The sequence below is a fragment of the Bos grunniens genome, chromosome 5 (genome assembly GCF_055505025.1).
Source record: "Bos grunniens cultivar Pamir isolate PY7600 chromosome 5, Bosgru_T2T1.0, whole genome shotgun sequence".
NCBI lineage: Eukaryota > Metazoa > Chordata > Mammalia > Artiodactyla > Bovidae > Bos > Bos grunniens.
The window spans coordinates 120,636,021-120,705,949 of NC_141169.1; the positions used below are offsets into that span (position 1 = coordinate 120,636,021).

A 69,929-nucleotide genomic window follows, 5' to 3' on the forward strand; every position below is an offset into this window, starting at 1 on the left:
CGGAAGTGAGGAAGCAGATGGCATTAGTAAGGAGCTGTGATGAAGTGCTGACGGCGGACCTGGGGCCGTGTCGGGGAGGGGCAGCGCCTGGCGGCCCAGTGTAATATATCATAATTCACACAGTTTGGGGAGAATTACCATATTTTTCAAATGCCTTCAAACTTATTTTCCTTCCACGGTCCCTAAGTTTCTCCAGCCCCATTGCTGATTAGTTCCAGCTAAATCTGCCTTTTCTCATCGAAAGAAAAGATCATGCATTTTATTTTCAATTAAGTTGCAGGAATCCATCAGGAGTAATCCAGCCAAACCTCATCATTCACAATCCAATTTCTCAAACTGCCAGGAGCCGGGAGGGGTGAGGCAGGGTGAGCCTGGGGGTCACCTTAGGGGGGGCGCGTCCACCCCCCAGTCTGGGTCGGGGCTGCAGCATGCCCCGAAGAGTGGGTGGCAGGGCCTCCATCGCCAACTGTGCCCAGAGCCCCTCAGGGCACCCATGGACCTCACTGGCAGAACTCGGGCCCTGGCCGCCCACTGGGAGGGCGGCTCCCGGACCCCGGGGAGCTGCTGGCAGGGGTCTGGACCCCCACCCCGGCCCCCCGGCAAGACTGGAAGCAAAGTGGCCCCGAGGCTTCCCATCCCACGTCCCAGGGGCGACCGGTGGGGCCTGTGGGTGGGCTGTCTCCCCGCGTGGTCTGTCCTCCTGTCTCTCTGGCCGTGACCTCGCCTGCGTCCCAGGTCCCCTCCGACCGGGCACCTGTGCTTCTCAAGGCCAAAGAAGCCTTGTGGCCCTCCGAGGCCCCCGTGTCCACAGACTGCACTATCCTGGGTGGGACTAGACGGTGGGCCTGAGAACAGGCGGCCCCGCCCCGGCCCCGCCCCGGCCTCACCCCGTACCGGCCCCGCCCCGGCCACGCCCATGCCCCCGCCCCGGCCCCGCCCCTGTCGGACCCGCCTCCTCGGCGGCTCCACCGCCCCCCTGCATCGAGGCGACCTCGCCAGGGTCCCAGGGGCCCCCGGCTCCCTTCCAACCCCCTCGGCCACCCCACCCCCCCCCCAGAAGCTTCTCCACTTGGTGTCCAGGACGCCTCCCTCCCTGGACCCTCCTTTCGCCCCTCCCCCTCGAGACCACTCTGCTCTGAACACACCCACTCTCTGGGGACCCTCCCTCTTTCTGAAGAATTCCTGCCCCGCCTTCTCCAGCCCCCAGGGCTCCCCGGGACCCCCAGCTCAGGGGTCAGCAGGCGTCCCGCGGTTCCCCGCCCGCAGGTCCCACCATCAGCACAGCTGTCGCTGACCTGCAGATCCGCCTGCGCACGCGGCCCCTCCGCCACCTCCCCGCAGGCGAGCCGCCCCGCGCGGCCCCAGGCCCTGCACTCAGAGCCGCAGCCTCAAGGGCCCCCGTAGCTCGGATGGCGTCACCCACCGGGCGACCCGCAGGCCTTGGAGCACACCCCCCAGCGTCTCCTCCTCCTCATTTGCCCTGGCCTCGTGGCCCCTGCCCGGGTGCCGGGTCTCTGCCCTTGCCTTGCCCTCCACCCAGGACCCGCCAGGTAACAATAAGCAGAGCGCAAAGGCCCCGGCTCAGAAAGAACTGGGAGCTGAGACGCCCGCCCCTCCTGACACCACGCGCTTCTGTGCCATGTCCTCAGAGCCCCTCTGCCCGGAAGCCCCCATGGGCGCGACTCCGTCCACAGCCTCAGACCTGCCTCCTCTACAGCTCAGTCCAGCCACGTCACGGCCTCCACTTCACCCTTCAACGTGCACAACTGTCCGGCTAGCGTGGTGGTACCCCTAGCTAGCTAACCTGGTACCCTTGTCCAGGTGGCGGTCTTACGCCCCTCCCCAGGCCTCTCAGGGGCGCCTCCATCCCAACACCCCGTGCCCCCTCCCTTGAACTGATGCCTTCCTGCCGTGCACCCAGGAGAACCCCAGCCTGGGCAAAGCTGTGAGACGCCTCCTCCAGGCAGCCTGCCCGGCATACCTGTGACTCCACACTGTCGTTTTGGGCGCTGCCCAGCTCCTGCCTGGGAGGGGGCACCAGGCCCTCACCCATCTCTTGTTCTGACACAGAATCCGGCACACAGTAGTTTCCAGAAAACAGCTGTGGACCCAAGTAGATACATGCACAAAGGTGGGGGAGAACAGATGGGCTAGAGGAAGGAGGCTCAGTAACCAGGGGGCTCGAGGAAGACCCAGAGGAGGAGGCTGAAGGGAGAAGGGAGGCCAAGGAGGCCGGGCTGGGGGGCACTGCCCAAGGAGGGCCCTGCCAGGCTTGCAGCCCAGGAGACAAAGGCCTGGGGTCTGGAAAGCAGTGCAGGGGGCTGGCAGGGGTGAATGGGGAGCTGGTGCGTGCCCAGCAGGGCTGCCCCAGACCCAGATGTGCCGTGAGGGCTGTCTCTGTGCAGAGGACACAGAAGGCCTGGGTCTGGTGGCAGTACTGGGGGAGCCACGGTGGGGCCCCAGCACCCCCAAACCAGAGGCATCTCCCTCCCAGGAGGCCATCAGCTCCCCAGGGCCCCCCTCAGCAGCAGTGGCCGTGGAGTCCGGTCATCGTCCCCTGTGGACCGAGCCTCCTGCCCCTGCTGGCTGGGTGCTCACAGAGGCATGAGGAGTCCGGTGGGGAGGACTTGCTCGGGGGCCACCGTGCATGGGTCAGGGGCATGTGGGGCTCCCAGGCTGGGGTGGGCAGCTGAGTGCGGGGAGTCAAGTTCCCGGGTCCACACCAGCCCCCAGCCCTGAGCTGAGCACCTCTGGGCTCCGGATTGCTTAATATTCACAGAGGCCACGATCCACTGGGTGCGCCAGCAAAGTCGCAGCATCTGCTACGTATGAATTAAAACAAATCTGCCGTCTCTCTGAGGACATGCAGCCGTCACAGGCGCGGCCGGCGCATGCGCGAGACACACATGATTTATGTGCAGAAAGCACAGAATCACCAGCACAGCCAGGGAGCCGCTGCTGCGGGGGCCACGGGCCAGGCTGCCCCCCACCTGTAGCCCCCACCCCAGGACCACCAGCTTCACCCCCGGCAGAGCAGAGCAGGATCGGCCTGTCCTCAGACCTTGGTGGTCACCCACTGAGGCCCACCCCCACCGGGACAGGTCACGGAAGCCAGGCTCACAGAGGACACGGAGGGGCAGAGGGAAGAGGAACGGAGGGCGCCACTTTCCAACTCAGTTCAACTCAGTTCAGTCTCTCAGCCATGTCCAACTCTCTGCGATCCCAGGGGCTGCAGCACGCCAGGCCCCCCTGTCCATCGCCAACTCCCGGAGCTTACTCAAACCCATGTTCATTTAGTCGGTGATGCCATCCAACCATCTCATCCTCTGTCATCCCCTTCTCCTCCCACCCTCAATCTTTCCCAGCATCAGGGTCTTTTCAAATGAGTCAGCTCTTCGCATCAGGTGGCCAAAGTATTGGAGTTTCAGCTTCAACATCAGTCCTTCCAATGAATATTCAGGACTGATTTCCTTTAGGATGGACTGGTTGGATCTCCTTGCAGTCCAAGGGACTCTCAAGAGTCTTCTCCAACACCACAGTTCAGAAGCATCAATTCTTCGGCGCTCAGCTTTCTTTATAGTCCAACCTTCACATCCATACCTGACTACTGCAAAAACCATAGATTTGACTAGGCGGACCTTTGTTGGCAGAGTAATGTCTCTGCTTCTTAATATGCTGTCTAGGTTGGTCATAGCTTTCCTTCCAAGGAGGAAGAGTCTTTTCATTTCATGGCTTCAATCACCATCTGCAGTGATTTTGGAGCCCCCCAAAATAAAGTATCTCACTGTTTCCACTGTTTCCCCATCTATTTGCCATGAAGTGATGGAACAACATGCCATGATCTTAGTTTTCTGAATGTTGAGTTTTAAGCCAATTTTTCACTCTCCTCTTTCACTTTCATCAAGAGGCTCTTTAGTTCCTCTTCACTTTCTGCCATAAGGGTGGTGTCATCTGCATATCTGAGGTTATTGCTATTTCTCCCGGCAATCTTGATTCCAGTTTGTGCTTCTTCCAGCCCAGCGTTTCTCATGATGTACTCTGCATAGAAGTTAAATAAGCAGGGGGACAGTATACAGCCTTGACATACTCCTTTTCCTATTTGGAACCAGTCTGTTGTTCCATGTGCAGTTCTAACTGTTGCTTCCTGACCTGCATACGCGTTTCTCATGAGGCAGATCAGGTGGTCTGGGATTCCCACCTCCTGAAGAATTTCCCACTGATTGTTGTGATCCACACAAGGTTTTGACATAGTCGATAAAGCAGAGATAGACGTTTTTTAACTCTCTTGCTTTTCGATGATCCAGCAGATGTCAATTTGATCTCTGGTTCCTCTGCCTTTTCTAAAAGCAGCTTGATCCTGGCTTGGAGAATTTTGAGCATTACTCTACTAGCGTGTGAGATGAGTGCAATTGTGTGGTAGTTTGAGCATTGTTTGGCATTGCCTTTCTTTGGGATTAGAACAAAAACTGACCTTTTCCAGTCCTGTGGCCATTGCTGAGTTTTCCAAATTTGCTGGCATATTGAGTGCAGCACTTTCGCAGCATCATCTTTTAGGATTTGAAAGAGCTCAACTGGAATTCCATCACCTCCACTAGCTTTGTTTGTAGTGATGCTTCCTAAAGCCCCCTTGACTTCACATTCCAGGATGTCTGGCTCTAGGTGAGTGATCACACCATCGTGATAATCTGGGTCGTGAAGATCTTTTTTGTATAGTTCTTCTCTGTATTCCTGCCACCTCTTCTTAATATCTTCTGCTGGCTCCATGGCACTGGAGCGGCCATGAAGAGATACCCCACATCCAAGGTAAGAGAAACCCAAGTAAGATGGTAGGCGCTGAGAAAGGGCATCAGAGGGCAGACATACTGAAACCACAATCACAGACAACTAACCAATCTAATCACATGGACCACAGCCTTGTCTAACTCAATGAAACTAAGCCATGCCATGTAGGGCCACCCAAGACGGGCGGGTCATGGTGAAGAGGTCTGACAGAATGCGGTCCACTGGAGAAGGGAATGGCGAACCACTTCAGTATTCTTGCCTTGAGAGCCCCATGAACAGTATGAAAAGGCAAAAAGATAGGACACTGAAAGATGAACTCCCTGGGTCAGTAGGTGCCCAATATGCTACCGGAGATCAGTGGAGAAATAATTCCAGAAAGAATGAAGGGATGGAGCCAAAGCAAAAACAACACCCAACGTGGATGTAACTGGTGATAGAAGCAAGGCCCGATGCTGTAAAGAGCAAAATTGCATAGGAACCTGGAATGTCAGGTCCATGAATCAAGGCAAATTGGAAGTGGTCAAACAGGAGATGGCAAGAGTGAACATCGACATTCTAGGAATCAGCAAACTGAAATGGACTGGAATGGGTGAATTTAACTCAGATGACCATTCTATCTACTACTGCGGGCAGGAATCCCTTAGAAGAAATGGAGTAGCCCTCATAGTCAACAAAAGAGTTCGAAATGCAGTACTTGGATGCAATCTCAAAAAGGACAGAATGATCTCTGTTCGTTTCCAAGGCAAACCATTCAATATCACAGTAATCCAAGTCTATGCCCCAACCAGTAATGCTGAAGAAGCTGAAGTTGAATGGTTCTATGAAGACCTACAAGACCTTTTAGAACTAACACCCAAAAAAGATGTCCTTTTCATTATAGGGGACTGGAATGCAAAAGTAGGAAGTCAAGAAACACCTGGGGTAACAGGCAAATTTGGCCTTGGAATACGGAATGAAGCAGGGCAAAGACTAATAGAGTTTTGCCAAGAGAACGCACTGGTCATAGCAAACACACTCTTCCAACACAAGAGAAGACTCTACACATGGACATCACCAGATGGTCAACACCGAAATCAGACTGATTATATTCTTTGCAGCCAAAGATGGAGAAGCTCTATACAGTCAGCAAAACCAGACCGGGAGTGGACTATGGCTAAGGTCATGAACTCCTTATTGCCAAATTCAGACTGAAATTGAAGAAAGTAGGAAAAGCACTAGACCATTCACATATAACCTAACCTAAATCAAATCCCTTATGACTATACAGTGGAAGTGAGAAATAGATTTAAGGGCCTAGATCTGATAGACAGAGTGCCTGATGAACTATGGAATGAGGTTCGTGACATTGTACAGGAGACAGGGATCAAGACCATCCCCATGGAAAAGAAATGCAAAAAAGCAAAATGGCTGTCTGAGTAGGCCTTACAGAGAGCTTTGAAAAGAAGAGAAGCGAAAAGCAAAGGAGAAAAGGAAAGATATAAGCATCTGAATGCAGAGTTCCAAAGAATAGCAAGGAGAGATAGGAAAGCCTTCCTCAGTGATCAGTGCACAGAAATAGAGGAAAACAAGAGAATGGGAAAGACTAGAGATCTCCTCAAGAAAACTAGAGATACCAAGGGAACACTTTCCAACTATGGCTGTTTTATCTGACTCAGTGGACATGAGTTTGAATAAACTCCAGGAGTTGGTGAAGGACAGGGAGGCCTGGTGGGCTGCAGTCCATGGGGTCGCAAAGAGTCGGACAGACTGAGCTGAACTGGTTAATAACAGCAGGAGGGCCTGGGGCTACTGCCCACCCCCTACCCCGACCCAGCCCAGGTCCAATGCACAGGGCCGCCCACCAACCCGGACACGACCACGGCCCTCAGACCTCTCTGTACCTCTAACCTGGGGCCCTCCTCTGGTAGGGCAGGTGGAGGGAGGCGTGAGGGCCTGGAGGGTCTAGGCTCCAGGGTGGGAGTTAGTACTACAAGAGACGCTTTTCATTTGCAACAGAAGAAGCACGTTAATGAGATAAGGCAACAGAACGCCATCAGACGGATTTCCCAAGGAGTCTCTGCCCTCCGTGGTGTCTCCCCAAATCTGCAACAAAGAGCCCAGGCCCCCCACTCCCAGCCACCTTGACAAATCACCCCCTTGTGTCTCGGTGAGCCCGACGGAGTCTTGGAGCACTGATGAATTTTTAATTTTCAATATCTTTGTGTATATTGCTTTTTAAGACCAAATAAAATAAGTCCTCCAGGACAGGTAAGCATTTATTTTTAAACACAAGTATCATGTGTCAAGTGGGGTGATAACCATGGGACTGGGAGTGGAAGCTGCGGGAGGGGCGCTCTGTGACAATCTAAAGGGTTGGACGTGGGGTGGGGAGGTTCGGGAGGGAGGGGACGTGTGTTCCTGTCGCTCATTCACGTCATTTATGGCAGAAGCCAACGCAACAGTGACATGAGGTATTTTAAAGTGAGAGTCTGGGTTACAAACAGCGGGGCCCCCAGCGGGGAGGAAGCACACAAGCCCCGAGGAGCCCCCCAGCCAGCCAGTGTCCCCCGACCCGAGGCCAGTTCCCGCAGCCCCGGCTGCCTGGCCGTGGAGCAGAGACCTTTTACATGGGAACCAGGAGCAGCTGGACACCGGTTGGTCCTTGTCGGACCCCAGACTGGACCCCCGCCCACCCGGCCTCACCTGGAGGGAGCCCCTGGGCTGCCTGGCTCCGGGCCTGCTCCGGGGATCGGGGATCGGGTCTCTGCATGTAGTCCCCGCAGATGCAAGCGGGCACCCCCTCTGACCCAGCAGGGCACACAGTGTCCACCCTCCCCCATCAGGGGGCGAGGCCATGAGGACCCCCGGGCACTGTGTCTCTGACGGGCACCCCCGCTCCCTGCCTGTGGACGTCAAGGGCGCTGCCAACCGTGGCTCTTCCCAGATTCTGCCGCCTGGGAGAGCGCTTCTCGCGGTGGACACAGCTCATGGCTCGTCACTCAGGCAGCGTCGGGGCCAGAAGGGCTCCGGCCGGATGACCAGCGTGGGGCCCGACCGGCTCGGCGTGGCGTCCTCCAGCCGCCAGGGGCGCTCGTCCCGCGCCCCGTCTTGCTTCTCTGCCCTCCCGAAGGTTTAAAATGGCCTTTATGGCGCCTCTGTAATTTGCGTTTCTATTACTATGCGTGAAATTCAGCATTTTTTTCAACATGTGTAGAGCCAATTGTACTTACCTTTCTGTGAAACGAGTCCACTGTTTGCCCGTTTTTTTCTGTCCTATTGGTGAACTATCGGGCTTCCCAAATGGCACTTGTAAAGAATCTGCCTGCAATGCAGGAGGAGAATACAGGAAACTCAGGTTCGATTCCTGGGTTGGGAAGATCCCCTGGAGGAGGAAATGTCAACCCATTCCAGTATTCTTGCCTGGAGAATCCCATGGACAGCGGAGCCTGGTGGGCTACAGTTGATGGGGTCTCAAAGAATCAGACAGGACTGAAGTGACTTGCCACAAACACACATCACATAAAGTCTTCAGGATTCATGGTATTGACGAAAAATTAATCAGTCAAGCCACATAAGAAATGGAACATTTCATTTGAGCCAAATTTGAGGGTTATAACCCGGGAAGGACGTGTCGGTAAGCTCCGAAAACTGTCCTGCCCGTTACACGTCGAGGCACAGTGAGACAAGGCTTTTGAGACCTTATACCTCAACCTTGAGGGTTGGACATCAAATGACGTAATTGACAGTTTACATAACCCAGATGTAAGTGTCATCATGGCCCCTCAGGAGATTAAGAAGGAATTTATCTCTAAGGAGTTGTCTTGCTGACACTGGGAGAGTATTGGTTTTCATGGCTGAGCAGGTATTTCTGCCAATGGGGAAAGCGTGGTTGCTGCATATTGCAGATGCCCCACGCACAGGCACAGCAGGGGACGAGTGGGCCAAAGGGTGGAGAACGCTTTTGTACAAACTTCTGTCTTGCCATAAAATAGGAGTTGCATTTCACAAAAGGCAAACTCTGTGCTTGCACCAGAGACCCAGGCTCCATCAGTCTTGTGGTTCTGCCACTCTCCACAGGACCCAGAATGGCTGCTCTGGCGCCAACCACCCCATCCACATTCCAGCCAGCAAGAGGAAACTCCTCCCACCTGGAGGACACTTCCTGGCAGTGGTGCTCCCAGTTACTTAGCATCTATCTGGTCCCCAGGCCTCACCGAGCTGCAAAGGAGCCTGGAGGTGTGGCCTTTATTTCAAGAGGCTTCATTACAACACACAAGCAGAACGCGGTGGGGGAGGCCAGCTGATATCTCAGCAGCAGGCACTATAGCAGAGGCCACTCCCCACCCCACAGAACTCGGTTCTGGAAGCCTGGGGCTCAAGGATGAAGCTAGGGGCCTCAACTGCCCATGGATGGTGTTCCCTGGGGGGGTCCCAGGAGGGGCTGGGGTCTGAGTGAGGGTGGCAAGACCTGACCCCACAAGTTCTCGGGGTGAGGGGGGTGTGAACAGTCTCCCCAGCCTGGAGTCAGCCCCTGGTTTGTGGGGAAGGATTTGGGGGACCGCTGATCCCTCCTCCCCCATGAAGCCAGATGTACCTGGTCCAGGAGTGGGGAGTCCCCATACCCACAGAGCAGGCCTGGAGGGGGGCCAGGAAGACACATCTGGGACGGAGGGCCCCACAGAGGGCATGCAGGGAGACGCAAGGATCCCTGCCCTGCTCAGGGCCGCCCACAGGACTAGGGTAGCCGCACCACTGGGGGGCCCTGTGTGAGGGGACAGGTCGGGAGCCCCAGCCCCATTAACAAGCACTGTCTACACTGCCTTCAACACAGAATGCCCCAGGACAGGCTGGGAGCTGGACACCAGGGCCACACTCGGCGGGGGCACAGGCTCCTCTGCCTGGACCAGGAGACCTGTGTCCAGTCTCTGCCCCTGTGGCCTCAAGTCAGTAGGGCCAGGGCCCTGAGCAGAGAGCACACAGGGCTGGCTGCAGAAGCTGAGAGACCAGCCCGAGGGCCCCCAGCCATCTGTGCAGACCCTCACACACAGAAACTGCCCCCTGCCCACTGGTCCCCCAGGACCCATCCTCTCCCCACACAGCCCCTGGGAAAACCTACTCCCCTCCACCAGCCCCGACACTGCCCACCCAAGGCCTTGTCTCCACCAGGCCCAGGACACCTCCGCATGACCCAGGGCCAAGAGACCCCAAACACAGGTGCCCGTACTTTAAACCACCCTGCGAGGGACAGAATTCAGACTATCAACGAGATGCTACACCCTGGCCAGAGACCGAAGCGCAGGAGGACCCAGGGAGCAGTGCGCCCAGGCTGGCCAACACCCCCAGCGGGCACACACCACCCCACACCCACTCCAAGCTCTCAGCAGCCCGCTCTGTACTCCTGTCTGAAACAGAGATGGGGAAGACAGATGAGCTGGAAGCAAGAGTGGGACAGGCTGGAGTCGGGCCCCAGGAGACTGGACTTTGGACAAATCTTTCTCTCAACCGTGAAACATCTGCATCCTGGAGCCCCAGGGCCCTTGGGGCATGACCCAAGCTAAGGACACAAGGTGCCCTCGGCCCAGGCAGGGGTCCGCCAGCAGCCCCACCCACCACGCCCCTGCCCAGGGTCGGGGGCCAGGCCGTCAGCCCTGGGCCGAGGGAGCTTCCGAGATGGGGGCTCCCTGGGGCTGCCTCCATTAGAGGAGCCGCTGCCACGCTGGGCGCGCCCAGTGGAACCTCACAGCAGAGCAAGCAGCGGCAATGCCAACGTCCGTGCCTACACCACAGAACCTGGGCAGACTGGCAGGCTGCACTCGGGCAGGGCCAAGCGGGCGGCCCTGAGAGGCGGGGCAGCCCCAGAGCGGAGGTGCAGGAGCCCCCACCCCACCACGAGCACAGCCCTGGGCAGGAGGGCTCTGTCCCTCTCGTCCCCCCGGACCACGGCCAAGGCCGCACCACGGCAAGGCAGCCCCAGGAGGCCGTCCACGGGGACCCGGGATGCCGGCAGAGAGAAGGCGGCCGTCAGACACGGGACAGAGCTATCCAAGGAAGATGTTTATTTTCAAGTTTCTATGGAAATGTTACAAACAATGGAAACTGAAAAGAAAAAAACATTTAAAGTTTCAAGCTACCATTTTAAAATAAAAATATGATTAGGTGAAATAATAAATAACGACACCCCAGAACACGAGAGATGAAGGCGGGGCACGAGCCAGGGGCAGGCGCAGGCCGGGGTGCCCTCCCCAGCCCGGCCGCCGGCCGCTCGGCGTGCTAGGGAGGCAGGAATGAAAGGGCCACACCGTCCAAATCTTGACTTTATTTTTTTTATATAAAAAATGCAATTTTGGAAACCCACCCTACCTTTTCCCCTAACATAATGCTTTTACCTCTTAAAAATAAAAATAAAGTACTAATTCTATATACATCACATGTACCATACAAAAATGTATCCAAAGTTTCTATTGCTACCAAAGTGTTCTAAATTAAAACGAGTTACAGAAAGCCCCTCATTGTAAACAAAAGATTACAAGTTACAAAATCAAAGCACACACAGCCAGAGTCATTTATACAACAACCAACATCCTGCTCCCAAAGCAAGTTGAATTTTTATGTGCCTGTATAAAAATGCATATCAATATACTTCTGCAAATTTATTTTTCATTATAAAGCAAATGAATACACTTTCTACAATAAATAACCCGCTGGGAGGCACACCGTGGGAGGCTGGCAGGCGGGCAAGGCTGCAGGGGAGGCCCAGGAGGCCCGCCCCGGCCCTCACGGAGGCGGCGGAGTGTTTTTGGTGATTTGCGAGTGATGCACGCGGCATAAATTTATTCTCCACCTCTTTCCACAAAGTACCATTCAAAATAATGTCATTTTCTTTCTTAAAATACACATTTGTCATTGTAAATGTACATCCCGTCTATTAAATAGTGGTACTCTGTGTAAAGAGTATGATTTACAAAATTATTAAACATTCAAAAGTCTTTTAAAAAAAAAGAGAGAGAGAGAGCGCTACAGATGGAAGAAATGGCGCCAGCAGCATCCGGCCGGTGCCCTGTGAGGGGCACGGAGCGGCGCCCGGGACGCGCCCACGCCGTCACGGCGCCAGATGGGGATGGGTCCTAGAAAACCAGGAAAGAAAACCTCCCCCTCCCTGGGAGAAAGAACTCAACTATACCTAAAACTCAGAATAAGTTAAGTGGTGAACAATGTACAGCATGTACAGCTCTGCACACTGGGCGGCCGCCCCTCAGTCTATGTCGCTGAGGTCGCTGGCCGGCTCCCCGTGCACGCGGCTCAGGTGGCTCATGGCGCGGTCGAAGGCGACCCTCACGGCCTTACGGATGCTCGAGTTCCTGCCCTCCATCATCTTCAGCTTGTCTATCGTCTCGTCGATGCCCAGAGGGACCATCTTGGACTTCGGAAGCCACTGCCTTTGAGGAAGAAAACAGAATGTGAGGCCCGAGCGCACCGCCTGCCCATGGCGACCCCGCACACGCCCGGCCTCCACACCCCAGGCAGCGCCTCGGAACCCCAGAGCGCGGGCCCTGCGGGCACTCCCACCGCCCCCGCCTGACCTCCAGGCACACCGCTCCCCAGCCGGCGGAGGGCAGGGCTGCCCAGTGGAACTCAGCAGGGCGGCCGGCTGGGGGAGGCAGGGTCAGCAAGACGCCCCCCACTGACCTGGGGCACCGCAGGCCCCGCACAGGGTGGTCGGCCTCACACGGGCCTCGGGGCGGGGGCTGCAGAGGAGAAGGCCGTGCAGCCACGGCAGGAGCAGCCCTTGCAGAGACAGGGCTCCGGGAGCCTGAGTGGGGCCCGCAGGGTGCACGTGGACCCGGGGGCCCAGCGCCCGCATCCCCGCCCGCCACGGGGGAGGCTGAGCGCCCGCTTGCGCTCAGCGGGGCCGCGCTCACCAGCTCCTCTTGTTGTCAAAGAAGAGCACGAGGAAGAGCTTCTCGTCGGCCTTGGTCTGCATGTGCTCGCCGACCTTCAGCACGTCCAGCGGCGGGGCGGGGATGGTCACCCCGTTGTGGTGGCCAGGCACGCGCGGCATCTTAGGATCAATGATCTGCACAGAGGGGGGCGCGAGGTCACGGCACAGGCTGCGCGGCCAGAGAGCGGTGGGCGGGAAGGGACGCCAGGCACACCCGACCCCGAGACCCTGACACCCCGACACCGTGAGACCCTGACCCCGAGACCCCCACACCCCGACCCCAACACCCCAACTCCCCAACACCCTGAGACCCCGACCCCGACACCCTGACTCCCCAACACCGTAAGACCCTGACCCCAAGACCCTGATACCCCGACACCCTGAGACCCCGACCCTGAGACCCCCACACCCCGACCCTGACACCCTGACTCCCCAACACCCTGAGACCCCAACTCTGAGATGCCCACACCCCGACACCCCCACTCCCTGAGACCCCGACTCCAAGACTCCAACTCTGAGAACCCCACACCCCGACTCCCCAACACCCTGAGGCCCTGACTCCGAGTCCCCAACTGAGACCCCCACACCCCAACTCCCTGATACCCTGACTGCCCAACACCCTGAGACCCCGACTCCACGTGGGGTCTCCCAGGACACCTGTCCAAGCGCTGCTGGGGTGGCCCCAGGCCCAGGAGCGGGGGACGCGGCCCCAAGGCTGGGTGCCTGCACACCCTGACCCGCCAACCGCACTCACCAGGGCCGGGTACGAGGGGTAGCCACTGCACTTGGCCCACACGACCTTCAGGGGCTCGAGGACGGAGGCGGCCGCGTCGGTGGATATCCACATGCTGTTCTGCCCGACCTCTGGGGAGAAGAGTGGGGGAGAGGGGAGTCACGGCAGGGCCCTCAGGACCCGCTGGGCCGCGCACCTAAGATCACCTGGACACCAGGACCGGGGGACTTGGGTGGCCCGGCGTGGTGTCGGAGTCCTCTGCAGCTGCGCCCCGCCCCGCTCCGCAGCCCCGGGCCTCGGGGTTCCGGCACCTCCCGCTGCGCGCAGGGCTGGTGGGCACACACTCACCAGCAGCAATGCGTGCTGCCTTGGCATAGTTTCCGTTCTCGATGCAGGATATCAGCTCGCTGCGGCCCTCCAGCGTGTGCCTGCGGACCAGGGCCGGCTTGCCGCGGCCGCACTTCGGTGCGCTGAAGCTTCAGGGGGAAGCGGACAGACTGTCAGCACCCAGAGCGCACGGGTGCCCGGCGTGGGGGTTGTTCAGGGGAGGCGGTGTGGGCTACAGCCACTTTTTTTTGGCTCCACCACGTGGGATCTCAGTTTCCCAACCAAGGACCAGCCTGGGCCAGGCAATGAGAGTGCCAGGTCCTAACCACAGGACGCCAGGGGCTCCCAGCCATCGCCGCGACAAACCAGGCTGGGAAGCCCGTATGGACACGGCCTGTTCGTCCGCAAGCTGTGCTCAGCTCTCACACGGTGCCTTCCCCACTGTGAGCTCCACAGAGCGGGAAGCGGGGAGCAGGCACACCCGGGGCCCACCTGGCGTCGCAGAGCGGGCTGCTGCTGGAGGAGATGCTGGACTCGGAGGCGCAGCGGCGGCGTGGCGCGGCGGTCCTCCCCGGGGCGCCGCCCAGCTCCTGCTCGCCCCGCGCGGCCCCAAAGCCATTGGTGAGACCTGAAAAACAAGTGTGCGTGCAGCCCTGAGCTCGCCAGCTCTCTAAATCGGGACAACACAGACAAACGCACCCTGCAACCCACACCCACGCGCCCAGTACAAGGAGACGCAAGGAAGGGGGGAACTGAGTGGAAACACAGATCCCACGAAGGCAAAGAGACACCGGCTACTCCTTCCTGGACGCTCCCGTCCCACTGACCGAGGCCCTGAGCCTGCGGGGTGGGGGTTGGGTAGGCTTCCAGGGGATCTGCACGTCCCCAGCGAAGGAACACCTTCTTCCAAGACAAAGCACGAGCAGGGTCCCCAGCCCTCCAGAGCCTGAGACCCAACACAAGCGTCTGGTCCGCGTGCGACCCTTGTGTCTGGAAGCCACTCACACCGAGCCTGCCACAGCACACAGGAGGCCAGGAGGCCCGAAGAGCAAGCGGCCCACAGGCCCACGGCATCAGGCCGCAGGTCGAGGAGGACCTCAGAGCCAACCTCAGGTCCTGCCCCAGAAGTCCACGCCAGCAGGAGGCAGGGAGGAGACCAAGCGCCCCACCCGCCGGGTCACGAGGTGCCAGGAGCCCGAGGCGTGTCCAGCGACGCCCGGCCCGGCCCGGCCCGGCCCCTCTGGGCGACGGCTGCAGGGGGGAGGTGCCTTTTCCCCCAAAAGAATCCCATTCCTCATGCTTTAAAAATCTAAAAATCTATTGCTTTAAAAATGTTTTGAAGGAACTGGCTGATTACTGGTTTTCTCATCTGCTGTACATACTTCTCTGTAAATAAAAGGAGACATGGAGACCCTTTACCAGACAGCCTCAAAGATGCAGGAAGACAGCGCGCTTTCTGCTGCCCCGCCCACAGTGAGCCGGTCAGGAGGCTGCGGCTCTGCCGGACGCACCCCAAGCCTGGCACTCTCTCTCTCCTACCAAGTCTTATTTACTTATAAGTAGCAGCCACAGGTAGTCAGGGGTGTTACACTCATTTTTGGAACCTGGACCAAACCACCCAGAGAAAGCACGCGTCTCGTCTCAGCCCAGGGGCCAGGTCCCCGGGCAAAAGCCCTGCAACGGGGGCTCTGAGACCCCACCCACACCCCCAGGAGGCCCCCAGACAGACCAACGCGGGGCCAGGCCCAGACACGCCCTCAGGGACAGCAGGGCCAAGGGTGCTCAGCCACGGAACCAGAGCTGGGGGCCGCCTCCCCCCGCCCTCCAAGCCGCTCAGCTGCCTTTCCTGGCGGAGAGGAGGACCCCGAGAGGGTGACGGGCAGCCTCACCCCCACAGGCACCCGGCGCCTGGGAAGGGCTCGGTGAGGGGTCAACGGGGCCTGCCGTCTGCGGCCCCAGCACACGGCGGGAGGCGGGAGCCGCCCTCCCAAGGCCGACAGAGGGCGGGAAAAGGGGGAGACGGGCCAGCCCCAGGACCCTGAGCACATCCCGGGGAGACGGCGCCGAGAGCCCTGCCCATGCACACACTTGGTGACGAGCGACACCAGGGAGAGAGGGCCCGGGGGCAGCTGGGGACACGAGGACACGCGCCTCCCCAGGACTCAGGGGACACACCCACCCAGGGTGACGAGCGAGTCAAGCAGTCTTCCACACGCTACCCGCTGAGCGGCAGACAAGCCCAAGGGCATGAGGCCCGGGGCTGGAGCAGGGCCAGGCTCTGCCAGCTGCCCCACGCCGCCCAGAGACCTCGCGGGGCCTGAAGTGACACTGGGCAGGAGCTCGCACAGGGTCCCTTTGAAACACCAGGAGTCAGGTCAGGGCCCAGTCAAAAGTGGCTTTGGGGACAGGCCAAAGCCCCCAGGTTCCCTGGGAATCAGAGCCAAAGCCTCAGATGACAGAGGCACCCAGGATCTCAAACCCCCTTCTCCATCCCAGAGACTGACACGCCGAGTGGGGAGCCCTGGCCCAAGTCAAGACGCCGGTCGGCGGGGCCACAGCAAGCATCCTGAACCCTCACACCACAGGGACAGGAGGCCCCTAGAGGCTCCCACAGGTGCGCTGGGCGCCAGGCCCACACGCCACAGCCCGCCGGGCACGCGCGGGGCAGCAGGGGCCGCAGCCAGCCTCTGTTTTGGTTACAAGCTTTTATTTTCAGTGTTGCGATGGAGCTGCATTTGGGGGTGTTTCTCCACCTTTCAATGAAAACACAGATGCACAGCAAGTAGGATCCCGACTCCCTGCTCGTGCCCAGACCAGCTCCAAGAAGACGCAGCAGCAGGAAGGCCAGCAGGTCCCCCGTCAGCGGATGCCCACGCCAGGGGACAGGACGTCCGCTCCCGGCAGCAGGCATTTGGCGTGGTGACAGAGACAGAGCCGTGCATCCCAGAGACCCGGGGGGCGACCAAGGCACCGGAGAAGCAGGGGGCGGCAGACGCCAGGGGGCCAGCACCAACAGCAGACAGCGAGGGCGGAGGCGCTGACGCCACGCGGCTGGGCAGCGCGGTCCTTTCTGCGCCGGCCCCAGCTCCACCCCAGGTCCTCTAGAGCCAGTCCGGTGCCGGCCGAGCGCAGGCCAGGTCTGTCCACATCAGTCGCCTGTGGAGGCAGCGGCTCTGAGGGCGCCTCAGCCCAAGGCTTCGCTCTGCACGGCCACCCCGGGCGCAGGGAGGCCAGGCGACGTCCCAGCCAGCTTGAGCGCCTGCGGGCGGCCGGACGCCTGACGGGGCGGGCGGGGTAGGCGGCCTGGCTCCTCCAGGTGCTGTGTGTGGGCTTTGTGCGGCACTTCCAATGCCATCCACAAGGACCGGGTGACACGCAAGGATGAGGGGTCCTTCCGCTTCTCCCGTCCAAGGTGAGCGAGAGAGAACAGTTAGGGTCCAAAGAGTGAGTTAGCCCGCATGTTAGTAGCTAAAACGAGGACCTGGAAAACAGCGAAACAGCCGTTTAGTCTGACTGAAGGCCAGACGCTCCCTGAGCAGCGCGCATGCCAGGAGCCACGTGGCAGGTGTCGCGACAGGAGGGGTTGACAGCTCGGAGCCCAGCCTGGGCCAAGAGTCGGCGGGCACAGAGGAAGCAGTCAGACAGCAAGGGCCCCGGAGACGTGGCTCTGGGACCAACAGCCAACGCGATGACCCCCGGGGCACCTGCAGCGAGAGGCCCGCGTGTCCAGAAGGAGGCGGCCTTGCCGTGTGCAGTGGACGCCGAGGACTTCCTACGAGGCACAAAACGGCTCTCTGGGAAAACTGCAAGGCTGCGAATGCCCATATCCTGAGACTGCAAAGTCTGTGGCTTGGAGCCACGGAGCCCCGCCAGACGCCCGGGTGAGGCCACACCAGGACCGGGGACCAGGCCAGTTGGTGCCAAGCAAACCCTCAGGACAAACCGCGCGTGGAAGACGGAAGACACCGCTGTCTGGAGAGGAAGAAAGAGCTCTGCCTGAGCCGGGCCGCAGGGCCGGCACCTCCAATACACCCAGCCCACTTGCAAGGCCTCCAGAACCGCCTTCCAGAGCTGCCACCACCCGAGAACCTGCAGCGTCCTTGGCTCAGGGGTGGCAGCAAAGAAGTGACGTGGTTTCCACAGAGACATCTTGGGAGGGAGCCCAGAGGCCCCAAAAGTCCAGCAGCCGGAGACCCACAGGGCGGTGTCCGACTCGCCTCCCGGCAGCAGGGGGCCTGCTAGGAGAATCCTAGCAACAGAAAACCCAGCAGAGCGCCTCCCACTAAGCCTAGCTGAGAAAGGCCCCGCCACGAAGGGACCCATCTGAACCTGGGTCCTGGGCACTAACGCAGCCCAGAGCTCAGAGCCCCAACAACGCACCAACAGTTACCCACTTGCTATCAGCTCATCAAAACAAAGCACTGTGCTTACTGGAAAGTGTATTATCTAATAGAACTAATTAATGGGCACAAGTTTACTCTGGCGACAAGAAGACCGGTCTATCCATCAAGGCGCAGGAGACACACCTCCGTGAAAGCTGGGCACCCACCCACCCCGCGAACCTGCGCTGCGGCTCAAATCCAAGCAGCAGAGGGGAGGACGCACTTCTCTGCGTGGCTGTGACCGACGCACCGACAGCTCACGCCACGGCTCTGGTCCGCAGCCAGCACATCTCCATAGACACCCGCAGCACAGCCACGGTGGAGCGGACGCGAGGGTGACCCACCGCTAGTTCACCCACACGGAAACCCCGTGCCTCCGCCGGGAGGGCTGGGGTTCAGCGCAGGCTGAGCACAGGGGCGCGAAGGTGCCCGGTGTAAACACAGCCCGGGGGCTCCTGAGGAGCGCAGGCACGCGGACGGGAGTTCACCAGACAGACCTCAGCCATGAGAGCTTCGTGATAAACCAGAAGCACATTCGCACTACCTTAGCAGCAGACAGCTCAGTGCACGTGACCCAACCAAGCCACACAGGACAGAGTGCAGGCGGACGGCACGCCGCATCCACCCGGGCCCGCAGGCTTCCGAAGAGGGGCCCGCCGCCCGGCACCCACGCGCCCGCCAGTCGGGAGCCTCCCGGGCCCAGACTCCCCGGAAGGGACCAGCAGGACCCCCAGGCCAGGCCGACCCCAGCCCTCGGCCACCCTGAGGCGCTGCCACGCCAGGCCTGCGACTGGGTGCTTCTCCACAAGAAACAGCGTCTGTCTCCTCCCGTGGACGCAGAGGGCAAACGCCGGCCCTGGAGGCGCCCCCACCCGACTCCGCCCGGGACTGGGGGCGCACGGGTGGCGCTATTTACCTGTGTCCAGGCGCTTTCCCGGGGACCCCTCCTCCACCTCAGAGTCGCCGCAGGTGCTCCGCGACCTTTTTCTTGGCTGCAGAAGAGTCTCCAACCTCGGAAGGACTACAGACAAAAAGGTTTTGGTCCCTAGCTGAGGAGAAGTTGGCTGGGTTTCAGTGTTCTTGGCAGACTTTGGGGGGCTTACACTTTTCGATTTGCAGAAGAGAACAGAAGTGCGTCTGTTTACATCGCTCGATGGCTCCGCCCCCGGCGCAGCACCACTACGGGCGAGGGTGGGCTCTGGAGAGTGTCCGCTTAGCAGCGCGCTCTGAGTGCAAGTGCTATGTGACTCATTACCAAATGTGACTCTTTTGGACAGTTTACTCTGCTCTGGGTGGAGTTCTACTGGGTTGAGGGTTGGTGGTTCTGAGTTAGGCTCCGAGTTTGAAGGAAGAGGTAATGCATCTGATGGTTCAAGTTTAGGGGGAGATTTATCTCCTGAAAAAATTATAAATAAAGTGATTTTTGAAAGCTGATAATTATTCAAAGCTATCATAAAACTTACTATAACTGTGAAGCCCACCAAAACACTAATTCAGTCAAGGAGACACGGCATCACACAGAACCGTCTGCAAGCAGCCACGGCCACACTGCGCGCCCCTGACGCCCGGCCGGCACCTGCACCCAGGGTCAGAGGCTCCTGAGACCACCGCACATGCGCCAGCCCAAGACACCATTCGAGTTCATGACAGTCGTTGCAATCGACAGTCACTTACCTTGAGGAAGAAAAATATGTCACGTAACTAAGGGGGTCTAAGCGGGCATTCCCACAGTCCTGACCTGGTCCACAAGGTTAGCAAACAGAAGGAAACAAGCATGTGAATCTGATTTCTGACCAGGGCATTCTAAGTTGATGTCAAAAAACGGAGCCGTGAGTGGCTGCAAACGCGCCAGGGAAGCCCCCCATCGGCTCTCAGACCGTGCCGCCTTCAGAAACGTTACAATCCAAGCTCGTTATTTTAAATCTGACTTGAAAGATAAAAACATAATCTTTGGACAACGACTATCTTAGCCTCTTTAGAAAGGCTTTTAGAAATTACAAAACAAGACGCCTGAGAGCCAGTGCATTAGCCCCGGGCCCTGGGTAGCTGGAGAGACCTGTCCTTGGAGGACGGGCTGGGCACGTCCTCTGGGATAAGCCACTGAGGTTTTCCTCCAATCGAGGCTGAGGCTGGCATCGAGACGTGCAACACAGAGGAAGTGACTGCGCAGCACACACGGTCACAAAGTCGTCTCTAGTGGACGAAGCCTGCAAACCTCCCCACATCTATCTGAAACAGCACAATGTTAAAGTTTTCAACTCGAAGTCATTTTGAAAGTGAAAAGCTACACAACTTTCAAGGTTCACTTATGTCTCGGAGCACGTTTTGTGAATTCTCCCCACTGATAGTGAGATGGGCCGGCCAGGCTTGGCGCCCAGGAGGGTGGCAGCGGTCAGGCTCCGCCCAGAGCTTTCAGACGCCACTCGAGCCTATGAAGGCTCGTGACACGGCTCGGAAAACGAAGAGAAAGCCTTTCCTTGACCAAAGCCGTTAGAAACGTCAGTGCAAATACACGTGCAAACTGGAAACACGTGTGCAGCTGGCAGGGCTCGAGTCCTGCTGACAGCGTGTGGCTGGTGACTGGTGACGAAGCTCCCACCCGCTGCCCGTGGCTGTGAGGGACAATGACCCGTTGGGGAGCTGTAGGCGGGCAGAGTGAGCACTGGACGCTCCCTGGGAGCAGGCTCCCCTCGTTCCCCAGAGAGGCCTCCTCTCCCCTCAACCTGGGGCCCCACAGGGGCTCTCGTGCTGACCCGATACCCGAGCTGCCGGCATCTGCCTCTGCCTCCACCTGGGCAGGGGACCCGCACTGCCCTGGAGCCGCCCCGCCCTCCATGGAGGACACCCCTCCCTCCGTGGAGGACGCCCCTCCCAGGGCCCCCACTCGGCAGCGGGCCAAGACGATGGCCGCCCCACCCCAGGCCTGGGCACTCCTGCCAGGGCAGCTGCCCCCAGCACACAGGCCCTGAACCCGGCGGCACCCACTGTGCCCACTCTGCCTGCACCAGCCACGAGGGGGGCTCGTCTTAGGGGCGCCTCGCTCCTCCTCCCGAAGATGACGCTATGGCTCAGGGCTCTGAGTCTGCCAGCGCGGCTCACAGACGTATCCCGGGTGTCCACAGCCTCACAGATGGCGGGGATCACGGCAGAAGGTGCTCAGGTGACCCAGTGCAAACCATCCCCCCAGCAGCTGTGGGCCCCTCATGGGCCGCGGACTCCAAGCCTCGGTGTTCTCATCCATCAGGCGGGAACAGACAGAACCGTGCCCGCCATCTGGCGGCCCACAGAGCAGGTGCTGGCCAGGGACGCTGGGGCCTGCCCTCGGGGTCGACACACTAGACCGACCTCCCCGCGGTCACTGGCTCTGGGGCCTGCCCTCGGGGTCGACACACTAGACCAACCTCCCCGCAGTCACTGGCTCTGGGGCCAGCCCTCGGGGTCGACACACTAGACCAACCTCCCCGCGGTCACTGGCTCTGGGGCCTGCCCTCGGGGTCAACACACTAGACCGACCTCCCCGCGGTCACTGGCTCTGGGGCCAGCCCTCGGGGTCGACACACTAGACCGACCTCCCCGCGGTCACTGGCTCTGGGGCCAGCCCTCGGGGTCGACACACTAGACCGACCTCCCCGCGGTCACTGGCTCTGGGGCCAGCCCTTGGGGTCGACACACTAGACTGACTTCCCTGCGGTCCCTGGCTCTGGAGCCTGCCCTCGGGGACCACACACTAGACAACTTCCCCGCGGTCACTGGCTCGGGGGTCTGCCCTCAGGGACCACACACAAGACCGACTTCCCTGCGGTCACTGGCTCTGGGGCCTGCCCTCGGGGTCGACACACTAGACTAACCATCCCCACGGTCACTGGTTGCTAACACACCACTCAGCTGCTCGGGAGAAACATTCCGGGAACATCTGGAATAAATGACGTGTTCGCGGCATAAACGAACGCAGAGCCTCAGGACGCGCCAGCGTGAAACCTGGCATCTGGAGTCCCACTTGAGGGAACTCACGACGCACAGATCAGCATGGGCCCTGCCCAGGGCACCCCACGCCACCATCCATGCCCCGGGCACTGACCTCCCATGAGATGCTTCCAAACCAAAGCTACACATGGACCAGGGACCCGGCCTGGCGCCTCACTCGACACCGTGCCGCCGTCTCTCCCGAGTCGGGGCGCCCCCCACCCAACTTGAGCATGACCTCGTCATCCAGCCTCAGCTGCAGTGGTCCCGGCAGCCCCTACCCCTCTGGGGAGGGAGAGGACCCAGTCCTGAGCCGCGAAGACAGAGCCTCACCCTGAGACTAGACCGCAGTGTGGCAGCGGGAGGCAGACACCCCCTTGAGGCCCACGGCCACACCCTCCTGACTGTTTGGGCCCCCACTGCTCAAGAAAACCAACCTGGAAACTGAAGACCTGCCTGCAAGGCTCCCCGCTGACCATGGGAAGGTCACGGCTGCCACCCCTCCGGCCTGCCCCACATCTCCTCATCAGGGTTTCCAGGGGAAACCCCGTGAGCATCAAATGACAGCTAAGACGTTGAGAAACCACTGCCCTTTCAGGTGTGATGGACGATACTGCGTGATTTCCGTCCCAGGACCGTGTCGCCAAGCACGTTCCTGCAGTCCTTCACACGCGGCCGTCTCCGCGGTCTGCACCGACCACTGTTCACAGCCACCCCCAGCGCTGATGTCTGTCGCCTCACAGGGGGCACCCCCACCCGTGCCGCTGGCCAGCCACCTCCACCACACTGCTCCTCCCACACGTCCCTTCCAGCCGGCCCCACTCAGACCACTGTGCTGGCTTCCTCTAACGTGGGCCCAGCCCCAGAAGCAGCATGAGGGGCCCGCAGGGACACCCGCATAGCGGGAGAGCTCAGAGAAGCTGCTCTGTGGATAGTAAACCAACCTGGTGACCCGTTCTCCCCCAAGAAGGGAGACGCACGCCCTCACCCTGAGGGGCAGCAGGGGCAGCAGGGGTGGCTGGCAGGAGGGGCCGCCCTGCACCCTGAGAACCCCGAGGGCACAGGGGAGCACAGCCGAGGAGCCCAGAGAGACCCGGCTGCCAAAGGCCCCCGGGAGAAGGGCTGCTAGGAACCAAACCCACAGGCAGGGCCAGTGTGCTGATGGTAGGGAGGCCCTGGACTCTACCGTCCAAACGTGAGTCCCGCCCCCGAGCAGGGACACTCCAGAGCCTGCAGCTGGCACACGGCCCCCCAGGCAGAGGGCACCACGAGGGGCCCCGCCCCACCACACAGCCACCTTCTCCCAACAGAGAAAGCTTAGGGATCCAGGTCCTACCCGCTGCTCCTCAGGCAGCTGGACCCCAGGACACCACTGGACCAGAGCAGCCCACCCGCCCACAGGCACCACAGAGTCATGGCATCACCGCAGAATACGGCAGGGCCGCAGGCCAGCACACACCCGCAGAGGCCACGGCCCTGTTCAAAGGGTGAGCAGCAGGACGGCTTTCGACGTCCTTTCATGAACCGCTTTGTTGTTCTTATTTGGACAAAGTGGTAAAAATTCAGAAAGACCACACACAGCTGCTAAGAGCCGTGCAGGGAGGGAGCCTGACCCCACGGCCTGTGCTGCTGCCTGAAACGCCCAAGTCCCAAGTGAAGCGAGAAGGCCCGCCCGAAGGGCACCTGAAGGGCACCTCCAGGAGCCCAGGCTAAGCCCGGGGCTGTCCCCGGGGAGGGGCCCCCACGGCACGCGTCCCACCCACAGGGGCATGGGGCCACTGGAGGGCCCTGCTACCTTACACGCCCTGGGAGGGGGGCTGAGACAGTCCTCCCCCCGAGCAGCCTTGCCGGGTTACCGGGCACCTGCTGGGAGACTCTGCTCCACGTTCCCGCCCCAGCACACGGCCGTGCCTGCCGGCACACCGACCCTTCACCCTCCAACCGCCCTGCAAGGCTGTGGACAACCTGAACCGCGCTCGAGAACAAATCTCATTTCACCCCAACGTTTTTAAGTGGCCAAACGCGGCGCAGACAGGACAAGACCCCGGCCTCAGCCCGGAGCGTCTCCGAGCGCTTACCTTCCTCCGCGGCCTCCTGCCCCCGCGGAGCACCGTCCTCTTCCGAGCCTGCAGTACCTGACTCCACGGCTGGGGGCTGGCTGTGCTGCTGGCTCAGCTTGCTCCGCAGGACAGCAATCTCCTTCTTCAGCAGCTTGGCCCGCTTGCTCCGCGACCCGCTGGACTTCATGGCGCACGTGAGGTCCAGCATGTCCAGCAGCTCCCTCAGCTGCTCCTCCAGGACCATGTGGGCCCTGTTGGCCGGGTTCAGCAACCTGTCCACTGGAAGCAGAGACACAGCCATCAGCCGCCACATGGGCGCCGCCCACCTGAGACCCTCACCAGGGGCCCCAGGGCCCGCCTCGCATGGCGCCTGCTGGCTGGGTGCCACTGGCAGACACGGGGGCCGGGGCCGCGCCCGGGGACGCTGAGCTCTCCCACTGAGACCAGGTGCCCAGGCAAAGAAGGGCCGGAAAGAGGTCCAGACCAGCCAGGGGTGCCAGCTCGGGGCCAGTGCGTCTGAGCCCAAGTCACAGTCCCAGGTGGCTATGTGGCTTTTTTTAACTGGGCTGCAAAGTTCACAGGTAATCCTGTGTTTGGGGCATATTTATAAGAAAAATCCTTAACGAATTCTCAATTTCAGCCAAACACCGAAACGTATAAAGTGACTACCCTGAGTCAGTGAGAGGCGGCTAAGAAACTAAAGGAGTCTACAGAACCCCCTGCAGACAGACCTGGAACAAAAAGCATGGCAGCGCGGCCATCAGTCAAGGAGACGCCCTTGCTCCACCGGCAAACCTCTCCCTAAAGCGCCCACCTCATTACGAGAAGAGCAAGAAGCCAGTGCAAGGAATCGAATAACAGCGCGTCCTAACAGGACGCCACAGATGGGAAGGCTCACAGCAAGAAATCCTATCTCATCCGAAAGCCTTGTAGCATCTGGCCTGCCCTCGGGCAGAGGACACCATGGGGAGGGGCCTGGGGCCGCCCAAACGCAGAGGGGACACAAGTGCGCTTCTCACCCCAGTCCATCCTTCGTGAAAACCTGGGCGCGGAAATGGATGCAGAGACTCACAGTGACGCGCCCGGCTGTTTCCTGCACGGCCGGCGCCCCTTCCCGACCCCGAGCGCTCAGGTGGGGGAGGGGATAGGACCTGGGAGAGCCAGCGCACACAGGACGTCCCTCTGGAGGCCGCCTTGTGAGGTAGGCAGACCCCAGCAGGGAGGGCCTGCACCTGTTCCCTGCTCCCTCGCCAGGGGCTTCCTCTGCCACAGGACATCCTCACAGGCCCCAGGCCCACCTGAGCACACGGCCCGAGCGACACTGCTCCCTGGTCTGTATCAGGGCGACCTGCTGTCCCACTCGGGCCACGGCTCATGTGTCTCTCAAGTGGGCACCTGAAACGTGGATGCTCTCAGCAGAGATGTGCTGAGTGTAAAATACACGCCACACGGCAAACAAAGAAGGAGAAGCCAGTGAAAGCAACCCTCTGTGATTCCTGTGTCACTTACACATTAAAATCACCATACTCAGGCATACTAGGTTGAAGATACGACGTGAACACAAGTCCTCACGAGGCTCCTAGGAAACCTCAAGCCAGCGTGCAGCTCGCATCCCGCCTCCTGAGCCTGCACTCCAGCATCAGGGAAAGTGCCCCCCTACCCGCTCCTGGATGGCCGTGCTCACCCTCGTCCCAGGAGAAAGGCCGCCGGGGGGCCGGGGGCGGCCGCTCGGGCAGGTGCATCCCCGAGGCCTCGTCGAAGCCGACACTGTCCGCCTGGCGCCGGGCCTGCCTGAGCACCACGCCGCCCTGGTCGCGCAGCCGCACGGCGGCCCGGTAGAACACCGTGTCCTTGGCGTTGTACTTCATGCAGTTGTCCACGATGAGGTCAAAGTCCTCTTCCAGCTCCCTGAGTGTCCGGTACCCCTGTGCTTCTAGCCGCTTCCGCATTGTGGCAAAGTCCATGGGGCGTTTGATGTGATCCAGATAATCCGGGACCTGATTTCAGGGAACAAAGCAACTGTTTACAGACACGACCAGAGTCACACACTCCACATAACCAAGACACCCGTCATGTACACACACACACAGGCGCACTCCAGGCTCACGCAGCACCGCGGGGCAGCCCAGGTCCTCTGGCCAGACACGCACGCACTGGGAAGGGTCGTTCCACATCCCCTGGGCCACTGCAGACCCGAGGGAGGCCGGCACAGGAGGCCAGGACACCTACCTCCTTCAGGCTCACTGGCTGGGCGAATATGCGGGCCGGGTCCTTCTCCTGCAGCTGGTCCAGCACCGAGCGCAGCAGCACAGTGAGCGGGGTCAGCCGCAGCTCCAAGGCCATCTGCTCCACCTTCACCTGGGGGCCAGGACACCAGGGCTCAGCGCCCGAGGGGACACTCCCTCTGAGGAGCCACCTCCCACCTCGAGGGCGCAGCACCATCCAGGGGCCAAAGGAGGTTCACATTAAAGGCACAAGCGGTACCCTCCTCCTGCTCACACCTCCTGGGACCCGCTGGACAGCACCAAGATCCCACCCCAGCCAGTCTTCTTCACGGCAGAGATGGGTGTCACCCCTAAAGCCACCAGCACCCCTCACCAGAGAGGACCACTCAGAGGAAGCTGGGGCAAGGACTGCGGGGCCCAGCGCAAGCTGCCCCTTCCCGGGGCGCCCCGCCCCCGCAGCCTCACCTGCTCCCGCTTGAGCTTCTCGCGCTTGCGCAGAAGCTCGATGAGCAGGCGCGCGCGCTCCAAGTCATGCCGCAGCCGCTGCCAGTACTTGAGCTTCTCTTTGGCAGCTTGAATCTCCTCGTCGTTCTCTCTCTGAGAAGAAGAATGGAGTCGACCTTGTCCCCGACACAGACACGCAAGGGGAGGGCTCCGCGGCTCAGCCCCTCGCCTCCTCCCGGGACAAGCTCGCCTGTAGCTGGTTCATCTCCAGGCCAGCGCTGCGGCGAGGGGTGGGGCCGGGCAGGGAGAGCGCGCAGCCAGGGCGCCCAGCGCTTCCGCCTGCACCCCACTGCCAGTGCCCGCATCCCCGACCTCGCTCCCCTCCCTCCCCGAGCTCTGCCCAGGGCCTGGGGTCCTCAGAGCCTCCTGGAGGGGCTCAGGGCTGCCTGCCCCCAGCTCCCGGGGCCCACCCTCCCACCGCCGCACCTGCTGGCCGCTCAGCACACCTGAAGACTATCCCACCACAGCTCCTCCCACAACCCCCACTAAGCCTCCAGGCAGGAGTCTGGGGCCCTCCCGGTCAAGGCCACCCGGAAGCCGAGTCCGACCTCACGCATGAGGCTCCCCTTCCCTGCTGCCGCTGCCACCGTGGACCTGCTCCGGCTGCGGCGGCGCAGGCACCGCTTTCCAGAACGCTCCGCACAAGCCTCAGGCCCTCTTCTCTCCTCAGCCTCTTCTGCCCCTTGGGGCCCACCCCATCCGGAGTGAGCTGTATCAGCACAGCCATGTGGCTTCGTCCGCGGCCCCCAACCCCTATCGCAGTGCAAACCCTGAACCCTGGCAACAGGAAGCACTCTGCTCTGAGACGATCGACCCTAAGGCTGACGCTGCGTTCCAGGACCTCAGGGTCTGAAGGCGAAAAACCCGTGGCCGGAGTTGCAAGGCCCCTCTCGCTTTACTGGGGAAGGCAGCAGAGGGGCCCACCCAGGAGGCCGGGCGCAGGGACTGAGCCGGGCCTGAGCCTCCCCTCCACCGGCATCCTCCAGCTCTACTGGATTCCAATCACCGGCTTGTTTTTACGTTATTTGAAATTCTCAGGCATCAAACAGGAGTTAACAGTAACATCAGCTGTATAAACAAGGCCAGTAAATACATTAAACAATGGGCTCAGAAAACCAAATTCCCCGAGAGCATCTGAAATCATCTTGTTCGTCAGTTTGAAACAGACACTGAAAATATCAGCTCCAAGGACGTTTAGCCTGGTGCCCCACATGAGACAGAGGAAAGCATTAAGTCCCCAGAAACCCCTGATGCCCACCTGCTGTGCCCACCACTGGCTGCAAGACCACAGGCCCTGCCTCCGACACAGTGCCCCCGCCAAGCAGGAAGCTGCAGGGAGGACGTGACCGAGCCCCACGCCTCTTGTGTACAGAAGGGCCTGCCTTTCTGACTCCACATGAGCAGTCTTTAATTGATGCTGCTGCTGCTGCTGCTAAGTCGCTTCAGTCGTGTCCGACTCTGTGCGACCCCATAGACGTCTGGCAGCCCACCAGGCTCCCCTGTCCCTGGGATTCTCCAGGCAAGAACACTGGAGTGGGTTGCCATTTCCTTCTCCAGTGCATGAAAGTGAAAAGTGAAAGTGAAGTCGCTCAGTCGTGTCCGACTCTCAGTGACCCCATGGACTGCAGCCTACCAGGCTCCTCCATCCATGGGATTTTCCAGGCAAGAGTACTGGAGTGGGGTGCCATTGCCTTCTCCACTTTAATTGCTACGTGAAACCAATCCTGGAAGGTTGCATATACTGGGGGAGTACTACAGTCATTTCTGGTTTCAAACAGCTATCAAGAGAGCTCTGAGAAGACTGCAACCCAGCCGTCGTTCACCCGTGGAAGGAGGGGAACACACCCGGTGCCTAGAAGTGAGACGGACAGAACCCCCTCACCCCACAAGGTCAACACCAACTGGGTCAGACCAGCACCCCAGCTGCGGACAGAGCAGACCAGCTCTGCAGCGTGAGGACCCCGCACATCAGGCCGACTCCCAGGACACAAGCAAGGGTGGGAGACGCTGAGGGACAGCCATCTCGCCCTGCCGAACCACCAGCAGCAGTAGTGCGGACAGCAAGAGGCCCTGCCCCAGCTCAGCAGGACAACCAGCTGTCCGAAAGCCCCTGGAAAGCGAATGGGGGACGCCCTCCCACCACAGGACGCATCAGGGGGATCTGGCGGACGTGAGCACTCGAGGGCGGGTGGGACAGGAGCCGCACCCTCATGCCCAGCAGGCCCCCAGCCTGCTCTGCAGGATGGAACCACCACGGGAACCTACAGAGGCCAGGGTTCCATGGGCCCAGGAGAGACCACCGAGGGGCCAGACCACCAAGGAGGCAGGGGCCAGGAGCGCCCAGCAACCGCAGCGCCTCATCCCGTCCAGCCCAGCTCATCCCATCTGTCCGTCCGTCCCTGACTGGAAGGTCTGCCAGGAGAGAGAAGGGCTGCACCTAGCCTCTCCCAGGGCCCAGCTCAGGGCAGATGCCCAGACACACAGACTAGTGAGTCAGGTTAAACTCTGATACCAAACATTTTTCAAGTTTCAAAAATCATCAAAATCACACCAAGCGTTCGACAGTCCATGTGGAACATGAACGGGTTGCCCCCAAAAGCCAACTTTCACTAGGATGGGTGGGAAGCCAGAGGTAGTGCAGCCCTCCCACCTAGCCCGCGATGGGGAGCTCCCGGCCATGCCAGGCTGGCGGGGGGCAGGCAGACCCCCAACCTGTGGCCCTGCCCACACAGGCTGCGCCACTGAGCTCACCACCACCGAGGCAGGACTGGCCCCTGGTCAAGCCCGGCTGCACCTCCCGTCTGAGTCTCTGTGGCTCCTTCCAACTCCTTCGGCCAAGAGGACCGGCCCTTCTGTTTCCTGTGCGTGGACTCTCCTGTCATTACGAATTCCCCATGCGTAGCAGGACATGAGAAGAACATGACTGCTCTCAAACCCACATGCTGACCCTGGGAATGCGTGCTCCCCTGAGGTGCAGGCAGGCCCCTCACGCACCCCAACCTCGGCCCAGGTCCCGCTCCCCACTCGATTCCCCACGCCAGCCCAGCCCCAGACCAGACTCCCAGCTCTGCACTCTCTGCACCTCCCACTGCTCCGCCGTCACCGGGCTGAGGACAAAGGCCCCCGTCCGGCCTCCCTGCTCCCATCTCGAGATGCCCTCTGCCTAACTCACCAGCCCCAAGGCCCAGCACCCTCTCCGAGCACCCAAAGGCCCTGTGGGCTCTGCCCTGCCCTCCTTCCTGGAGCTCCTGAGGCAGCACCAAGCCAAACAGCCACCCTCAGTCCCCAAGGTTCCAGCCCTGCAGCCCCAAGGACGCTCCCCCAGCCCACAGCCAGCCCTCACAGCCCACAGGCCCAGGTCCTGACACAGCCCTGACGGAGACAGAACCCCGTGTCCAGTGGGGAGAAGGAGAGCACACAGCCTCCCCAAGAAAGGCCCAGGAGGGGCAGAAGGCTCAGGACGAGCATCCCCGCCCCAGGGCGGGCAGCAGGACTCAGCCGTCAGCAGTCCTGCCGCTGCACGGAGCCGGCAGGAGGCGGGAGCCAAGCACCTGGCCCTGTCAGCCCCTCTGTACGCGTCCAGGGCGGCTCCAGCCTGGTGCGTGGGGCTCAGCCTCCCCAGCGGGCGGGGGGGGCGGTGTTGGTGAGCCTGCACATCTGTGCCCGTCTCGGGGGAGGGGACTCAGACGGCACTGCAGGCACCAGGACCGCCGGGCGGGGGGACCTGACCTGCCTGTCACACCCCGGGAGCGGCAGGTCCAGGGAGCGGCCCCGCGGCCGTGTGCCACCTCCTTCCCTGGAGATAGAGGAGGGTCACGGGCACGGCCCACCCCACAGTCGCCCAGAAACGTCACACTCCTCTGGATTTCAAAAAGCATTAGAGAGAGAGCAGAATCCAAGCTTCTCTTTTTAAACGAGCATTCATGTGTGTGCAATGCTGAATGACCTGCCATCAGCTCTGCAGGCCTAAGGAGGTGAAGGCCTAAGGAGGTGAAGAGGCAGAGCTCCGTCCAGGCCGGGCGGCACACAGCCTGGGACTCGCACAGGAACCACGGGAAGAAGGCACACAGAGCGGGGAAGCGGCGGCTCTGGGGACCACGCGAACGAACGGGCAGCCGCCGTCACCCGCCGTGGGACCAGCGACGGGAGCCTCCAGCCAGGCAGCCCTGCCCGACTGGAACTCGGCAGGGGGCTCCCCACACCAGGGGAGTCCCCGCCAGCCCAGGGGCACCGTGACCCCTGCACCCCCTCGGGCGTCGTGGCTCACGGAGCCTTCCGGACAACGTGCTGGGCGGCCCTGCTGCACGCGGGCAGTGGGAAGAGCAGAGTCCGCTCAGCCCTGAGGCCCGCCCTCAGCTCCAGCAGCGGCCAAGCCCCATTTATCTGTGACAGCTCATGAAGTCGGTGTCTCCCTCCCTAAACCCGCCTTTCAGAAAAGGACTCTGAACGTCAGCCGGCCTGTGAACCTGCGTCAGCTACTGAGAGGAAGGCGCGCGTCCCGCCCCGGCTGCCCCTCCTGCGCACTGGTCCCTGCCAGAGGCCCCGGCACACCCACCCCCTGCTCAGCTGGCAGAGGCTCCCCCGCGTGCCCCCAGTGGGCGGGGCCAGGAAAGGCCAGCACACCGCGGGGCCGAGGGGCACCTCGGACGGAGGCTCCGCCTGCCGCCCCGGCCGAATGCCGCCTCCCGGCCCCGGCGGGCCACGTACCTGCTGCGAGCTCCTGTGGGACTGCAGGCTGGACTGGAGTCTGCGCAGCAGCGGGGCTCCGTTCCTGGACAGCCTCTTGAGGAGCCAGTAGCTGTGGGCGCGCTCGACAAACTGCTTCTTCCGCTGAATGGCCACCTGATTTGCAATCCTATTTAATCTAGAACATGGAAAAACTCGGGGTTTAGCTATGAAGCAGGACGTGGACACGTTATCACGGAAACTAGAAACAACAGCGTTACAGTTAACAAACCGTGTGCGGCCCCCGCCTGTCCCCGCCCCCCACCACCACCACCTGCCTCCTGGCTCCGTCTGTCTGCGGGCCGCGACCTGCCACTGCCACTCAGCTCACGCGTCCAGGGACCCCGGGTGTCCCCCCCTCCGAGCCCTCAGCTCACGCATCCAGGGACCCCGGGGTGTCCCCGCCTCCGAGCCCTCAGCTCATGCGTCCAGGGACCCCGGGTGTCCCCACCTCCGAGCCCTCAGCTCATGCGTCCAGGGACCCCGGGTGTCCCCACCTCCGAGCCCTCAGCTCAGGCATCCAAGGACCCCCAGTGTCCCTCCCTCCAAGCCCTCAGCTCAGGCATCCAAGGACCCCGGGTATCCCCCCCTCCAAGCCCTCAGCTCACGCGTCCAGGGACCCCGGGTGTCCCCCATTCTGAGCCCTCAGCTCACGCGTCCAAGGACCCTGGGTGTCCCTTCCTCCGAGCCCTCAGCTCATGCGTCCAGGGACCCCGGGTGTCCCCACCTCCAAGCCCTCAGCTCATGCGTCCAAGGACCCCGAGTGTCCCTCCTTCCGAGCCCTCGGCTCAGGCGTCCAAGGACCCCGGGTGTCCCCCACTCCGAGCCCTCAGCTCATGTGTCCAGGGACCCCAGGTGTCCCCCATTCTGAGCCCTCAGCTCACGCGTCCAAGGACCCTGGGTGTCCCCCTCTCCGAGCCCTCAGCTCATGTGTCCAGGGACCCCGGGTGTCCCCCCCTCCAAGCCCTCAGCTCACGCGTCCAGGGACCCCGGGTGTCCCTTCCTCTGAGCCCTCAGCTCACGCGTCCAGGGACCCCGGGTATCCCCCACCCTAAGCCACGCATGCTCACGCAACAACCTCCCCCAGGTGGGAGCGGCCCTGCAGGATGGCTCCTCTCAGGGGGCCCCAGTCCCCGCAAGACAAAAAGCAATGGGACAGCTGGAGGCAGAAGCTGCTGGGGGTGGGGTCAGCTCCTCATCACAAAAGTAAGCACAAGCGTCTCCAGGCCTCGTGGCAAGACCATCGTTTCAGAGACTGTAAAACTCGAAGGATTTTAAGAACACTCAAGGGCACACCAAGGGCTTCACACCCTCCAGGCTGGGTTCTGGCCCCTGCCTCTGCCCCTCCTGGGAACTGCGCCTCCTGAAGACAACAAATGCAGGCTGAGGACCAAACTCCAATGGGACCAGGAGGCTTCCTTCCGGTACACAGGACATCAACATTTCAGGGCGGAGATAAAGGAATTTTAAAAGGACATCTTCTGAGGAGTGTGATTCCTAATTCATATGTAACTGTGCTGACACCCTCGGCTCCGCTGAGTCCAGACCCACAACGCTCCTCGGCTCCGCTGAGTCCAGACCCACAACGCTCCTCGTCATTAAGGCAGTGGCTGCAGCTCAAGCCTCGGGGCCGAAGGCCACGTGCCGCTCAGGATGGCCCTGCCCGGGGCCTCTTCTGGCGGCCGAGGAATCCAGCGAGGGGCAGCTCCACCCAGGCACAGCGGCCCGGGCAGAGAGCGAGCCCCAGCCCAGCGCGTCCACAGGCCCGCCCAGTTACACGGTGCCGGCTCCAGCGGCAGCCAGAGCGTCCCCACAGCCCCTCCACGGCTCCAGCAGGAGGCGCTGGGGACCCCGGGCCCCCCCTCTGCAGAGGGGCTGTATCTGTCCTGGGCACCTAGCAGGTGCCCTTCTGCTGAGACCTGTCCTCACCCTGTGACTGCCACCTGACTCAGGACCAGCAAAGAGCAGGCAGCTTCACACACGGAGCGCACGCAGACGTGTGCTCTCTCACATGCTCGGCTCCCCCAACGGTGAAGGGTGGCACCAGTAAAAGGTGGACTCGGCGTGCGACACCGACTGAGGCCGCCAGGGAGGAACATGAGGCAGGGCACAAGAGTGTGGGAAAACCTCGGCAAAACCAGAACCGTGCTAGCTGAAAAGACTAGCAAAGAAGCAAACGGGAGCAGAAAGCAACTAACAGTGAGCCTTGTGCCTTTAAAACAGCACTGTTCACAACAGCCAAGACACGGAGACAACCTCAATGCCCGTCAACAGGAATGGCAGAGAAGATGGGGTGTGTGACAAACAGCCACAAAAAAAGAAGGAAATAATGACACAGTAGCAACAGGGATGGGGTGTGTGTGTGTGTGAGAGAGAGAGAGAGGGAGAGAGAGGGGGAATATCACTCGGCCATTAAAAGAAGGAAATAATGACACAGTGGAGACTCCCAGGACAGCGGCGCCTGGGGGGCTGCCGTCTCTGGGGTCGCAAAGAATCGGACGCGACTGAAGCGACTCAGCAGCAGCGCACAGATGGACCTGGAGACGGTCACGCCGAGTGAGCCAAATCAAAGACAAACACTGTGTCGCTTATGCGTGCAATCCAAATGGCACAGATCAGCTTACGTACAAAACAGAGACCCACAGGCTTGGCTTAGAGACCAGACTTACAGTGACCAGGGGACAGGGTTGGGGAGAGATGAATCAGGAGTTTGGGATTAATATATACACAGAACTGTACGTAAAACACATAAACAACAAGTGGCTACTACGCAGCATAGGAAATTATAGTCCATGTCCCGTAATAAACCATAATGGAAAAGAATATGGAAAACACAACCGTGTAACTGTGTCACTCTGCAACACACCAGAAATTTGCCACTGTTCAGTCACTAACTCTCTGCAACCCCATGGACTTGCTGCAGCAAGCCAGGATTCCCTGTCCTTCACTGTCTCCCGGCATTTGCTCAAACTCACGTCCACTGAGTCAGTGATGCCATCCAACCATCTCGTCCTCTGTCACCCCCTTCTCCTCCTCCCCTCAATCTTTCCCAGCATCAGGGTCTTTTCCAATGAGTCAGCTCTTCGCATCAGGTGGCCAAAGTATTGGAGCTTCAGCATGAGTCCTTCCAATGAAGCAGAAACTAACACTTTCTAAATCAATCAACCATACTTCAATTAAAAAAAAAAAAGTATCATGAAAACTGAGATGCCAAACAAACCTGTAGAAAAATGTAACTGGCCAAATCTGAATTATGAAAAAACAGAAGAAAACTGAAATACATTCCTTTAACAATTACTCTAGAAACTGAATGAACCGTTTAAAAGTTTTCTTACCACCCCCAAAAGAAATAAAAGGAACCCATTTTTCAGAGGAGGTTCACTATCAGAAAAGAAACTCAGGCCAACCCAGCCCCGCACTGACTGCATGAAGGCGAGGACACGCGTCCAGTCCTCCGGGTGGGCGTCCCGACCAGACGCCACACGCACAGACACACCCCAGGGCCTGGGGTCCACGGCCACGAGCAGGAGGCCAGTGGTCTAGAGATCGAAGTCCCAGAAGCACCACTCACACAGCGGAGACCAGACTGCGACCCCCCGACAAAAGACAAGGAAAGGGGCCCTCGCACCCTGCGACTTGCTCCTGGCGCACTGGGAGGTGCCCCTCGAGAGCAGCCCCCCAGGACCCCCGCCAGGGCTACGCTCACCACACAAGTGGGCACACCAACCATGAAGGAAGACGGTCACAAGACACGCGAGTGACAGGAAGGCCAGAAGTGGAGGCACCAGCGAGGAGGACAAAAAGGGACACGCAGGTCACCCCCAAACCAACCTGAAATCCCAAGAGCCTGACGGATGACCGGGGGCACACAGGAGGCAGGCAGGCACGGCGCACAGGCTGGCCGCACAGACGCCCCCGGGGCTGGGTGGGTGTGAGTCTCGGGGAGGAGGTGTTTCATGGACGAAGCGGGCAAAGCAGGCAAACGGCTGCACGGACGCCGGTGCGTGAGCACGAGGGACGACAAGCCTGCGACGCCTCGCCTCGGAGCCATCCTGACCCGGGAGGCCAGCAGTCCAGGCCCCAGAGGTCCCGTCAGTGCCAAGGCCACGGGGCAGGGGGCAGGAGCGGAGGGATAGCTGCAAAGCTTTCAGAAGAAAACCTCGAGGCCCTCAGAAAATGAACGGTTAAGTAAGATGTGACATATACAAGCCATAAGATAGATCAAAAATACACATTAAAGGCAGGCGGTGATCCCTGTGGCGGGGCTGCCCGCTCTCGCCCGTCAAACCCACTCGGGCTAGCAAAAAAGAAGACAGGAAAACCCGAAGGAGGGAAAGTCCGCCCAAACCGTCACCTCACACACGACGTCCAGAGAACCTAAGGGAGGCTGCAACGCACACCACCAACGTCAAGCCCTGGATCTCACCAGCACCCAGACACGCCGAGAGAGCACTGTTTCTAAGACTGAGGTTTCCATGGACGTTTTTATGGAGAAAACCGTGAACTTTCAACAGACGCTGGAAAGGTCGTAGTGAGCAAAAGGTGAGCCACGCCCGGGTCAGGCTGAAGGCAGGCATGGAGCCGGGCTTCCGAGACGCACATCTCGGGGATGGGGGGCCCTCAGAGCGGTCTCCAGGTCAGGGGTGCAGGGCCAGACCAGTGATGGCCCTGCCCGCCAGCGGGAAGGACAGGTGTGTGGGCTGAGGACCACAGGGTCACACGCCGCGTCCTCAGACCAGACAGACACACGCTGTCCAGACACACCCACTCCAGGGCCGCAGGCACGGCGAGGCTCTGAAGCGTGCTGTTAGCTGCGCTGCCAAGGCCCCGGGGGACGTCTAGGACTGGGGTGTGCTTCCAAGTGACCCAAAGGAAGGAGCGGGCGAGGGGGCCAGCCCAGTGCTCCCGAAGCTGGGGTATGGGGGTGGCGCTTCCAGCCTCACAAACATCCAGCCTTGACAAGGGCTTTTAAAGACGTAAAGAGCAGGGACGCCGAGGGGCAGACGTGCGCTGAGCACCAGCAAACTGCCTGCCAACCACAGGCCAAACCAGGGAGAGACCCGGGACCGCGGGGCACGGAGACCAACCCTGCTGACAAGGCCCAGGCCTGCGCCAGGGGCCTGCGGTCAGAGGGCAGCACTCAAGGCCTGCCCATGCCCGCAGCGGGAGAGCAGCCCACCCCGGCAGGAAGAACGGAAAGGCAGGCCTGAGAGGGACCCAGCCCCATCCACTCCAAGCGGCTGCTGCGACCGCGGCCGGGCTGGTGGGCCTGGAGGCGCCTCAGGAACAAGCGTCAGTCACCGTTTTTTGCTACATCTGATAAATCCCTGTCAGTGTCTCTTTTTTAACTTTCTCTATTAAAGTCATGAAAAACAGGGAGAAAACAGCATTAAAAACCATCCCCTGGGACTTCCCGGCAGTCCACTGGCTGAGACTCCACACGCGGGGGCCGAGGTCAGGGACCCCTCAGGCCGCAATCACGAGCCCAAATGCCGCAACTGCAGAGCCCGCGCAGCCAGATTCGTTACTTGGTTTTTTAAACACACCATCCCTCCTCACACACACAGACGCGGAAGCAGGGCCCAGGCCGCCCCGCCGGCATCTCAGGGAGCAGGGCCACCTTCCCTTCCCAGCCACAACAGGCCCTGCGCTTTCAGAACAGCTCAGTCGGAGATCAGGGGACGCGAGAGAAGCCCCCCACCAGACCCAAAAAGCCCAGAGTCAGCCTCTGGAGGGGCGCAGCTCTGGGCCTTGCTGGTTCCTGGGGCGCCCCCTGCCCGACGGCACAGATCACGGCCGGGACCCCAGGAGCCTGTGCGCGCCTCCCAGCAGGACCCCCAGCCCCCAGCCAGGCAGCTGCCTGCGCCGGGCGCCGCCCCTCACAGCCCAAGCAGGCGCGTGACAGCCAGCTGGTCAGAGCCCCCTTTCCTGAGAAACCCCACCAGCGGTGACGCCCCCAGACGCCCACCTCAGCACCCAGGCCCGCTAGGCAGACCCTCCGAAAACCGCACCTCCCTCCATGGCGCTGAGAGGAGAAGAGAACCCCATGGGGTGGGTATGCCCTTCAGCCCTCACAGGGAGGCACAGGCAATCTAAGGGTGACCCCGATCCCGGGGAGGCCAAGTGGGACTCCCGGCCGCAGGCAAGAAGGCGCCCCGGGAGGCCAGCCCCCGCCTGGGTGGTGCCCAGGGGCACATGGTCTGCCCCCGGGACAGCACACTGGTGAGCCATCAGTGAGAGGGGCCTCTGGCTGAGGGGGTGAGGGGAGACGTCTCTCCTCCTACTTCTGCAAGCTTTTATAAATCTGAAGTTATCTCAGAGAAAAACTCGAAACTAATACAGGACGAGACGCGGCGGGATGCCGAGGCCGGTCTCCACGTGCGCCGGGCCCGCCCCACGGTCCACTCCAGGCAGCGACCCCAAGCGCAGCACGGAGGAAAACGCCCACGTGTGCCTGCCCCCCTCTGCAAAGCAGACACGGGGGCCGTGAGCAGGGACTGCCAGACCCCAGTCCTCGGCAGACGCCCTAGGGGCCAGGCCCCCTCTGCGCCTCCAGGATGCCCGGCCCACCAGAGGTCCACACACCTGAGGCACACGGGATGCGCCCCACTGAACCCCGCTCGGCGCTTGCTTCAGCCCCAGAAACACGGGGGCCTGCGGGAGGTACTCAGAGACGCCCAAGACATGGCACAGCCACCATGATGCGCCAGGCACCCCACACTGGGCTTCACTGACTCACAGTGCCCACGGGCTGGCCTGTGCCCAGACCCCACCCCACCCCCGAAGGCCCTTGGGGGCAGAGCCTGGAGCTGGCCGCCAGCCCCCATACCCCACCCCAAATTCAAGTACCGGGAAACCAGCGAAGTCACGGGAGGGTCAGCACAGACACGTGGCACCCACGTGGCGCGGTCCCCCAGCCGTGCACTCGCCCAGCAGGGCAGCCGGCTCCCCGCACCATGGCCACCGTTCAACCCACGTTCCCGACCTGGGCTCTGTCAACAGCCCCTCCCCAAGGACCCAGTGGGGGGCTGCCTGGCGACATTCACACGCATGGGGCACCCAGAGCTGTGCTCCCACCTGCGGGGGCCACGAGGCTCCCCCGTTTACCCAGGCCACAGCCCATCAGAACTTCAGAAATCGTAGTAAAACTAGCTGCTAGAAAAGAATGAAAGCAAGACTAAGGCCCACACTCCTCGCTACTACATTCAACGAGCATTAAGTGCGTGAGCCGAGCCCCCACCGTCCAGCCGGCCCCCCTGGGGTTTCAGCCACGTCCTCGGAGGGATGAGACGCCGAGCCCCCACCCTGGCAAGGGCCCTGTCAGGGGTCGTAAGGCAGCGTCCACAGTGAGCAGCAGTGCGTACACCACCTGGGGGCCACGTGGGCCTGCCACGGCCCCTCCCCACGCCCAGAGCAGCAGCCACGGCGCCCACAGCGGCCTGCGGCTCTGCAGGAGCCTCACAGCCAGTGACCCCAGAGACCCAGAAGCTCCAATCCCACACACGCCTTCTCCGAGCCTGCGCCCTGCCGTGACTGCCTCTGCCGCCCTCTGCCCTCGCGCACAAGGCAGAGGAAGCGGATGAGGAGACAGAGGCTCCAAGGAGAACAGCGGCCCCGAGGACAAGGGCCGCTTCACCAGAAGAGCGGCACCAGCTCAGGAGGGAGAGAGGAGGGCGAGCAACAGCTCTCTCTCCTTCCGACCTGACCTCACGGGTCTTCCCCAACTTCAAACGTGTCGCCTCTCCATCAGGGAGAAAGTCACTCTAACTGAAGAGCAGGAGAGGGAGGGGACAGGCGGGCAGACAGGCACAGCTCCCGCGCTCGCTGTAGGCTAGGCCCTCACGGCAACAGGAGCGGGAGGCCACGAGGGCCACCCAGGGCAGCGCTCGGCGTTCCCGAAAGAGCCAATGCCATGCCTGGCCGCGCACGGAGCAGCCACAGGGCTGAGCCTGCACAGCCAGCCAGGCTGACCGCAGGCCTGGGGCCCTCGGACAGGAGGGAGCACATGCTCAGGGCACCCACACCTCTGTTCTGGGGTCTGTTACTAGACAAAAAAAGCGACCTTTGTAGTGTAAACATGCTGCAAGATGAGAAAAACTAAACCATCTGCCTCTTGTTGAGAACAGATGACGGTCTCAAAATTAGTGTGTCTGAACTATCTTTTTCATTTGCAAACAACTTTTTAAACCACGCAAACTACAGAAGCACTCACAGTCCCTGCCACCACCCCCAGCCTTCTCACAGCCAACCCTCCCCTCAGCCAAGTGAGGGGCCCCTCCTCTTCTGAGACCTCAGAGTCCCTCGTGCAGCCAGTGCCTGAGCCAGCTCTGAACACCGTCCTGGCAGCAGCTCTGTCCTGCGGCTGTGGAGAGCGCGGGGTTACACCCTCACTGACCCCCTCTGGGGCCTGGATCCTAAGGCCGCACCGCGGACCACAGCTTCAGGAAGAGAGCAGTGGTCGTGAGCTTAGGCGTCCCAGCCGCCCCAACACCCTACACGCTGGTCTGACGTCAGGGTCTCCGGAGACGCTGGGCAACAGCGACGGCGAGGCCCACGGCCACACACACTCGCCCAGGTGCATCGCTGACCTCCGCCCTGAGCCGGGGGGGGGCAGCGCAAGGGCCTGTCACTCCTCCACTCGGCCCCCATCAGGCAGCACCTCCGACCCCAGGAACCCGCGCTTCCCCGCCACGTGCCTGCCCCTCGGGCGGACAGACAGGCAGGCAGTGGGCACCACGTGGGACTGGACAGAGGGCAGCACCTAGCTCCTGGCTTCTCAATTTATAAAGTCACAACTTTTATTTACTTTGATTTTAGTAAACCTGAAAACTTTGGGGTCTTAAACAGAACTTCTTGATACAAATCCTATACTTTCCAACCCTCGGGAAGAAACGCAAGTGAAGTCAAAGTGAATTCGCTCAGTCCTGTCTTTCTGCAACCCCATGGATTCCTGAATACCAGGCTCCTCCGTCCATGGGATTTTCCAGGCAAGGATACTGAAGTGGGTTGCCATTTCCTTCTCCAAATGCAAGTGAAACTGTCTTAAAAGTCAGACCGACTTACTCGCAAAGAGACGCTTGGTTTTACCAGAAGTCTTCTCCAGATAAGAAGAATGAGAAGTGCTTTCTATTCACTGTCTGAATTTACTGTTATCTACCTACTTTTCTCCTCTTGGACGCTCCTGACAAACACCCAGGAAGTGCCTGTTCCTCTAGCACAAGGCAGGACTTCCGAGGCCACGCCTACCACACCGGCCACCCTGCCGCAGCCCCCTGAACCGCTCTCCCTGCCTTTCTGCCGCTCAACACTAGAGCCTGTGTTTAAGTCTTTCCCAAACCACACGGTGCTCACACGTCTGCTAAGAAATTCCCCAAGCCACTTACCTGGTGTTCCCAACAAGACCATTTTTAAATCCAATGAAATAAAAACAGGAAATCAGTAGCAAGAGAGATAAGCAGAAGGCGGAGAGTTTAGAGACGGGGGTGGCCGGCGGGATCCTGACCCCCCACCGGGACCACTCTAGAAAGAGAACCCCACGCTGACCAGGCAACGCTCATCTGAGAGAAAAGGTTGGGAAACCAGACAGCCCGTGCCCCGACAGGAATGAAGCCAGGATCTCCCGCCTGGGTCCCCGTCAGCCCCACTCTCATCTCCACCGTGTCTGCCTCACCCGGCCACACTGCCTAAGTTCAGCAAGTTAAACATCCCACAAGGGGACTCCCTGGTGGTCCAGCGGGTGGGAGTCCGCCTCCCAGTGCAAGGAACACGGGGTCAGTTGCTGGCTGGGGACCTGGGCCCCCACATGCTGCAGGGCAACGGAGCCTGCACGCTCGGGGCCACACGCCACAGAGGATCCCGTGCACCGCAGTTAAGACCCGACGCAGCCGGATAAATAAATGCGTGCGTTTTTTCAGTCCCAAGATCCCCAAATGCTGCTGCGAGCACGGTGAGGAAGGCAGAGAGGGCAGCGAATCCTGGGCACCCGAGGCGGGGCTGCGGCTGGGCGGGCTCGGCCCAGGGCTTCGAGGAGACCAGACGCACACACACCCCCGCCTCAGACCCGAGTCTCTGACAACAGCCACGCTCCCGCCAAGTGCAGCGGGAACAAGGCCCCGTCAGAGGGGCCGTCAGGGCCGGGCAGACGGCACGTGGCGGGCCCGCACAGACCCTGCGCCCCCTCGCAGCGCTCACCTCTGCGGGGGGATGTAGGGCGCGCACACAGGCGGCAGGGCCGTGCAGGGCTCCCGGGCCGTCTTCTTGGCCTTCTTGGCTTTCTTCCTGACCTTGGAGGTGGACCTGACCGCTTTGACCGAACTCTCCTTCCGACAGACGCCGTTTTTCATCTCCACGTCCCCGTAAATGTTCAGAGGCCTGCGGGTGCAGCCGGGGGGCGTGTGGACGTCACAGTAAGCGGTCTTCCTGACGGAGAAGGTGGCGGCGCCGCCGGCCAGCTCGCGCACGGGCTCCATCTTCATGTAGAGGCCGGCGCGCTGGGCGCACGTCACGTGGAAGGCGGTGTAGCAGTTGGCCTTGTGGCACTGGATGCAGGCGCCCACGCCCTTCTGCTTGCAGAGGTAGCAGGTCAGCTTCCATCGCGCGGGCGGGATGTTCCGCACGCCGTCGATGGGCTCGATGAACACGGTGTTGGCGAAGCCCACCTCGGGGATCCACAGGGCGCACACCACGTGGCCCCAGCGGTCGTCGTCCGTCTTCTTGAAGGCGCCACCCTTGTTGGGGCAGAGCACGCAGTCGGCCGGCCGGGCCCGGGACTGCAGGCAGTGGCGGCAGAGCCACTGGCCCTCGGGGATGTAGGGCACGCCGTAGCACTCCTGGTGCACGGCCAGGTTGCACATGTCACAGAAGAGGATCGCGTTGCTGTTCTGGCACTCGCCGTCCATGCACACGCAGCACACCGCGTCCTCGTCGATCAGGCACTGCTGCTCCCCCTGCTTCTGCTTCTCGCAGTGTGAGGCCTTCTCGAAGCGGTCCATGAGGAACTCGAACACGCTCTGCGACACGGCCGACACGCAGTCGCCCCTGCGCTTCTCGTTGACGATCTCCAGCCAGGCGTAGTCCTCCTCGTCCATGTCGTACTCCACCTCGTTGTCCAGCTCCTCGGCAGACTTCTCCACGAACTTGTAGTACACGGGGGGCCGCCGCGGCGCCGACGGGGGGCTGTACTCCACCACCCGCACCTTGGGCTCGGGGAGGGCGCTGGCGGAGGCCGGTGCGCCGTGGGCGCTGGGCGGGGCGTCGCCTTTCTTCTTGACCCGGTTGTTCTTGTGCCGCTTAGTTCTCAAGCACACGGGCGGCCGCTCGCTGTTCTCCTTGTTGCTGTTGCACTCGCTCATCTCCTGGGCCGTGAGGTCATCTTCCAGGATGATCTCCAGGGGGTCGAAGATGCTGATCCTGTGCAGGCGCCCCTCGATCTCGATCTCCACCATCCTCTGGGCTTGCGCGTAGGTCAGGGTCTCTCGTGTGGGGGAGTGCTTGGTGCTGCCAGGGGAGGAAGGGTGCCTCGCTGCAGCGCGATGACCTCGGCCTTTCCTCCTCATTTGGCACTGACTCCCTGAAACAGACAGACAACACGTGAGCGCCACGCAGAAGACAGGAGAGGCGAAAACCACCAAGCACACATGGGTAGAACTAACCACCTGGCACTAAATCCAAGCAGACGTCCCAGCTAACCCACCCCTGAGGCTTCCAAAATCACGCATCTGGGACTCATGGAGGTATGACAACAACCACCTACAGCCACTGCTCCCCGCCAAGGACTCCCAGGACCAGAGGAGAAGGCAGGCAGTCAGGAGGGCCCCCAGAGGCACACACGGGGACGAGTCCTTCCAGAATGCTGACGCCCACTGCTCACTGGTCACCCTGGATCCACACCCCTCAGGAGTTGGGGTCACAGTCCCAAGCCCAAGACAGTACGTGCACAGAGCTGCACTCCTGCAGGTTCTGGCCACTGTCTGACCCCCACTGCTACCCAGGAGAGAGCCCTCAGCCCGTCACTGTCTCCACGAACACACCCTCCACAACCGTGTTGAGGCAAAGGCCACTGGCCGCGCCGGGACCCAAGAGGGCAGCCCCATACTGGCCTGGGCAGGCTTCTCAGAAGTGGCGACTGCACGCCAGCCACCTGCCTGCCCCTCGGGGGCCTTCTCGGCTGCTGGCTTGACCACAGTGCTGGGCCATCATCCCGTCACAGTGAGGGCAACCCGGAGACCCCCTCGCCACCCACAGAGTGCTCCTCCCCTCTACCGGGTGCAGCACAGGCTCAGGCGACTTAAGCCTTGGCCACGGAGACTTTCAAGCACTTGCTCTTGTCAGACATCTGCCATCGGCCACCAGCAAGTTCTACTTCCAGTCTCCCTTTCCTGACCATCCCTGACTCTGGTCCACCACCCGCCAAGCAGGGTGACACCTTAGGAACTGATGACAATGCCCTCTCCCCACTCCAAACCACCACACGCCATTGACAGGAATCAGAGTGATGCTGACGAGACTGGCCGACACACATGCCAGGTGGAGCCCGAGGCCCCCCGCTGGACAAGGCCCCCCGCTGGATAAGGCCCCCCGCTGGACAAAGCCCCGGGGAGTCGGCCAGGAAAAGCCGCCATGCGGCGGCCTGCACTGTCACACCTGAGAGGAAATCGCAGCAGACCCGAAATGCATTCCTTGAGACAGGTCCTTCTGACTGTGGTTTTCCTTCTCTTTTGTCAAACAGAAACGTTTATGTGAAATCTGACAAGAACGCCCTACAAAGGGGAGCCTGAGAGCCACCACGGGCAAACCAACCCTAACCCACCTGCATCTCCACGTCCCAGGTGCCCACAGCCCTGGATTCCTGGGGTGCAGTCAGCCAAGCTGCGCCCCAGCTGCCCTGGCCCTGCCAGCCCTTCTTGGGAAGAGGGCAAGTCCCCCTGCTGTCAGCACCACAGCCTGCGGAGGGCCCCCAGTGCAGCCTCAGGGGTCCTCTGGGGTGGGGCAGAAGCCACAGTTGGTTACTCAGCAGACGAAAGGCAAACGTGTAATTTTCTCCTCCAGAGCACAGTACCAACAGCACTAACCATAACCGGCTCTTCAAAACCCACACGCTCCTGAAGTGACTGAGGCTTTGTTATCTGGCCACTTGCTATAAGAAGGACAGCAGTTACTGCTCATGGCAGCTCTGCAATTTGAAAGCTCGATGGTGACAGGGACAGAAGGCGCTGGTCACTCTGCAGACCACCTCACCAGCCCACCATTCCCCTACACCCCAGGCTCCAAACCTCCAACCTCCGTCCACCTGGAGCTTCCGTGCAGGACAAAGGTTCCCACGTGGAGACTATCGGCAGCCCCTCCAGACCCTTCTGATAAATGCCCCTTGAAAAGCCGTGTGGCCACAAGAGAGGAACGCGGCACCCAGGGCCGGTTCACCTTCCAACACCGCCTTTCCCGCCTGGCCCTAGGAAAGCCACGAACACCCTCGCGCAGGGGCGGCACGCAGCGCCGCCCCCGCGACCCTTCTCCGCCGGTGGGCGGCTCCTCCAGCGGGGCCCGCCTGCAGCGCGTGCCCCGTAAATTACAACCAGGTCACTTCTTCCTGGGGGCCCGGAGGCCGCCCGCAGCGGGCGCGGGAGGGGGCGGCCGCCCGGGTCCGCGCGGCCCTGGAACAGGAAGTTTCCCGTCCGGGCTCAACAAGCCCAGCGCGTCCGTTACATAACGCGACCCTCGGGCAAACGCTCGGCCGGGGAAGCCGAGCCCCCGGGCCGCCCCCACCTCGCCGGGCGGCCGGGCAGGAGGCGCGGCGGGCAGGGCGGCCCCGGCGCCTCCACAGCCCGGCCTCCCTCCCCGTCCAGCCTCCCGCCCGCCGGCCTCGCCTCCCTCCCTGTCGAGCTCCCAAGCCGCCCGGGCTCTCTCCCCGGCCCAGCCTCCCACCCAGGCCTCGCAGCCTCCCGATCGGACCTCCGGGCCTCCCCGTCGGCCGGCCTCCCTCCCTGCCGGCCGCTCAGCCTCTCAACCCGGCCCGCCCTCACTCCCTGGCCTTGCAGCCTCCCGACCGGACCCAGGGCCTCCCCGCCTCGCCAGACCGACCTCCCCGCCGGCCCCCCGGCCTCTCAACCCGGCCGGCCTCCCTCGCCGTCCAGCCTCCCGCCCGCCGGCCTCGCCTCCCTCCCTGTCGAGTTCCCAAGCCGCCCGGCCTCCCTCCCCGGTCCCCCGGCCTCCCGACCCGGCCTCCCTCCCGGGCCTCCGGGCCGCCCTCCCTCCCCGCCTCGCCAGGCCGGCCTCCCGCCCGCCGGCCCCGGCCTCCCCGCCGCTGCCCCCACATCGCGGCCTCCCCCGGCCCCGCCGCCCGCGGACAATGCGTCGCCGCGGCGGCCCCAAACATGGCGGCGGCCCCAGCACCGAGAGGCCGGCGGCGGCGGCGGCCCGCGGGCGAGGCGGCGGCCCCGGCCCCGGCCCCGGCCCCGGCCCCGGCCCGCCCGGCGCACTCACCTTCGGGGCCGCGGCCGCGGGAGCCGGGCGGCGGGCGCGGGGGCCGGCGCGGCCGAGGCGGCGCTAATGGCGCCCGCGGCTCCTCCGCCAACGGCCGCGCAGGCCCGGCCCGCCGCCGCTCTGGGCGCGGGCTCCTGGCGGCGGCGGCCCGGCCCGGCTCGGCGCGGCGGCCGCGGGCTCGCGGGCGGCGGCTCGCGCGGCGGCGGGGCCGAGCGGAGGCCCGGCGCGGGAGCCCGGCCGGCGGGCGGCGGGCGGCGGCGGCGGCGGGGCGGCGGGGCGCTGGCGCGGGGCTGCTCGGACGCCAGGGCCGGCTTGCTCGCCCGCTCGCTCCCCAGCGAAGCAAACAATGCGGCGAGCGCTCCGCCCGGCGCGCTGCGTGCGAGACGCGCCCCGCCCGCCGCCGCCATGACGCGCGGCCGCCGCCGGGGGAGGGGACGGAGGGCAGGGCCGCGCGCCGACGCTCGGGCGGGGGCACCGGAGGGGCGCGGGGTTCAGGAGAGGGGGCGCTGGGTGGGCGACGGGGCTCCAGACACGGGCTGGGGGACGGGGGGGGCGGGCATTCCGAGGGGCACGGGCTTCACGAGAGGGGGCGCTGGGTGGGCGACGGGGATCGGAAACCGGCTGTGGGGGGCATCTGAGGGGCGCGGGCTTCACGAGAGGGGGCGTCGGGCGGGCGACGGGGCTCCAGACACGGGCGGGGGGGGGCATTACGAGGGGCACGGGCTTCACGAGAGGGGGTGCTGGGCGGGCGACGGGGCTCCGGACACGGGCTGGGGGCTGTCTGAGGGGGAGCCGGGCGGGCGATGGGGACTGGAAACCGGCTGTGGGGGACGTCTGAGGGGCGCGGGCTTCACGAGAAGGGGCAATGGGCGCGCGAGGGAGTCGCGGACACCTGACCGGGGGCATCTGAGGGGGCGCTGGTGGGGGAGCCTGGGAGGGGAGCGGGAAGGGGATGAGGGGGGCCGGTCTAGGAGTCGGGAGCACTGGATGGGGCAGGCCCCGCTGAGTGTTGGGGGAACCTGGGGGGTAGGGTGCCTGGAGGGGGCCCCAGGACTGAGGGAGCCCACAGTGAGCGCCAGATGCACACGTGCTGGGCAGGCAGAGAGCCGCGGGCAGCCTGGAGGGCCCTGCGCTGAAGGCCAGGCCTCGCTGGAGACCAGGGTGGGGGGTTGGGGGGGCGCCAGTACTGGCAGGGGCAAGCAGCGGGGAGCCCTGAGGAACTGAGGGCGGGGGGGCCTGGATGGGAACACCGTGTAGGATCCAGGTAGGACAGAAGGGACCTGAGCAGCCTGAGGGTTAGCCTTAGTCTGCACTGGCAGCTTCCACTGTGGCCTTGGCTTAAACTCCAAAATTCAGTGGTTTCATGATAGTTTTCATCTCGAGATTGAATCCCCAAGTGTTTTGGGAGGAGGGAGAGGCCTGGCTGTTTCCCTGAGGATTTGGCCATGAGAGAGCCCAGCCCTGCCTGGGGACAAGCGGCAGATGGCCCCCAGTCTGTGGCAGCCAGGGAGGCCCCAGCGTAGGAGAAGAAACACGCTCCCAGGGCAGAGCCTGGGTTCTTCGGAGCCCCGGGAGACCTTCCTCCACGTGGGCAGGCAGGGCAGAGGCCACCGCTTAGGCTGTTCGGGCAAACATCTTATTGGCAGTCGGCTGGCCCTGTCCACCCACGGTCTGGCGGGGCCTTTCGCTGACCAGAATCTGTGCAGCCAGTGTACACGTTGAAAAGTGAAGGCTTGGCAGGTGGCTGAGGGCTGCAGGCAAGGCCACCCAGAGATCGAGTTCCTGAGCAAAGTCCAACCTCCAGACACATCCTTGGGCCAAGGTGAGGCAGACCCAGCAGTGGGCCCCGACCACGTTTGCACCAGATGCAGGAGCCACACGCATGTCCTCCTCTCCTGCAAATGTCTGTTGTCTGGGTCCAGATGTGTGGGAACAGCAGTGGAGAATAAACACCCTTGTCCACCTCGGGCAAGCCGGGCGCCAACAGGAAGCTGGAGACAGGAAACAGGAGACAGCCCGGGAGGATGGCTTCTCCACCACCATGGGGATGGCGGGAGGAGGGAAGGCTGTCCTAGTGGCCTTCCGGAATTCCAAGGGTGGAGAGAATAGCTCAAAAGCCTTCAGTGGGGAAGGGCTTTCTTTAATCAGATGGAACCTGACTGTCAGTTGGCAAAGGGGTGAACCTGTCAACATTCTTAGAGAACTGAACCTAAAATTCCATACACAGTGAAACTCGCATTCAAGTGAAACAGCAAAAGAATGGTGTCTTCACACCTACAAACATCCACACACCAAGTGTCTCAAAAAGGACTGAAAGATATGCCCTAGAAAATGAATCCAAGGATAAGACCTTGATGCCGCAAAGAAACCAGCTTAAACTGTTCAGGGAAAATCAAACAACGACTTGAGAGAAAGTCCCACATGAGACGAACACGGCCTATGGAAAGAGGAGGGAGGAGCAGGAAGGAGGAGCACCCAACAGCTCTTGTATCACAACCCTGAGTGCTCACTGGACGGACTGATGCTGAAGCTGAAGCTCCACTACTTCGGCCACCTGATTCGAAGAGGCGACTCATTGGAAAAGACCCTGATGCTGGGAAAGGTTGAGGGCAGGAGGAGAAGGGGACGACAGAGGATGAGATGGTTAGATGGCGTCATTGACTCCATGGACATGAGTTTAAGCAAAGTCCAGGAGACAGTGAAGGACAGGGAAGCCTGGTGTGCTGCAGTCCATGGGACCGCAAAGAGTCGGACATGATTTAGCAACTGAACAAGAAGAAAATTTTAGAATCAAAAGAAGAAAAGTTTGAAATTCCAAAGTTTCCACAAGAAAAATGGAAATAGGACTTGCAGATTTCAAAACAGCCAGGAGAAAACTGAAGTGAAGACAAATTGTGCCAACAAAAATCAGAAAAGAGAAAAAAAAAAAATACATGATAAATGAGGAACACAAAATTAGATGATGGGAATAAATTCAAACACCTGAGTAATCAGAGACATGGTAGAATTAAAAACATCTGTTAGAACACAGAGACTCTCTAATTAGAATGTTGACACACTTAAATACTAATTACAGGAAACACACCCCAAAAACGTCACCAAGATTGAAAATAAAAAGGTGGAAAGTATGTATCGTGCGACTTTTGTTCCTCAGAAGACCATAAGGAGAATGAAGAACTGAAAACTAGAAGATATTTGCAACACAAACACCTTGCAAATGATTCGTATCCACAATGATCAGATCAGATCAGTTCAGTCGCTCAGTCGTGTCCGACTATTTGCGACCCCATGAATCGCAGCACGCCAGGCCTCCCTGTCCATCACCAACTCCCGGAGTTCACGCAGACTCACGTCCATCGAGTCAGCGATGCCATGAAGAGCCCTCCAAATCCGTTAGAGAAAGACAAGCCAAAAGAATGACGGGCACGTCTGTCATCAGTCTCCTTTCAGAGAAGAACATGGAAAAAGCCAATAACCTCACCGGCGATTTTGGAAATAGAAACTAAAACCACACCAAAGGAGCACAAGCCCTGCTGGCTGGAACTCCAGGTGGTACAATTATCTTGTAAACAATGTGGCATTCTTCAAAGAAACTGGGTGTGTGCATCAGTTAGCCACTGCCGCATAACAAAGCACCCCCAAACTGGGCAGCTTCAAACAACAGCACTCACTCCTTTCCCTCAGGAATCTGCTACTTGGGAGAGATTCAGCGGCATGGCTGGTCTGCTCCTCGCTGCACCCCAGGTGCTTCCCAGAACATCCAGCACCTGTGTGCCTGGCAAGCTGGTTCCTGCTGTGGGCTGACGGCCTGGTGGGGATGCCCTCAAGGGAGGGTGGCCAGGTTCCAAGAGCAAGAGTGCCCAGAGAACCAGGCGGTCCCTGCATCACTTTCCAGACATCACGTGGCATCACTTGTCGACAAAGCTGACCCGACTCAGCAGACAGAGGGACGATGACCCCTACTTCCTGTGAAAATCAGCGTCAGAGTCAGTTTTAAGACGAGCACGTGGCAGGGAGAAGTGACGGCGTTTGGGAAAATGCAAGCTGCCAGGGTTTGCACACCTGTTCCCAGCGCTAAGGTTCAGTCAACAGATACTCCTAGGGACGTCCCATGCCTGGCTGCATGCCAGAGAAAGCTGCACTAACCCATCAGGAGACCTGGCAACATTTTCAAAGCAGCACCACTTAAGAACAAAAATACTGCAAAGTGGAAGTGTTAGTCGCTCAGTCGTGTCTGATTCCTTGCAACTCCATGGACTGGAGCCCATCAGGCTTCTCTGTCCATGAAATTCTCCAGGCAAGAGTACTGGAGCAGGTTGCCATTCCCTTCTCCAGGGGACCTTCCAACCCAGGGATCAAACCCAGGTCTCCTGCACTGCAGGCAGATTCTTTACCGTCAGAGCCACCAAGGAAGCCCTAAAAATACTGGGGGGAGGAACATGTACATGTCCAGACAATAGAACGAATAGAGTGAGGGGTGCCCACACAATGGTCTGGCACACGGCAACTGAAATGAAGGAGCTGCACCATTTGGGTCCACGTGGCTGGGTCTCAATCACGGGACGCTGAATGGGAGAAACAGAATATAGTATCATCATGATAATGCACAGTGTGCTTCCATTTGCACTCTGCAGAGAGAGTCAGGAGGGCATGGTATGTGCACGCACGCACACACACGCACACGTGCACACACACACGCCTGATTCTCGCCTGATGTCTGTGGACAAATCTTGAGCTCACAATGATAGCTTTAGTTGTGGCACAACACATCTCGTCTGTCCTTCCGCATTTCTAAGTTTGTAACCCTTTCAACAGTGAGAAGCCTCTGAGTGTGTACCCTGCAGCTCCGGCCCCATCGTCTGTTGGGCTATACCAGCCAGAAACTTGGCCCAAGACCCACAACTACCTCCCCCCACACCCCATTGCTTGCTTGCTTAGCCGCTCAGTCGTGTCTGACTTCTTTGCGACCCTTTGCACTGTAGCCGGCCAGGTCCCTCTGTCCATGGGATTTTTCAGGCAAGAATACTGGAGTGGGTTGCCATGCCCTCCTCCAGGGGATCTTCCTGACTGAGGGATTGAAACTGGGTCTCCTGTGTCTCCTGCACTGCAGGCCCATTCTTTACTGCTGAGCCACCACGGAAGCCAAGCCATCAGTGAAGCTCCCCATTAGGCGCATCAAGCTGAGCCCAGCTCTGGGTACATCCCTGACCCTCCCCCTCCACAGCCCTCCCTCCCTCCCCACCCCACTCGATCTTTGCTGAAAGCTTGGGCCTGACAAAGCCAAGGAGACGGTATTGGTGTTACTTTGTAATGTTCTATTGACATTTTTTGGCAGGAGTAAGATTAAAATCCTTCTTCTTGATCTGCCTCTAACCTTTCATTTAGTAGACTGTGCTTTTGCAAACAAAACATTCTTTAAATGATATTTTCTTACTTTGGAATTCAGGGAAAATCATTTTTTCCCACAATTAAATTCCAAGAGAAATCTAGTTATTTGCATAGGTTCAGTAGAAATCAGCCCTCTTTTTTTACCAGGATGTAATTAGACAAATGGAGAAGGGAATGGCAACCGACTCCAGTGTTCTTGCCCGGAGAATCCCATGGACGGAGGAGCCTGGCGGGCTGCAGTCCATGGGGTCTCGAAGAGCCAGACATGACTGAGCGACTGCCACTAATTAGACAAAAGGACTGTGCCACCATGGCCTGAGACAGGTGTCACATTTGAGAACACATTTCCCGTGATTCAGGATGACCCGTCCACCTGTGGAACCAGGGTTGTAGCCTCAGTGATGAACCAGGGCCCGCAGGCCCACGCCAGGTCTGAACCCTGGTGTGCCCGGGTTCAGCTTCGGATGCAGTCAGGCAGACGGGAACTGTGCCCAACCCCGAGGTCCTTGTGCAGAAAGAAACTCCCACATGCACAGGTGTTGCAGGCAAGAGAAACTGGAATCTCAGGCGTGCTAGAGACTCAACCCCACATTCCTGGTGAGGACATCTCCAGACAGAAGTGGATTTTCCGGCCTTGGTTGTTAGGTAACCCCGCGTGGCTTAGCTGTGCCAGCCCAGCGAGGAGGCGCAGGTGTGTTAATTACCACTTCTTTCAGCACCTGTGAAGGTGAGTCAGGTCCAAACACAGAAAGACCGGCTTTCTGTGAAGAACCGCCTTTGGAGAATATGTATCCTCGTAGCGGGGGACTACTTAAACATTTCCAAAATGTGAATGAGCGAGAGGATGGCGGTGGGTCCTTTCGGTGGGAGTCTGAGTGTGTTCCAGCAGACCCGCCAAGGTACTTTTTGATTCTCTAGGGTGTGTGTCTGTTTTACTTGCTGTTTACTACTGACTATGATTTTTAATAACTCAGAAAAGGTAGATTGCAGAAAATGGATGGGTAGGTAATGAGATTCTTGTCTGATAGCATTGCAAATGAATTTTCCCAGTGGTGACAGAATTTATTTCTGCAGAAAAGGTTAGTTGGAAGAGGTTGCAGTTTTACAGCCCTGTAGAACATTAACCAGGTTTTAATCTAAATCAGCGCACTTACTCAAGCAAGCTCTTTTTCAGCCACTCACTACACATCCTTCTCTCTCTCCAGAGTTTTAACCAGCCTCAGCATTACGCTGGTTTCCTCGTTAACGAGGTAAGTAAATCTTGGACACATCCTCGCTTCAGAGCTGGGGAGTCGTATTCTTAACTTTTGAAAATCACACTTGGGCAGCTCCGTATCTCTTTGCGTCCTCGGCATCTTCTCTAAGAGGTGTAACGGATGCCCTTAAACAAACACGCCTGACGCCCGGCTCCTGGCCTCCGTCCCCAACCTGCTCCGCTGGTGTCTCCCCATCCGTTACAGGTTGAATTGTGTCCCCCCAACAAAGATAGGTTGGCACCCTCATGCTCAGTAACCATGGACGTGACCTTGCTTGGAAATAGGGTGCCTGCAGGTGATCGAGGTCACTGGGGGTGGCCCTGAGCCCATGAGTGGTGTCCCCACAAGCAGACGGAACTGTGGGCGCAGACTCTAGGGAGAGGGCCACGAGATCACAGAGGCAGAGGCTGGAGGGACACGGCTGCCCACCCGGGAATGCCAGGAGTGACCCCCAGAGCCGGGAGAGGCGGGAAGGATGCTCCCGACGGACTTCCGGGGGGGCAGCGCCTGACACCGGAGCTCAGATGTCCCGCCTGCAGGGCTCTGTGGCCGAAGCCTCACAGCCGCCGGGTCTGTGGTGCTTTGTCAGGGCGCGCAGCACACTAATCCACCGTCTCAGCTGGTGGTGACTCCATGCGTCCTGAGAGGCACTCCTGCTGCTCACATCTGTTGTTGCTGTTGTTCGGTTGCCAAGTTGTATCTGACTCTTTGTGACCCCGTGGACTGCAGCACGCCAGGCTTCCCTGAGCCATCAGCGAATCCTGCGAGCTCCCCTCGGAGGCATCGGGAACCAGCCCGGTGTTGCCGCCCCTGCTACGACCCCGGCACCAGGCTTTCGTCTCCCACCTGTGTCATCCAGGTGTCCTGACTGGTCTCTCCGCCGCCCCTGGCATCGCTGTAGCTGTTCTTTGGACAGCAGCCCACGTGATACCATCACCCCTGTGCTCAGAACCTCCTGGTGGCTCCGCAGTCTCTCTCAGAATAAAAGCCAAAGTCCTCAACTCGACAACCAAAAAATAACCAGATGAAAGAATCGACATGTGAACTGAATAAACACTTGCCCAGAGAAGACCTGCAAATGGCCAATAAGCACGTGAGAAGATGCCCAACGTCCCTGGCCGTCATGGAAAGGCAGCCCAGAGCCACAGTGGGGAGCACCTCTGGTTGTGCAGTGGATGGGGGGCCACCTCACAGTGCAGGGGACACGGGTTCCATCCCCGGTCCGGGAAGGTTCCACATGCCACGGAGAACTAAGCCCCGCACAACTCCTGAGCCCACGTGCCTCGGTCCTGAGCTCACAAGAGAAGCCACTGGGGTGAGAAGCCCGTGCCCCACAGTGCGGAGCAGCCCCAACTCGCTGCAACTAGAGAAAGCCCACGTGCAGCACTAAGACCTAGCACAGCCAAAGTAACGGATTAATTTGAAAAAAACACAATAAGATACTACCTCACACCCGCTAGAGTGCCCAGAATCAAAAAGTTAGGGGACTCCCCTCACAGCCCAGTAGTTAGGACTCCAACCTCCCAGTGCTGGGGCCGGGGTTCAATCAGTGATTGGGGAACTAAGATCCTGCAAGCCGTGTGGCCAAAAAAAAAAAAAAAAAAATCAGATAATAACAAGTATAGGTGAGGATGTGGAGAAGTTGGAAGCCTCTTGCATTGCTGGTGGGAATGAAAAACGGTGCAGCTGAGTTGGGCAGCGCCTCAGCAGCTCCACTCCTGGGTGTGCACCCAAGAGAAAGGGGAGCGCAGGCACACACAGAGCGTGCACCGCGCGTTCACAGCGCACTGCCGGTAACAGCCAGGAGGCGGAGCAGACCGAACGTCCGTCAACCGACCAATATAGAAATGTGGTCTCTCCATACACGCTGCTGCTGCTGTTCAGTCACTCAGTCGTGTCCGACGCTTTGTGACCCCACGGACTGCAGCACGCCAGGCTTCCCTGTCCTGCACCATCTCCTGGAGCTTGCTCAAACTCCACTGAGTCAGTGATGCCATCCAACCATCTCGTCCTCTGTCGTCCCCTTCTCCTCCTGCCCTCAATCTTTCCCAGCATCAGGGTCTTTTCCAATGAGTCAGTTCTTTGCATCAGGTGGCCAAAGTATTGGAGCTTCAGCTTCAGCATCAGTCCTTCCAATGAACATTCAGGACTGATTTACTTTAGGACGGACTGGTTGGATCTCAAGAGCCTTCTCCAACACCACAGTTCAAAAGCATCAATTCTTTGGCACTCAGCTTTCTTTGTGGTCCAACTCACGTCCATACATGACTACTGGAAAAATCATAGCTTTGACTAGACAGACCTTTGTTGGCAAAGTAACGTCTCTGCTTTTTAATATGCTGTCTAGGTTTGTTGTAGCTTTTCTTACAAGGAGTAAACATCTTTTAATTTCATAGCTGTAGTCACCATCTGCAGTGACTTTGGAGCCCAAGATAATAAAGTCTCTCACTGTTTCCATTATTTCCCCATCTATTTGCCATGAAGTGATGCCATGAAATGATGGGACTGGATGCTATGATCTTAGTCTTTTGAATGTGGAGGTTTACGTTTTAAGTCAGTTTTTTCACCTTCCTCTTTCACCTTCATCAAGAGGCTCTTTAGTTACTCTTGCTTTCTGCCATAAGGAGGGTGTCATCTGCATATCTGAGGTTATTGATATTTCTCCTGGCAACCTTGATTCCAGCTTTGCTTCATCCAGCTTGGCGTATATGGAGTATTAGCTTATAGTGCTCAGTTACTGAGTTGTGTCCAACTCTGCAACCCCATGGACTGTACCACGCAAGGCTCCTCTGTGCATGGTAGTTTTTCAAGCAGGAAATACTTGAGCGGGTTGCCATTTCCTCCTCGAGGGGATCTTTCCGACCCGGGCATCAAACCCTCATCTCCTGCATTGGCAGGCAGGTTCTGCACCACTGAGCCACCAGGGAAGCCCAGATGAAGTACTGTTCAGCAATGAAAAGGAATGAAGCACTGAAATGGGCCCCAACAGGGTGGATCCTGAATCATGTTCTGCAGAGTGAAAGAGACAGAATGTCACAGATCACATGACCCCATTCACATGAAATGTCCAGGACAGGAGAACCCATGGAGACAGAGCAGATTAGCTGTTGCCAGGGCCTTGGTCAGGCCAGTGGGTGTGGGGTTTCTTACGGGAAAGAAGTTTCTTCTAAAACTGCCTCTGGTGAGGGTTGCACAACCGTGTGCATAGACTAAAAACCATCGAGTTTCACTTTTCTGACCACACCATGTGGCTCGTAGGACCTTCACTCCCCAGCCAGGGATGGAACCTGGGCGCAGCAGGGACGGCACCAAGCCCTAGAAACTGGGCCGCCAGGGAACGCCCTCAGATTGCACATTTCAAATGAGCGAACTGTAGGGCATGTGAATTATATCCCAATAAAGCCGTCTTCCCTGATGGCTCAGATGGTTAAGCATCTGCTTACAATGCGGGAGACCCAGGTTCAATCCCTGGGTCGGGAAGAGCCTCTGGAGAAGGAAATTGCACCCACTCCAGTACTCTTGCTTGGAGAATCCCACGGACGGAGGAGCCTGGTGGGCTGCAGCCCGCAGGGTCACAGACAGTCCGACACGACCGAGCGACTCACTTTCACTTTTTTCGCTTTCTTTCAAAGCTGTCTTAAAATACACTGAGTAATCACATAAATTAAAAGTTAAAAATCCTAACACTAGAGAGCAGATGGTTTAGACTCACCTCTTCCTGCTCCCCCAACTAAATATAACTTTAAAAATTGGGAAAAGGGCTTCCCTGGTGATTCACTGGAAAGAATCTGCCTGCCAGTGCAGGAAACAGGCTCCATCCCGGATCCGGGAAGATCCCACGTGCCACAGAGCGGCTAAGTCCCCGCGCCACGACCCCTGCGCCTGGAACCCACAGTGCTGGAGCCCGCGCCCGAGCCTGTGCTCTGTGAGCGGAGCCGCCGCGATGAGAAGCCTGCACAGCACAGCGAGAGTGGCCCTGCTCGCCGCGACCAGAAAAAAGCCCAGCACGACCAAAATAAATGGATAAAAAGATCACATATAAAAAAGAAAGAACTTACAGGACAGGGAAACGATCAACAGATACCAACAGTGAAATGAATCAGATGCTGTAAGAGACTGAAAAGCAGCTGCCACAAAAATGCCTCCATAACCGATTACAAATTATCCCGAAACAAGTAGAAAAATAGAAAATCTTCTTGCATAGAAACAACCTATTAAAAAGTCAAATGGATATTGTACAGTTTAAAAATAAAATAAAATTTAAAAAAAAAAGTCAAATGGAATCACAGAACTGAAAAATACACCAAAATTTAAAACTCACCAAGTGGGCTCAATAACACAATGAATTGTGTTATGACAGACAATCTATGAACTAGAGAACAGGATAGCAGAAATTACCCGATCTGAACAACCGAAGGAAAACAAACAAAAAATAAAAACACAACCAAAAACCTCTTGAAAGCAGACAGAAATAATACACTGCCTATAAGGGAAGGACAACTGGAATAACATTGGCTTTTTTATCAGAAACCACAGAGGCCAGAAGGAAGTGTCGCATTTTTCAAATGCTGGAAGGAAAGGACTGTCAACCACCAATTGCATATCTAGCAAAAAATGCTTCAGGAACGAAGGGGGGCTTCCCTGGTGGCTCAGCGGTGGAGTCTGCCTGCCAATGCCGGAGAGGGATTTAACTGGCCGCCCAGTGGTTAGGGCTTTGCACTTCACCGCCAACGGCCTAGACTTGATCCCTGGTTGCAGGACTGGGACCCCCTTGCCACACAGCACAGCCACAAAGAGAAGTGAGGGGAAACAGAGACATCCACAAAGAAAACGAAAAGAACTTGTCCCTAGCAGAACTACCCCGACAGAATCCCTAAAAGAAGCTCTTCAAACAGAAATGATCCCCGAACACTTAAACCCTCAGAAAGGTGAGAAAAACAACAGAACGGGTAAAACAGAGGGAAATGTAATAACTATTCTCATCATGACCCTCTTATGCCACGTTGGGTGGCTGAAGCAACACTTGTAACGCTGTCCGATGTGGTGCTAAATGTACAGATAAGAAAGACTTGGGCACTTCTAGTTTTTAAATGGGAATATAAAGGGAGTGCAGAGAAGCCAATGGCACCCTACTCCAGTACTCTTGCCTGGAAAATCCCATGGACGGAGGAGCCTGGTGGGCTCCAGTCCATGGGGTCGCTAAGAGTCGGACACGAGTGAGAGACTTCACTTTCACTTTTCACTTTCCTGCATTGGAGAAGGAAATGGCAACCCACTCCAGTGTTCTTGCCTGGAGAATCCCAGGGACGGGGGAGCGTGGTGGGCTGCCATCTGTGGGGTCGCACAGAGCTGGACACGACTGAAGCGACTTAGCAGCAGCAGCAGCAGCAGTAAAGGGAGTGAAATGCAAGCAAGGTTTCTACACATCACTCAAAGGGCTGAAATTATATTAGCAGGCTCTGATAACTTGTATTTGTGTCCTGTAGTACCCAGAGAGTTGATGAAAGCTACAAAATGTTATACTCAAAAACACTCTAAAAAACCCAAAATGGAATTCTAAACAATGTTCAGTATCCCACAAGAAGGCAAGAAAAGAGGAAGAGAGGAACGATTAGAAAGGAAGCAAACAGAAATCAAGTGATAAAATGGCAGAGTTCAGCCTTGTATCAAAAGTCTACACATAAACGCTTTAAATACTCTGAGTAAAGCACACAGATTGTTAGACTAAATCAAAGAAAAACATAACCTGACTATATGCTGTCTACAGGACAGCAAACATAATGACATAGGTAAGACGGAAATGAAAGAGTGCAGAGTCCGTATAATGCAAATAGTAGCCAAAAATGTAGCCGTGACCACAGTATATTATTTATTACATATTGCAGCCATGAAATTAAAAGGCGCTTACTCCTTGGAAGGAAAGTTATGACCAACCTAGATAGCATATTCAAAAGCAGAGACATTACTTTGCCAACAAAGGTTCGTCTAGTCAAGGCTATGGTTTTTCCTGTGGTCATGTATGGATGTGAGAGTTGGACTGTGAAGAAAGCTGAACACTGAAGAATTGATGCTTTTGAAGTGTGGTGTTGGAGAAGACTCTTGAGAGTCCCTTGGACTGCAAGGAGATCCAACCAGTCCATTGTGAAGGAGATCGGCCCTGGGATTTCTTTGGAGGTAATGATGCTAAAGCTGAAACTTCAGTACTTTGGCCACCTCATGTGAAGAGCTGACTCATTGGAAAAGACTCTGATGCTGGGAGGGACTGGGGGCAGGAGGAGAAGGGGACGACAGAGGATGAGGTGGCTGGATGGCATCACTGACTCAATGGACGTGGGTCTGAGTGAACTCCAGGAGTTGGTAATGGACAGGGAGGCCTGGCGTGCTGCGATTCATGGGGTCGCAAAGAGTCGGACATGACTGAGCGACTGAACTGGACAGAATGCATTATTTATCTTGTTATAATTTATGATATATTAAAATCACATAAAGTAGATTGCAGAGCAAAGAAAATTGCTAGAATCAAAGAGGAATATCACATAATGATAAAAGGATCAATCCAGTTGGAAGACATAATGACTGTAAGTATTTACACACCAAACACCAGAGTTAAAAACATATAAAGTGGGACTTGTCTGGTGGTCCAGTGGTTAAGACTTCGCTTCTAACGCAGCGGGTGTCGGTTCAATCCCTGGATGGACAACTAAGATACCATTTGCCACATGGTGTGGCCAAAAAAAATACATATATACATATATGTGTGTGTGTATGTGTGTGTGTGTGTGTGTGTATAAAAAAATATAATAGGGCTGAAAGAAGAAATAGACAAGTCTACAATTACAGCGTTTACTTAGGGACTTCCATACTCCACTGTCAGCAAATGCTGAAACGGCTACACAGAGTCAACAAAGATTTAGAAGAAGGCGAAACCATCACCAAGCAACAGGACCTAAAGGGCATTTATAGAGCTGTCCACCAAACAGCAGCAGCATAGACACCCTTTTCAAGCATCCATGGAGCACTGACCAAGATAGACCACATCCTGGGTCATAGAACAAACTGCAGCAAATGTAAAAGGATTGAAATCATATAGAGTGTGTTGTCCGATCATGCGTGCGTGTGCTCAGTCACTCAGCCGAGTCTGACTCTTTGCAACCCCATGGACTGTAGCCCACAGGCTCTTCTGTCCATGAGATTCCCCAGGCAAGGATACTGCAGTGGGTTGCCATTCCCTTCTCCAGGGGATCTTCCTGGCCCAGGGTTGAATCTTTTGCATTGGCAGGCAGATTCGTTACCCCTGAGCCACGTGGAAAGAGCCTGTCCCGTCAGTAGAAGACTAGATAAAACAAAGGCTGACCTCCTCCATGCACGAGTAACTTCTCCAGCAGACTGCCTTCTGATTTCATCTGCAGCATCAGCTCTTCCTGATTTCCAAGGCAGACTCCCTGTGGACTTGAATTCTGACCCTCCAGCCTGTCTGATCAGATCTTGGACCCACCAAGCCTCTGCAATCTCATGAGCCAATTGCTTAAAATAAACACACACACACACATTATTGGTTGTTTCTCTGGAGAACCCTCATACAAAGCAGAAGGCAAAAAAGAAAGATAAATTAATAATATTAGGGAGAAAATAGGGGTGCTGCTATGAGCCCCACACGCAGTAAAAGGATAATAAGCAAGTATCATGAGCGGCTCTGGATCCTCCCTGGCGGCTCAGTGCTAAAGAGTCCGCCTGCCGATGCAGTAGACTTGGGTTCAGTCCCTGGGTCGGGAAGACCCCCCCAGAGGAGGAAATGGCACCCACTCCAGTGTTCTTGCCTGGAGAATCCCATGGACAGAGGAGCCTGGCGGGCTACCATCCATGGGGTCACAAAGAGTCCAAAATGACTTAGCGGCTAAACGACAACAGGAGTAACTCTACAGACAGAATTTGACAGTTGAGATGAGATGAACTAATCTCTTAACACAAACTACCACCACTCACTCAAAGTAAATCAGATGATTTAAAGAGTCATATAACTATTAATGAAGTTGAATTCATAATTTAAAACTCAAACAAGGAAAGAAATCTCCAAACTTTCTGTGAAATCTCCATGGTTTCAGTGAAGACTTTTCCCGAATATTTAAACAAGAATAATTCCAATTCTGCACACTCCCTTCCAGAAAATAGAAAAAAGAGGAACATTTCCAAATTCATTTTATGAAGCTAGAATCGTCTAATATCAAAGCCAAATAAAGACAGTATCAAAAAAGGGCACTACAGACCAAAGTCCTTCATGAATATAGACACAAAAACCCTCAACAAAGTATTAGTGAATAGAATTCAGCAGTGTGTAAAAAAAATATTATACACCATGACCAAGTGGGATTTATTCCAAGGCTGCAAGGATGGTTCAATATTCAAAAGTAATGTGGTCCACTGTATTAACAATCTGGAGTAGAAAAATTACATAATATCAGTCAATTCAGAAAAGGCAGTTTGACAAAATTCAACACCCATACAACGTGATGAAAACTCTCAGAAAAGCAGTAAGGGAATGACGTCAACCGTAAGTAACACATTTCATGGTGAAAGACTGAATGCCTCCTCCTAAGACCAGGGCTAAGGGAAGCGCGTTCCCCTCGCTACCTTCACTCAGGCCCGACCAGGCTGGGGGCATCGCCCAGCGCAGTAACCCGGGAAGGGGCATCTCCGGTGCTCCGGGGTTAGAGTCCGCCTGCCAATGCCGGGGGCACGGGTCCAACCCCCGGTCCAAGAAGACCCCACACGCCTTGGGGCAACCAATTTTTTTTTAAATAAGATAAGAAAAGGGAAGAAATGCATTTATCTCCAAAATGAAGAAATAAAACCACCTGCATTTTATTTGCAGATGACATGATTATCTACTAGAGTAGCCCAAGGAATCTATCCATAAAATTCCAGAAATAATAAGTGAGTTCATGCAGGTCTCAGAATACAATATAAACATTTTTTTAAAAATCAGCTGTATTTCTATATACTAGCAATGAACACAAAGACACTGGAATTAAAAACATAACACTATCTACAATGATTCAGAATAAAGTTAAAATTCTGAAAATAACATAATGCTGATTTTAAAAATCACAGATCTAAATAAATAGAGAGCCATTCCATTTTCATGGTTATAAGACTAAAAATAGTGTAAATGCCAGTTCTCTCCAAATGGATATACAAGATAACACAAATCCTATCAAAATTCCAGCAAGGCTTTCTGTAGATACGGACAAGATTATCCTCAGATGTGTATGGAATGGCCAAGCACTATAATGGCCAAAACAATTTTGAAAAGGAGAATAAAGTGGGGGCACTCAGTCAACGCGACTCTGACACTCCTGTGTGCACTTGTGTGTGCTGTGCCTGTGGGCAGGAGCCCCCCAGGCTCCTCTGTCTACGGGGATTCTCCAGGCAAGAATACTGGAGTAGGTCATCAGGCCCTCTTCTAAGGGATCTTCCCAGCCCAGAGATCGAGCCCAGGTCTCCCGCATTGCAGGCGGATTCTTTACTGTCTGAGCCACCAGGGAAGCCCAAGAATACTGGAGTGGGTAGCCTATCCCTTCTCCAGTGGATCTTCCCAACTCGGGAACCGAACCCAGGTCTCCTTCAATTGCAGGCGGACTCTTTCCCAGCTGAGCCACCAGGGAAGCTATGGTAATCAAGACCGCGGTACTGGAGGAGGGACAGACACACAGATCAGCGGATCAAGACAGAAAACCCAGAAACAGACCCACACAAAGGTGTCCAAGTGATTTTTGACAAACGTGTAAAAGCATTTTGAGGAAGGAGAGACAGCGTTTCCAACGACTTGCGCTGGAGCAATTAGATGTGCCTGGGTTTCCCGGGGGTGCAGTGGTGAAGAATCCGCCTGGCAACGCAGGAGCTGCAGGATGTGGGCTCGGTCCCTGGGTCGGGAAGATCCCCTGGATGAGGGCCGGGCAACCCACTCCAGTACTCTTGTGGGAAAATCCCATGGACAGAGGAGCCTGGCAGACTACAGTCCATGGGGTTGCAAAAGAGTCGGACGTGACTGAAGGACTAAACAAAGCCAATTAGACATGCGTGGGGGGGGGCGTGGGGAGGGGGAGGAAGAGGGGAAGGAAACCCAAGGGTTTCACAATTTGCACAAAACTCAAAATGGATCATGAGCTTTAACGTAAAGCTAGATAACATTTTGGAAAAATGCATAGATCTTTGGGATCCAGGGCCAGGACAAAATTCTGAACTTGACACCAAAGGCAAAAGACATAAAAGAAAATATTGATAAAGCAGATCTCATCGAAATGTACAACTTGCTCTGTAGGAGGAAAAGACAAGCTGAGAAAAAATATTTGCAAGCCCGTCTATCTGACAAAGGGCTAGTGTACAGAATATATAAAAACCCTAAAAACTCAGCAGTAAAAAAATAAGTCATCCAACTTTAAAAATCCGCAAGAGATATGAAGAGACATTTTAAAGAAAACATACACAGATGTCAATTAAGTATCTGTAGGGGCTTCCCTGGCGGTCTCCCAGTGGTTAGGAGTCCGAGCTTTCACTGCAGAGGGCAAGGGTTCAATCCCTGGTCCGGGGACCAAGATCTCACATTAGCCGCTAAAGCACAGTGAGGTATCACCCCTATTACAGTGACAGAGTAAGAAGTTATGACCACAACGGGCCCGGCAAGGATGTGGGGAGACAAGATCACTGATGCCTGCTAGCAGGAAAGCGAACAGGTAGAGCCTGGCAGTTTCCTCAGAATCTAATCATGCAGGCCCATGTGACCCAGAAGGCACCCTCTGGTTATTTACCCCAGAGAACTGAAGGCTTCTGTTCACACCAAAACACATACATACACATCCCTAGGATCTTTATTTGGAATAGACCCAAACAGGAATCAACACAGATGTCCTTCAACTGGAGACGGCTGAGCCAACCATAGTCGAGCCACGCCACAGGCTGATGCTGGAAGAAAGAGTGGTCCGTCCACACCAGGGAACACTCCTGAGCAACACGAGCGATGGGCAGTGACACTCAGACCAGGCGGGTGAGTTAGTCATTTCAGTCTTGTCAGACTCTTCGTGACCCTATGGACTGTGTCCCACCAGGCTCCTCTGTCTGTGGAATTCCCCAGACAAGAATACAGGCGTGGGTTGCCATGCCCTCCTCCAGGGGATCTTCCAGACCCGGGGATTGAACCTGTGTCTCTTACATCTCCTGCCTTGGCAGGGGGGTTCTTTATCACTAGAACCACTTCGGAAACCCCATGCTGAGCAAAATAGCCAATCCCAAAAGGTTCCTGACCTCTTGATTCCATCTTTGTTGTTGCTGCTCGGTCACTAAGTCGTGTCCAATTCTTTGCAACCCCATGGACTGCAGCACGCCAGGCTTCCTTGTCCTTCACCATCTCCCGGAATTTGCTCAGACTCATGTTCATTGAGTCGGTGATGCCATCCAACCATCTCGTCCTCTGTCATTCCCTTCTCCTCCTGCTTTCAATCTTTCCCAGCTTCAGGGTCTTTTCCAATGAGTCAGCTCTTTGCATCAGGTGGCCAAAGTATTGGAGCTTCAGCTTCAGCATCAGTCCTTCCAATCAACAGCCAGGACTGGTGTCCTTTAGGATGGACTGGTTGGATCCCCTTGCAGTCCGAGGGACTCTCAGGAGTCTTCTCCACACCACAGTTCAAAAGCGTCAATTCTTTGGGGCTCAGTCTTGTCTTGGGACCAACTCTCACATCCATCATGACCACTGGATAAACCATGGCTTTGACTAGACGGAGCTTTGTTGGCAAAGTAATGTCTCTGCTTTTTAATATGCTGTCTGGGTTAGTCATAGCTTTTCTTACAAGGAGTAAGTATGTTTTAATTTCATGGCTGCAGTCACCATCTGCAGTGATTTTGGAGCCCAAGAAAATAAAATCTGTCACTGTTTCCATTGTTTCCCCATTTATTTGCCATGAAGTGATGGGACCAGATGCCGTGATCTTCATTTTCTGAATGTTGAGCTTTAAGCCAAACTTTTCACTCTCCTCTTTCACTTTCATCAAGAGGCTTTTTAGTTCCTCTTCACTTTCTGCCATTAGGGTGGTGTCATCTGCATTGCTGAGGTTCTTGATATTTCTCCTGGCAATCTTGATTCCAGCTTGTGCTTCTTCCAGCCCAGCGTTTCTCATGATGTACTCTGCATAGAAGTTAAATAAGCAGGGTGACAATATACAGCCTTGATGTACTCCTTTCCCAATTTGGAACCAGTCCTTTGCTCCATGTCTGGTTGTAACTGTTGCTTCCTGACCTGCATACAGGTTTCTCCAGAGGCAGGTGAGGTGGTCTGGTATTCCCATCTCTTTAAGAATTTTCCACAGTTTGTGGTGATCCACACAGTCAAAGGCTTTGGCATAGTCAATGAAGCAGAAGTAGATGTTCTTCTGGAACTCTCTTGCTTTTTCGATGATCCAGCGGATGTTGGCACTTTGATCTAAGGAACACTAAAGTGACAAGCTTTTGGAAGGGAGGACAGATCAGCAGTTGCCTTTCTGCGGTTTGGGGACAAGGTGGGGCAGTGTGGTTATAAAAGGACAAAATAGCAATCCTTGTTGGGACTCTTCAGTGTCTTTGGAGATTTCTCAAACCAACCTGGTTGATAAAACTGTGTAGAATTTACCACAGACACACGTACGAGTAAAGCTAGGGGAACCGGAACAGGAGCAGTGGCTGTACCAGCACCGCTGTCCTGGTTGGGGTCTTCTGGTTTCTTTTTAGAAAACGTTGCTTTCCACTGGGGAATCCTGGCTAAGGTGTCCAAGGCCGCCTCTGCATTATTTGTCAGAATTGCAAGTGAACCTCTAGTTATCTCAGTAACATTTTCATTAAAACAAAACAAAACAAAACACCACCCCTGCTAGGAATGTTTTCTGAAGAAATGACCAAAAGGCAAACGGCCTGAGAAGCCCGTGCTCCTCAGGGAACGCTTGCCGAGGGGGGTCAGGATGGCTGGCGTCCTCCAGCGCCGTGCTCAGCGTGAGCGTGACCCTGCGCAGCCGTCATCCGTGCGTCCACGTGGAAGAAGCCATTCTGTTGAGTGAAAACAGTAGATTTGAGAAAAGTACATATAGTAAAAAAATTTAATTAACAGCCTTGTCTGTAACACCCGGGCCAGGTATATGTCTAATTGTTTTCCAAGTTATCCTTTGGAAGGGGTGTGATCATACATAGTTCTCCATTTTTCTTTCTGTGTTGGCTGGACTGTTAACAAGGACGGCCCTCCTGTTAAGATTAGGCTTCTAGATGAAATACAGTTCACCCAGTTACATTTTAAATCAGATAAACAACACTTTTTTAGATCTGCTAAATCTAGAAATCCTAGTTAACCGCATAAACCCCGAGTTACCTCTACCTTGGAAAATAAGACAGAGCCAGTCATCACAGACAGTGATGACTGTCTGACGTCTGGGGCTGGCGCCTGAGCCCCCCTCCCCGAACCCTCCGCCCAGTCAGGGCCTGCTCCCACCTGGGCACGCCCCCCAGGCCCTCCGTCCCACACACTCCCACCGAGGAGGCCTGCTGGGATCACAGCCTCTCCACGGGGTCGTTCTGTGTCCGTCTCTCTCCCTTCCTGGCCCGTGTCCGCAGCCCCAGGGCCTTTGCCCCTGAACACTCCACGTGCCCACCCCAGCCCGCTGTGCTTTCTCCTGGCTGCGGCACTTACTGCTGCTGTTTCCCTGCCCTCCCTCCACAAAAACGGTGAGTCCAGTTCCTTTACCCCCTGTGAGGCACCCCAGCTGCAGCTGCTCTCCAAGCGCTTCCTGAGTCCTGCCTCTCTCTCTCCTAAAGTTCTTGGGGCGCCTCCTGTAGAGGCCAGGATCCCCTCACTGACTCCCCCACACCGGAGTGGTCTTGCTAACACAGCCACCCCAGCCCTTCAAGCCCCCTCATCTGCAGCCCAGGAAGCAGCCAAAGCCCAGTGGAAAGCCCCAGGAGCCCCTGCGCCTCAGCAGTGGCCCCTCGCCCTCACCTCCTCAGGCGGCTGAGTGGTCCCACCCTTGGGCCCCCCACCTGGACAGGCCCCCACAATCTTCTAAGCAGGAGTGCGTGACTGGGCGGCACCTGGCAGATGCAGGTCCCCACCCGCCACCCAGCTCGCGGTCTCCCTCCGCCCCATCCAGGGAAGCTGGCACTGCCGTCACTCCAGCGTCTCAGGAAGGGCAGCCAGGCCCCTCGCGATGCCGGCTCAGGGTGGGACGGGCCTCGGGCTGTCCCGCCGTCAGTGAGGCCTCAGGGTCAGTGTTCCTGGTGCAAGCGCCCTGCGCTCAGGCCTCTGGACCACTCACTTCTGGCCGCCACTCCCCAGGCTGGCGGCACCACGACAGCAGCATGGCCTCCTGCGCAAAGTCAAGGACCACCCGGGGTCCCTGTGAGGTCCCGGGGGTTCAGCGCAGGCCCCGGAAGCTCCTCAGCCTCAAAGGAGGACGGCCTCGCCCAGCCCCGGGCCCCCTCCGCCCAGAGGAAAACCACGGGAAGCCGCCGACAGCAGGGCGGGAGGTGACGACGAAAAACGCCGGGCGTGGAGAAGTGGAAGCCGCAGACCCGGCCTCGCCCACCCCGGGGAGGCCCGGGTGCCTGTGTGGGGGTGGCACCTCCTGGGGCGTGGGGCCTAGAGCAGGGCAGGCGCAGGGCCGTGGAAGGCAGGCAGGGGGCTCAGGTCTGCGGCCTTGACGGGCCTCCCTCCCACCTCGGTCTCAGTCCCTCCGGCAGCCCAGACCCTAGCCTGGGGTCCCATTCTGCCCCCACCCATCTTCCACCCCCAGGCCCCACTGCCCTCTTTGCATCCCCCCCAAAACCCTGAGGACATCACCCCCACCAGAACCAGCGACCATGGAGCGCCGGGGAAACCTCCCCAACCCAGGCTGCCCGTTGCCCCCTTGCCCTCGAGTGCCCCCACACCCCTTCTCCCAACCTGCAAACGTGCCAACTCCTGGGAGGCTGGGGCAGGCGTGGAGTGGGGAGGGCCAAGCCCCCCCAGGTGAGGAGTTGGGGTCAGTGTGCAGAGTGACTCCAGGGTCCAGTTCAGAAGAGCTGTGTAGGGCCCCCAGGTGATCTGCTGACGGCTGCCTGGAGCGGGTGGTCCTCGGCGGGGTTCCCAAGCCCCCGCCCACCCAGGCCCAGAGCAAAACCTGAGACCTGGACAAACTCCCGAGCGCCTTCCTGTCCGGGCCGCTCTGTCCAGCAGCCCCGATCCACATCTGACATGAGGGGCCGCCCAGAACTGCTTCCTGGGCTCCCAGACCTCGTGTGACCCCACTCTGCCCTGCCGGCTCCGCCCCCTCGGGGAGGCCCCCTCCAGCTGCAGTCTTCCTCCCCCAAGAGGAGCAGAGATGCTACCATCTGCCTGGGGTGGGGGTGGCGCTCCCAGGGACGACGGGGACAACACGCTGAGGGTCTGGTGGGTGCTTGGCACCCAAAGCTGCCCCCTCAGCCGGATGGACGGATGGCTGCCCTTCCCCCTGGGCCCACCTGGGGTCTTCTCACCTGAACTGCTGGCAGTTTTCCCCTCCTGCACACACACACACACTCACACACACACAGCATTCCTGCTGCCCTGAAGGGAAGGCAGGGACCTGTGCTGAGGACAAGAGAGGGGGACCGTTCTCAAGGCCCCAGAGCCACAAAGACCCACACTCCGCAAGGGGGAACCGTGGGCTCTGGGACTCGGCCGCAGACAGGTGGGTGTCTGCCCCAAACCCCTATGCAGACGGGGCTCCATGGCACAGCCGCCCTCACTTCAGGCCCGGCCATCAGGACCCTTGATGTGGTCACCACAGCCGGGCACCCAGCGGCTTCCACACATGACACCATCAACCTCATGTCCCCTGAGCTGGGCTTAGAATCTGGCGTGCGGTGAACCCCCTCCAAGGGCCACAGTGCACCCCACGTGGACAGACAGCCGTGAGGGTGCTGCAGTTCAGTCAGTCCTCTGCCCCGGTGGCCTCAAAGCAGGTGGCTGGTCACTCTTTACTCCATGCGTTGCCTAAGCGTGGACTGCACACAGCGCCCAGCACCAGGCAGGAGACAGAACCCTCCCTCTTTCCTGGGGCTTCAAGTCTGTGCTCAGAACTCGGTTAAAACACAGGCGCTCACGCTTCTCTTGCTTAAATTAAAACTGAAGTCCAGCATCTTGGGCTCACAGAAAGTGCTCATCCAGGGTTTGGTACATGAATGGCCTGCAGCTGTTCACAGGGTCATGAGGTGGCCTGATTCACAGGAACGGCACGCCTCACGCTGGTGCGCCTCACGAGTGTCGTGCCCCGTTTCAGGCCCACGGTGCCCACTTGGGCACTGAAGTTTTGCTGTTGTTGTTATTCGGTCCCTCAGTCGTGTCTCTCTGTGACCCCATGGACTGTAGCACGCCAGGCTCCTCCGACCTCCGCTGTCTCACAGTTTTCTCAGATTCATGTCCTTGGGGTCAGTGAGATACGGAGCGAAAGCCCTTCAAACCCTTCCTGGAAGAGGTCAGAGCAGGCACACCCCGCCTGTCTGCAGGTGTGAGAATCGCTCGTGGACAAAGGAGGGAGGTGGAACTGATGAGGCCCTTGGGGAAGGGTTGTCGCCATCTGCCAGCGGAACCTTTTACATCCGTTTCAGATCAGTGCCAGGCCACAGTGGGGTCGCAATCAGCCCACCCACCAAGACGCAGGGAGCCCCTGCTCTCCTCAGCACTGGGCGCTGTCCATCATCACACAGGAAGAGGAGGCCCTGCTCCCCTGGAGCGTTCCTTCTACCCTGAGAGGCTGACCACAAACAGGTCAATGTCAGAGAAGAATGAGGCTGGGAAATGGGGCAGGGGGCTACTGCTCTGTAGGGAAAGACCAGAAAGAGCCACACCCCCTCCCCAGATGACATCTGGGCAAAGATCTGCAGACGTGTGGGTGAGAGCATTCCAGCTCAGGAAGAGTCTGTGCAGAGGCCATGAGGTGGAGCCCAGGAGGCCGCCGTTCGGCTGGCGCGGAGTCAGCGAGTGTGGGCAGGGCAGGGCGGCAGGGGCTGGGCAGTGTGGGCACCGCCACCAAGATTTTAAGAACTCCAGCTTTGACCGTGAGACAGGAACCCCCATGAGATAGTCAGTGGAGGGATGACAAGCCGTGGGACCAGGTAAGAGGCTGTCCCTTCATCTAGGGCACGAGCTGGCAACTTTTTCCGC

At 58.3% G+C, this 69,929-nt stretch overlaps 1 protein-coding gene across 7 annotated transcripts; it reads right to left on the reverse strand.

Moving 5' to 3' along the window:
• Positions 1-10,802: 10,802 nt before the first annotated feature.
• Positions 10,803-46,439, reverse strand: BRD1 (bromodomain containing 1). Of its 7 annotated transcripts, XR_015164662.1 has the most exons (14): positions 46,098-46,231; positions 41,811-43,188; positions 31,602-31,758; positions 26,856-26,987; positions 26,395-26,523; positions 25,850-26,162; positions 24,184-24,444; positions 19,246-19,538; positions 19,059-19,163; positions 14,253-14,388; positions 13,782-13,909; positions 13,455-13,564; positions 12,681-12,835; positions 10,803-12,197 (listed from the first exon to the last, which is right to left on the reverse strand). XR_015164662.1 is itself a non-coding variant. In XM_086403341.1 (13 exons), exons 2-13 carry the CDS (start codon positions 43,172-43,174, stop codon positions 12,014-12,016), a joined length of 3,549 nt encoding a protein of 1,182 aa, XP_086259467.1. In that variant the 5' UTR covers positions 43,175-43,188; positions 46,098-46,439; the 3' UTR covers positions 10,803-12,013. The 7 variants fall into 7 exon arrangements, 6 of the variants coding, with proteins under 6 accessions (XP_086259467.1, XP_086259468.1, XP_086259469.1 ...); XM_086403341.1 differs by having other exon boundaries at positions 19,059-19,538; positions 46,098-46,439; XM_086403342.1 differs by lacking the exon at positions 19,246-19,538.
• Positions 46,440-69,929: the final 23,490 nt, after the last annotated feature.

Excerpts from the sequence above, each read along its gene's own strand:
- BRD1 (XM_086403341.1), bottom strand. The coding sequence starts at position 43,174 with ATGAGGAGGAAAGGCCGAGGTCATCGCGCTGCAGCGAGGCACCCTTCC. Across the intron at positions 26,163-26,394 it reads AGCCAGTGAGCCTGAAGGAG|GTCCCGGATTATCTGGATCA; the intron begins GTAGGTGTCCTG and ends CCCTGAAATCAG. Across the intron at positions 12,198-12,680 it reads TTTGACAACAAGAGGAGCTG|GCAGTGGCTTCCGAAGTCCA; the intron begins GTGAGCGCGGCC and ends TCTTCCTCAAAG.